The sequence below is a fragment of the Indicator indicator genome, chromosome 34 (assembly GCF_027791375.1).
Source record: "Indicator indicator isolate 239-I01 chromosome 34, UM_Iind_1.1, whole genome shotgun sequence".
Classification (NCBI taxonomy): Eukaryota; Metazoa; Chordata; class Aves; order Piciformes; family Indicatoridae; genus Indicator; species Indicator indicator.
Window position 1 is genome coordinate 1209389 of NC_072043.1, and position 50658 is coordinate 1260046.

Below are 50658 nucleotides of genomic sequence, written 5' to 3' on the forward strand. Positions count from 1 at the left end.
TTAAATGTCATGTGTGTGCAACACCTCCTGGGCGACATCCTCACAGCTTCTTGCTGGTAACTGCTCCTCTCAGCCCTGCTGCTCCCTCCCACCCAGCAAACCAAGGTCTTGGTAGCACAGAGAGCCAGGCCAGGAGAGCCCAGGAGCTCCTCCAGTCCCTCCAGGCATGAGGGAACTGGGAAGGGAAGAGGGCAACCCTGCTTTGCCAGGCAGGATGCTTTATCCTGCAGCAGAACCACCTTCCAGCCAGCATCGCTGCCCATACCTGCCCCTCTGGGGCTGGGCAACCCTCCCTGCCACCCTGGGCAGGGTCCTCAGTGGTGGAGGCCAGGGAAGAACTGGGCCAGCTCTCAGGTGTCCTATGGGATGTGTTTCTCTGCGGTGGTGCCACCCTGCCCAGCACAGTGGCCTGCAAGGGGGCATTGCAGGGTCACTCACATCCCTGGGGGGGGCACTGAGATCCCAGCCCCACTCCATCCTTACCCAAGGGGAGCTGCAGAAGCTCTGGGCCAAGATCTGCTGCTTGGCTCTGTCTCAGGTGATTTCCAGGTTATTCAAAACAGAGCTGCTCCTACTCAAAGATTACTCAGTGGCTGTGAAGGTGCAAAGGAAAGCTGGCAGTGCTCTGGAGGTTTAACTCAAACCTCTCCCTCTGTTTCTGAAAACATGGGGCTGCTCCTTCCCCTGGGGTTTTGGTTTCAGGTGCTCAGCAACACCTGATGCAAAGCAGGGCTGTGGTGAGCACCAGGTCCCTGCTGGTGCCAGGGCTGTGTGCTGGGCAGGAACTGCTGCACCCACCTGCTCCAGGCTGCAAGGACAGGTCTGGCTCTGCCCTCCTTACCCCCTGCAGGTCCCTTGTGGAGCCCCTTGCAGCAGGGCAAAGGCAGCAGGAGACACCAGTCCTGCACTCCAGGGATCAGAGAATGATAGGGGTTGGAAGGGACCTCTGAAGATCATCCAGTTCAAACCCCCTGCCAGAGCAGGGTCACCCAGGGCAGGTCAACCAGGAACACACCCAGGTGGGTCCAGAAAGTCTCTAGAGAAGGAGATGCCAGGAGGTGTTTCAGGGAGAATGAGGGGAAAGCACAGACAAGAGAGGGACCCTGGGCAGTATCTGCAGAGTGGGCAGCAAATGTGGGGGCAATGCCACACTGTGCCAACACCACCAGCCCTTCCCGTGGCACCTGGCAGTGCCCACACTCGTGCAGCAGCTCAGGTGCCAGCACAAGCAGCATGGAGCGAGTGCAGCACTCCTGGTCTGAGCATGCAGCAGAACATTTTCTTCAGCTTGTTTCATGTTCCCCTAAATTGCAGCTGTTTCTCCCAAGCCTCTGAACCACCTCATCTGCAGGGCCAGCCCCAGGAGGTCTTTTCCACAAGGCTCTTTCCTTCCTCCTTTTTTTGGTCCTGTTGCTTTCGGGTTTCAAACCTTTAGACAAAACAGGAGCTGTGGCTTTGTGTGGGGTGAGCTGTGCTTCACCTCAGGGCCTCCAAACTCACTGACTGCCAGGTCCGACTCACCTGAGGTGGGGGTAAAGTCAGGGAGCTGCTGGAGCTGTGCTCCCTTGCCCATCCCTCAGCAGGGTGAGAGCCTCTCCCTGCTGCCAGGCACCCCTCAGAGCCACCACTGAGGACTGGCAGCCTGCTTGGTGGCAATTCAGGTCCTAGCACCCGTGGTCAGCATCAGGCAGGCAGGACATGGCCGTGGGGCCAGAGCCTGTGTGAGTAGGACACCAAATAGCCCAGAGGCTGTCACTTGGCCCCAGAAATGGGGAAAAGCTGAAGCAGTGCAGGCTGAGCCCAAAGGAAGGGAGAATGGGAAACCCCTCCTGGGTCTCCAGGGCTGGCCAGGACCTGATTGGCTTCAGCTGCTGGCAGGATTGGCTAAGGGGACACTGCTGGGCAGCACAAAATCCTTGTCCCACGTCATCCTAGCTGCTAACATTCGCTCCCCCCTCCCTCTGGGCTGGGCTTTTCTCATCCCACTTGACAGTGAGGCACAGCACGCATCATTCACTCCCATTTTCCTTTCCTCAGCAGGGGAGCTTAGCTCAGAGAAATCCCCAGAGCATTTCCTCCAGGGCTGCTGGTAGGAAATGCCCAGCCGGGGCTGGAGGGCAGCGGAGGCTGCGTGGGTGGGCAGCAGAGAAAAGTGGAAGTGGCTACGCAACTACTTTCGTCCCGCTGCGCTAACGCCTCCGAGACGTCACCCAGAGCCAGCCCACAGGGGAAAAAGGAGGGCTGGGCGCCCTGCCAAAGCACAGACGGCACTCTGCTCGGTGCCCCCAGAGGATGCTGAGAGGGCATGGCCCCCTCCACCGCAGCCCTGGCGCTCTGCATGGCACTGCTCCTTGCCCGGTCGGCAGACGGTGAGTCTCCTTTGGCCATACCCTGCTGGTCCCTAGCTCCCCGCCGGCTGTGTGGGACCCCACAGCTCCTGGCAGGCTGCTCTGCTACCCCCAGTCCCACCCAAGATACTGGCACTGGGCTGGGGACACCCAGCTTGGGCACCTTTGCTGGCCATGCCTGCAGTCTCCTGCCTGCTTGGAGCAGGGCACAGCCAGGGCTCCCTGCTTGCCACCCACCTTTCTTTGCTGCCTGGGAGCCTAGAGACCATCAGTCCTTGGGCATGAACCTTGCTGAGCTCCTCCAACATGGACCACGGTGCCTCGTACTGGGGTGAAACGCCTTAGCTGCTGGCACAGTCCTCTGCTGCCAGCCATCCTGCCTGGGCAGTGGGGAGCTTTGGTGCCTGCTGAGGAAACCAGGGCCGAAGGGGTGCCAAAAGTTATTGAGTGATGCTCTGCTGCCAGGCGACAAGCAGGAGGTGTGCCAAAGGCTGCTTCTTCCGGACAGCAGAGAAGCAAAACAGGAAAGCTGACTCCAAACACAAGCGGCAGGGGCAGGCAGGGCTACAAGTGCAGCAGGAGCCACTCCGGCGCCGGCAAAGCAGCGAGAGCCTCTCGGCTGGGCTGCCCTGGGCTCTGCCCAGAACAGAGAGGAAGGGGCAGAGGGGCAGCAGCGAGCAGAGGCCCGGGAAGGGGTCAGGTCTCCGCAGATCTCTGCGGACCCTGCTGAACTCTGGGGGTGAGGTTCCAGGCGAGTCGTGGAGGAGGCAGCTGGGAAGAGCTGTGCCCAGCTCCGTGCCAAGCAGCCTCACCCAGCCCTCCCCTCGGCCCCGCAGGTGAGGAGCTGGCAAGACCCACGGACGTGCGCTTTGAGGCAGAGATTGGGCATCACCTGCTGCGCTGGGGGCCTGGGCACAACGCCTCTGGGCATGTCCAGTACCAAGTGGAGCACAAAGTGTGAGTACAGCAACAGGACTCCAGCCCTGCCCGGGTCCTGGCATCAACAGCAGTGCCCACTGAGCCCCTGGCACCTGCCCACACTGCTCTCATGCCAGGTGCTTCTCCCTGCAGCTATGGCACCAATGTCTCCTGGGCACCCATCCCGACCTGCATGAACATCTCAGGGCACTCCTGTGACCTCACCTACCACACCCTGGATCCTGCCCACCGCTACTATGCACGGGTCAGGGCTGTGGCTGGCAGCCTCACGTCCCCGTGGCACAGGACCAACTCTTTCTCCCCCCGAGAAGGTAGGGTCAGGCATCTGCTTCCACCCCATGGCCAAGGAGGGATGGCAGAGGTCAGGCTGCCAAGCTATTGGGAAGGACTTTGGGACAGAGGAGAGTGGGGATGTCTCTCTCTGTGGGCTGGGACAAATCTGGCACAGGTGGCACCAGCGGTGAGGAATGGTCGCAGCTCTGTCCACTGCTGCCAAGGCTCCAGGAGGTGCCACAGGAGCAGAAGCCTCTGATGTGCTCCTCCAACCCTTTTGCTTGCAGCCAGCCTGCGCCTGGCAGGCCAGAGCCTCTCTGTGAGGGGCAACATCATCCACGTGCAGCTGCAGCTGCTGCTCCGAGTGGGCAACCTCAGCATCAGGTACGAGGACATCCAGCAGCACACGAGGAGGTACTGGGTGCACGTCAGGAGGACGCAGGACAACCGGACGGTGAGAGGAGCTCCTGGGCCCTTGCTGGCCCCAGCTGTCACTCTCAGGGCTGCTCGAGCTGAAAAGCACATTTTGGAAGCACAGCCTCCTGTAAAGCTTCACATTCAGCTTCCCCAGAGCCACAGCCTGGCAGGGAGGTCGCTCAGGAGGCTTGAGGGGAGACCTCATTGCTCTCTATGACTCCTTGGAGTGAATTTGGTGTTGGGTCTCTTCTCCCTGGTATTAGGTGATAGAAGGAGAGGAAATGGCCTGAAATTGTGCCAGGGTTGGAGAGGAGGAAAAATTTCTTTGCTGCCAGAGTGGTCAGGGATTGGAACAGACTGCCTGGGGAGGTGGTGGAGTCCTCATCCCTGGAGGTGTTCCAGAAACCTCTGGCCATGGCACCTGGGGCCAGGGTTTGGTGGCCATGGTGGTGTTGGGTTGAAGGTTGGACTGGATGATCTTGGAGGCCTTTTCCAACCCAAACAACTCTGTGATTCTCTGATTCCATTGTAGTAGGTTCCCAGCTTTTGCTGGGGCTTTTGGGTCTAGCTGCTGCCAGCAGTGGGGGACTTCCCCAAGGCACCAGAGGAGGAGAAGGAAGGAAAGCACAGGGCCCAGAACTCCCAGAGGGGCTGGGAGGCTCTCAGGTACCAGCCCAGGCTCTGTTCATTGCAGTACAAAGTGCTGGAGACCAGCCCAGAGTTCAACATCAGCAGCCTGCAGTGGGACACTCAGTACTGTGTCAGCGTGGAGCCCGCGGTGGCCAGCAGGAGCGTCCACGCCACCCGCACCCATGAGCAGTGCATCACCACCCACGCCAGGGACAGTAAGTGACAAGGTCCCTGCTGCAGCCTTGAACCCTCCTCAGCCTTCTGCCCCTGGGGACTCCTCTCTGTGCCCCTGCTCAGGGCCTCTGTTCTATGTGCACCCAGCACTCTGTCTCTCCCTCCTCACCCGGGCACCTCCTCTCTTGCAGGGAGCTCAGAGCTTGTCCTGATCATCAGCAGCTCCTTATTCATCACTCTCTTGCTCTTGGGTCTTCTGGGGGTTCTTCTGGTGTGCACCTACCTCAAGAAACCTGTGAGGCCACCATCTGTCCTGGTAAGGCATCTGGGCAGGAGGGTGCAGGCTCAGGCAGCTGCTGGGAGAGGCAGGTGATGAGCAGGGATGAAGCACAGCTCACCCCCTCCTGTCTTTCTCCCCAGAAGTCCTTCATAAAGCAGAGCTCACTCTGGCTGGAGGAGTCATCCTCAGGCAGCCCAGACCCCATCCAGAAGCTCTTCCTGTGCCAGAAGGAGCCCCAGCAGGACTGTGGCCCCATCAGCATCATCAGCATGGCCCAGCTGCCTCTGGAGGAGGGTTGGAGGCTCCCAGCACAGCCTGAGGACCAGATGTGCTTGCTGGGGCTGGGGGCCATGGGGAGTGGAGACAGCAGCTGCACCAGCACTGACAGTGGCATTTGCCTGCACACCTCCTCCTCTTCCTCCCAGCTCAGCTGCTCCTCCAGCACTGAGCCCCAGGGCTACAAGCAGCAGGAGCCCACCAGTGACGACAGCGGCGTGGGTTTGGGGACCCCTCACCCCACACACTGCTGGGCCAGTGGGAAGAGGAACCCCACAGAGGCCAGGCAGCCCCACGGCCAGGAGCTCAGCCTCTGCCCTGCTGCCAGCCAGGACTGTGGGCACAACGTGGAGTTCCGTGGCTACCTGCAGCAGTCCAAGGGCATGGTGGAGCCAAGGCAGGACCCAGCCAAGGGGCTGTCCTCTGCGGGCTGTGCAGGACCCCTGCAGGGCAGCAGTGACATCGTGCCGGATGTGGAGAGCTCCGAGCCGGCTGTGGTCAAGGGGTATTTGAAACAGTCCTCACCTGAGCACCTTCACAGCCACGTACAGGACCTTGCTCCGTGGAGAGTCCCCTGGGAGCCCACTGCCTGGGATTTGTGCAGCCAAGTGGGGCCCCAAGCCCCCAGACTGCTGAGCTACGAGGCTCCAGGTGCTCCCTTGGCCTCCAAAGCTGGCCCTGAGCTCCTGAAGTCTCCCTTTGACCTGAGCACCTTCAACACTGACCTCCTGGGGACACTGCCCTTCATCTCCAGCCTCAACACCAGCAAGTGGCTCGGGGAGCAGATGAGTTCCCTGAGCCTGCTGAGTAGGGGCAGCAAGGACAGCCGCCTGTGAGCCAGCCCCTGCCAGGGAGCAGGTGCCCACCAGCCCTGCATGCCAACCCAACTACCTCTTCTAGCCGCTGCCCATGGGGAGCAGCTACTCTGATTAGCTACTGTCAGCCCCTGGATGGCATTGCCTTGAGCTGAGTGGTGCCCAGGAAGTGCCAGCTTAGCTCCTTCTGGGGCTGCTTTGGCCCCAGGACCATCAGCACACCCTGCACCTTCCCTCCAGCCAGTCTGTGGGGTAAAGCTAATGAGACAAGGGGCCAGGCTGTGCTGGAGGGACTTGTCTCCACCTTACCTGACCACCAAACCCAAGGATATTTGGGTCCCCATCACATCTGACAACCAAGCCCAAGGAAACTGGGATGTTCCCAAGGGCTGAACCTGCTTTGTCTGCCCTCCCAGCAGCCCAGTGCAGAGCATGCAAGCTCTGGGCTCAGGGCCATCCTTGGGGCTGGGGACAGCCCTGAGCTTCCCTCCTTCGTGGGGGAGTGGTGAGTGGCTCCAGCTGGCGTGGGTGCTGTGATGCCATCCCAGCCTTTCACAACAGACACCGAAAGCAAGCAGCAGCCTGACGTCAGCCCTCCTGCTGCTGAGAGCCTGGAGCTCCCACCCTGCCTGGCTTCACTTGCAGGGAACAAAGAACCTTCCTGAACCCAGAGAGAGACCCTCCAGCCTTCAGTCCTGATGGCAAGGACCTTAGGGTGCTGGCTGCCTCTGGTGGGGTGCAAGATAAGCTCAGCAGCTGCCATATGAATCAAGGCAGCCCTGCCCACGCTGTGGTCCACGTTCTGAACTCTTGCAGCCAGACATTATTTATTCTATTTAATGTGTAAATACAGACAGGATGTGGCCTTCTGCCTTTAGTCCACTCATTTGTGCATCCTCTGCTAAGGTCAAGCTCTGCTTTCCATTTTCAGGCAGGGGCTGTCCCCTGCAGCAAAGGGCAACGTAAGGTGGCTCTGCCTCACAGGGGGAAGGACATTGCCCCATCACAGCTGGGAAAAAGAAAAGGAGAACAAATCTTCCCCACTCCGAGAGTTTCAGTCTCAGCTGAGGGCCAGGGCAGTTGTCCCAGGTGGATGTTGTGTTGTGGGAAAGCACCTGGGTGATGTCAGAGGGGTGCACTGGTGTGCAGCATCTCACGGGGACCACGCAGCAGGCAAGGACAGGAACACCTCCAGAGCAGGGCAGAGCAGAACCCAACGAGGAGGTGCAGCAATAGTTTCTGTCAGAGTGGAAAGAACATGAGATGGGAAGGACTTACCATCAGCTGCCTCTGCCAGGTCACCAGAGACTTTTTCCAGCAGTCAGTTGGTTTCCAAGAACCTTCATGGCAGGACAGTGCCAGTGAAGTGCTGGTGGAAAACCAGCTCGGGGAGTGCTTGTCTGGAGCTGAAAACAGGAATCAGAACAGTCAGGAGGAGGACTCATGGTGCTTTGCTGCTTTTCTGGGTGCCCACTGCAGTGGTGCCACCGATGCCAGCTGTCAGCATCCTTCTGCCCCTCCCTTCCACCCTCTCTTCTGCCTCTGGGTATTTTGGGCATTGGGGATTTTTCCCTTTCTCTGTTTTTGGGTTGGTTTTTTTTGTTTTTCAACTTCTTCTGAAAAGCAGAATGATCAAAAGGCAGGAGGGGATTTTTTTCCTCCTTTCAACCCCCTGACATCAAGCTCTGCGGCCGGATCCTGCGCAGTGCTGGGTGCTGCCGGCTTCTGCTCAGCGCCAAAGGTTCCAGGGGCAGCAGTCAAGGGGCAGCTGGGGGGCCACACTTCCCTCCTCCTCCTCCTCAGGGCTCTCCTCCTTTCGAGCGAACGCAGATGAGTTTGTCAGAAGCCGCAGCCCACACACGAGAGCAGGGCCGGTCTGGAAATCCCAGGGGCTCACATTTCCTGCCTTCAGCCACAGCCCAGCGCTGGGAGGATCTTTGGCTCCGAGTCCTCTTGCAAGCAGCCTCCTCCTGCTCCTCCTCCAGCAGGGATCACCATACCTTGGCTGTCCCAGCGAGGGGCTGCACCCCTGCAAACAGGTTTCCGCCGCCCCCAGCATGGACCCTCTGCAGGTGCTGTGCATTTCCCACCGCAGGGCCACAGCGCCCCCAGCATGGCACAGACCCTGTGAGGAGCAGCACTGGGGAAGCAGAAGGGAAGGGGCTTGTGAATGGCCACCAGCTCCCTGGCAAGCTGGGGTGTACATTGGGGTTCTCCACTCCCATCTTCTCTACCCCTTCCCTGGAGGTGGTCAAGGCCAGGCTGGATGAGGCCTTGAGCAAGCTGGGCTGGTGGGAGGTGTCCCAGCCCACGGCAGGGGGTTGGGACTGGATGATCTTGAAGGTCCCTTCCAACCCAACCCATTCCATGGTTCTGTGGGTTCCCTGCAGGCCATGGTGTGGACTCCTGAGTTCCTCTTCCTTTTTCTTCTGAGTTTGCAAAGAAGCAGACCCCAAGCCCTACTGCCTCTCCCATCCCTGTCTGCTCTCTGAGGGCTAAAGCAACTTTCCAGGGCTGATTTTATGTTCCAGGCACTTCCATGGCCACTTGCTCTGCCAAGGGTGAAGGTTGCTGGGCAGGAGGAAGCCACCAGAAAGTCCAGAGGGGTTTTCTGAGGTGTTTCCTTGCACTGTGAGTGCAGAGCACAAATTCCCACATTGGTCCAGATGCTTGCCTGAGGAGGGAAGTCTGCAACACTCTCACTTCCTTACAGCATTCTCCCCTATTGCACACAACCAGCCCTGCAGTTCTGGGGCTCTGTGTCCAGCTGCTTGTCCACACTCCCTCTGCCCTGGGCACCAAGAGCCTGGCCCAAGGTCTCCTGGGCATGCAGCCAGCTGGTCCCAGGGAGTGTCTCCAAGCTGTGGGGAAGGTGAATTTTCTCTCCAGGATGCGTGCTGAGGAAGCCTGGGGTAAGGCAGCTCCCTCTTGCCCAGCTCAAACAAGGGGAGGCTGTGCCAGGGCACCAGCACAGGGATGGCAGCTGGCACCAGGGAGGGTCAGCAAGAGAAATGCAGCTGCAGGGAGCAGGTGGAGAAGCTCTTTTCAAACCAGAAACTGCAGAGTTAGTTTCAGTAGAAATCAATCATTTTTGGGGGCTACTTTTTACAGAAGCAAGAGCAGAGGAGTTCCCCTGGGCTGGTTTTGGTTGCTCTTTCTTTCTCCAAGGTGGCTGTGACCAGCACAGGGAAGGGCTGCAGGAGCTCACTCCAGCTCTGAGCCACCTTCACCATCAGCTACTTATCCAGCACCAGGCCAAGGGCAGTAGGGCATGGAGAAGGAAATGCCACCCAAAGCCTGCATGGGGGGAACTGGAGCAGGGCAGAGTTAGGTTGGACATCAGGAGGAAGCTCTGCACAGTGAGGCTGGTGAGACACTGGAACAGGCTGCCCAGGGCTGTGCTTGAGATCCCATCCCTGGAGACATTCAGGATCAGCCTGGATGTGTCCCTGTGCAGCCTGCTCTGGCTGGAGCTGTCCCTGCTGCCTGCAAGGGGTTGGCCCAGATGCCCTTGGAGGCTCCCTTCCAACCCAATGCAATCTGTGAATCTGTAAAATCAAACCAGAGCCCAGGGAAAGCCCCCAGTACCCCACAGCCACAGGGGGGACTTTTCCAGGAAAAACCTTGGGGCTTCCCCAGGGAAAGCTGTGAGGAGGAGGATGCATGAGGCTGTGGGACACAGCTCCCCACAGAGGCACACACAGCCCCGTGGGCTGTGCCAGGAGTCATGCATGGCCAGGGCCCTGCTCACCCCGCAGGGGGCAGGGAGGAGCTGGGTGCTGTCCTACCTCCAGGCCAGGCTGGCTCCTCCCTCAGCGCCCCCGGCTGGGGAAGGGTTTGTAGCCGCTGTCGGCGCTGCTGAGCGCGGCGCTGATGCTGAACGGAGGCATCACCTCCACTGCCACCGATCCCAGCCCGCTGCAGGGAGGGCAGAGACATCAGCGAGCTGCCTGCCCTGCTCCAGCCCTTGCCAGCCCTGGCACTGGTAGGGGTTTGCAGCGCTTTGGCACCGCGCGAAGAGAGCACCCAGCCCACCCCAGGTCCCCACTCACCGTGTGTGGTAGAGGCTGAAGACGAAGTCGGGCCCTGGAGAGGTGGGAAGGAGAGAGGTCAGGGCTGTGTGGTGCCAGGGACTCACCTTTCCTTTGCCAGGGGCTGTGCAGGGTTGTGGGGATGGGCAGGGCAGGAAACCACAGCAGGACATCCCCCTGCATCCCCCTCCTTGGCGTCTGCTCACCCCCAGGTCGTCCCAGAGCCATCCTTGGGGGGGCTTTCCCCATCCCTCAGGGACCAGCAGGCACCAGGCTTGCTTCCCACATCCCAGGCCCCGCAGCCCTTGTCTCTGAGCACCCCCTGCCCACGGCTGCCCGCCCCCCAGCCCTGCCCACGCTCACCACGGCAGCACTGCCCCCGCTGGTACCACCGGAGGAAGCTGTAGCCCAGAAGCAGCAGGAGCAGCAAGCCCAGCCCCACGCCCAGGGCAATCCCAAGCGCACCGAAGGACTCTTGCCCTGGAAAGCAGAAGGAGGAGCTCTGCAGGCCAGCACCTCTGGGAGCAGGGGCTTCTGACCATCCCCTGGGGGGCACAGAGCAGCTGTGGGGCTGGGACACAGCCCTCCACCCTCTGACTGTGCTCCACCAGGCTGCTGAGCGCTGTGGCAAAGAAAAATTTGCTACCCCAAGAGCCCTGTGCTGGGCTCTTGTGCTCTTGGCTGCACAGCCACCACCTCTGCTGTCCCCAGCGGAGCTGGCAGGAGGGATGGTGACCTGGGAAGGGAACCCAGAGAGGACTGAGGGCAACACACAGTCTCTCAACCTAGACAGGAGAGGAATGGCGGGAAACAGGAGCCCAGAAGCAGGATTCTCTGTTGTTCCCACTCCTGGCCTCACTGGGAGCTCACCCAGGCCCTAGGCACACCCGGGGCCCATCACATTGTGCTGCGGTGGGGAGCTGGGCACCCTGCTGATGCCAGCTCCCCCTGCTCCTGGTCCGTGCACACTCTGAGCAGAGAAGGGCAGCTAGGTGCCCAGGCTGTGGCTGTCGCAGCGCCCCCGCAGTGCCGTGCCCCAGTTGGTCCCTGCCAGCCTCATTTCTGGGCTGGCAGTTCCCTCTAGAGGCTGCAACTGTCAGGGCAAGCAGCTGGCACAGGGAAACGACAGGGCCATGCAGGACCTCTGCACCCCTTCCATCCCTCCTGCCCACACTGCAGGGGCTGGGGAAGTCCAGTGCCAGCTGACAGTCCTGGCATTGCCAAGGGGACAGCAAGGTGCCCTGGCACAATGGCCATTTCTCTGGTGATGCCAGGCTGTGTGCTGCACAGAGCCATCCCACACAGCCCATAGCACAGGATGGGCTCCAGAGGAGCTGCAGGAGAGGTTTGGCTGGGTTAAGATCACCAAGTCCGCTCCTTAACCCAGCACTGCCAACCACCCCTCTCCAGCTGCTGCCAGCTCCTGCTCCCCCAGACCCCCTCAGCCAACACCATCTCAGACCCTTCTCTGCTGACACAGTGGGCACCAGCATGGACCCACCTCGCAGAGGGTACAGCCCCTGGCACACCCACCAGCACCCCAGTATCCCCACAGGGCCTTCCTGACCAGTAAGCTGCCCACGCAGTGCCAGTGCAGCCCTCCAACCAAAACCAAGCAGCATGGTAGTGGTGGGCACAGCAGCCAGAGCTGTGCCCAGGAGGCACAGCAGGGTCTGCCACCACCCTGGCACATGGTCAGCCCCACGGTGCCTCTCTGCAAGGGGCTGGGGGCACAGTCAGCCCCATGATGCCCACAGAGGGCTCAGGGCATGCGCTGGGCATGGATCCCTGGTGCTGTGCCCTGCAGAATCAGGAGTGAGGTGACGGCAGAGAAGGGTTGAGCTCAGAGCAGCTAAATTTAGCGAGATGCCTGTGGGGTGAGCAATTTCCCCTGTGGTCACACTGTTTACACAGGCAGCCAGGGCCCTGCCTGCTCCTCCTGCTGCCCGCAGCCCTCGCTCCACCTGCTGGGCACCCCGAGCCGCCGGGCACCGCCGCCAGCCCGGCGGGACCAGCCTGCACTTCCCCCTGCTGGGCGACTCATGGCAGGGCTCAGGAAGCAAAATGCGGGCAGCCAATGCCCCCTGCGTCTGCTGGGACCCCAGGAGAGGGCAACACGGGAGGGAGAGGTCAGGGAGTGTGCCGCAGGGGCGAGTCAGGGCAGGAGCTGCGGCACAGGAGCGTGGTGCAAGAGGCTCCCTGAATCAGCCTGCTGCCGAAACTGCCCTGGCCCCACGCCTGGCGCTGGTGGGAGGATGATGGCTTCGTGCCCAGTGCCTGCCCCGTGCCGGGCATGGGTAGTGCTCCCTGCCCCGACACCCTCAGGAGCAGATGTCCTCATGTCCAGCCAGATGCCTCCAAGGCAGAACCCAACAGCAGTCAAGCTCCATCTCCACAGAGGGGTTACCAGGCCACCACCTGTGCCACGGAATATGCCCAGCTCTGCTCTCTAAGGGGAGGAAGCAGCCACCACCAACTCACCTGCCCGGGGGTCCGTGCCCAGAGCAATGCCAGAGGAGCTGCTCCCAGCTCGGGCTGGGTGGGGGCTGCAGCAGGGCTGGGTGTGTGCTGGAGCCTGGCATGTTCTGCCTGTCCCCTCCTCTCTGGGTGACACAGCTGCCTTACCAGCAGTGCCACAGCAAGGCTGGGCACTGGTCCTCACCCACTGGTTCAACTGGTTCCAGGGGAGAAAGCAGAGGAGCTCCAGCAGACATCACCCCTCGTGCAATGGAGAGCACAGCTCCCAGTCCAGCCCACCCTCCTCACCAGCACAGGGTGGGCACCATGCCTGACCATGTGGGGAGTTGTGCCCTCCTGATGCTGGTAGAGACAGGCACCTTGCCAGAGGCTGGACTGGGAGCCCAAGGGGCAGGGACACCCTGACAAGGTAGCTATGTCCTCCAATGGCCACCTCCTGGCACAGAGCAGCAGCCAGGAGAGTGGCAGGGTGGCAGCCAGAGCACAGGCCTGGGGAGTTCAGGGATGCCCATGGAGGTTATGGCTCTGTGCACCCAGGAGGAGGGCAGGAGCCCAGGGTGAAGAGGCCGTTCCTCACCCAGTGCCCCCAGCCAGAAGCACTTACGGCTGTGTTCCATCATCTCCTCGAAGCCTGAGCCCCAGGGTTAGGTGGCACTCACCACCTGCTTGCAGAGAGGGGAAAGCATCTCCTGTGGCTGCAGGTGGAAGGTACAAAGAGAGGGAAAAAAAACCATTAGCAGCCTGGAAACTGGGCAGCCAGGGGTGAAATTCCTCCCCACTTCATGCTTGCTTTGCCTGGCACAGCCTGAGATTGCACCATGCCCCAATGCGACTGGCACAGGGTGGCCAAGGCAGGAGCCAAGCCCCTGAGCAGGCATTCCTGGGAGCATCTCAGTGCCAGGTCCCAGGGGCAATGCCTGGCACCCGGCCCGGCACCAGTTGGGCTGTTGGCTGGGAGGCAGAGGGAATGATGCTCATTGTAGATGCCAAGGCCCTGGCAGTGCCTGGCTCGGGCAGGCTGGGACTGGTCCTCACTGGGCAGAGCAGGGGACAGGGTGGATGCCCACAGGGCTCTGGGAGGCTGCGCAGAACCCTGGGCCAGCCCTGCCTGGCCCCTGCCTGACCCCAGTCAGAGCCGCGGTGCCCGGAAGCCTGCGTCATGCCAGGGCTGCGGGCAGGAGAGGCCAGGGCAGGGTGCAGGGCAGGATCCCAGCCGCACTCCAGGAAGCAGAGCCCCAAAGGCATGGGCAGCTGTGACACAACCTCTGCAAACCTCAGCTGCTTCCTCAAAGCCTTCCTCAACCTCAAAGGGGAAGAGCTGCTCCTGGCCGTGCCACCTCCTGCCCCAGTGATGCTCCCAGGCTGCTCCCCCTGCCGTGGCAGCAGGGCCAGGCATGCCCAGACTGGGCAGGAGCTCACTCTGCCATGGTGCATCTCACACTGCATCGAGTGCACACACAGCCTGTGCCAGCGCCCACCGTGCCATGCCAGGGTCACACACAGCCCCTTAGGCCAATTTGTGAGCTGAAGGCTCCCACAGAGGCTCTGGGAACCCTCCTGCACAGAGTGCAGCTGGATCTGCCAGCTGCCACTGCCCACCCTCCATCCTATGGTCAAGGGGCACCACAGGGGCCATGTGGGCAGGAGCTGAGACTGCAATCTGCCAAGGTTCCCACACCTCCTGAGGTGAGGGTGAGGAGGGTGTCCCTTACCTGCAGACCCACAAATAGATAGATGCCAGGATGCCTGGTCAGGGCTGTGCCATCTTGGGCTCCCTGGCCAAGAAGCTGCTGGTCTGGGATGCTCTGCGGCCTCCCAGCTGGCACAGCACACAGCCCTGGCAGCAGCAACAGCTCTCCAGGCCGTTGGGAAAGCTTGATTAGAGCAGAGGGTAATTAGCAACTCTGCAAACCCTGCACACCCACCACTTCCAGCCCTTCCAGACAGCCACCAGCAGGGCTGGCTTCAGCCGGCAGCCTCCATGACCCCAGCCTGCTCCCTGCCCCTATCTGACTATGCTCAGTTGGGGCCAGGGGCTCCAGCACACCCCAACTGGGATGCCCACCCTGCAGCCACAGCCAGCTGCTGCTCCTCCCAGGGCGATTCTGGGAGAGCTTTGCATCAGCGAGGTGCACAGCTCCACGGGCAGCTTTGGCGCCTGCCCACGGGCACAGCACCTTGCCAGGGCAGGGTGTGGAGCCTGCCAAGAGCCCCTCTGCCCCTCCAGCCCTGCCAGCCCCACCTGGTGCAGCTTCACTGAGCTCATCCAAGCCAGGGTCAGGGGACAGAGAGAGAGAGGCACAGCCATGCCTGAGCTCACACCATGGTCCCCCCCTGTGCAGAGCCAGCCTGGGCACTGAGCCCTGAGCATCCACAAGGCCCAGGGCCCATGGAGCATCCCAGTGTGTGGGAACAGGCAGTCAGTGTCACTACAGCACTGGGGACAAAAGCTGGGAAGAAAGAGGGAGGTTTGTCCCAGAGGAAGGCCTGGGAGGCCCTGCTCAAGCCTCTGCCCAGCTTGCCAGGGCACCCCCCACTGCCACAGCCACTGGGCAGGGATGGGCATCTCACTCCCTCTGTGGAGCAACAACTGCCCACAGCCTGGCCAAGGCAGCAGCCACTTGGCAGAGTGGGACTCCTGCCCACAACCCCAGAGGTATCCTGCCATGGCCCCACGCTGGCACTGCCAGCAGCCAGTGCCAGCCACGATCCGGGGCTGGGCAGGGCCACGCAGCCCGAGTGACCCCAGAGCCCCGAGCACGTCCCGGCCCTGCAGCCTCCTGTGCAAACTCTTCTGCTTTCCTCCTCCACCTACCAAAGCCTCTGCTTGAAAACACCCTGGGTGCCACGCGGAAGAGCCGGGCACGCAGCGGGGCTGGCCGTGGGCTCCTCTTGCCACCGGGAGAGGAGCAGGGCAGGAAGAATCCTGCTCTGTCAGTCAGGTCGCTCCTGATAAGCTCCTTGGGTGCCAGCGGCGCCGCGGGTGAGTCACCCTGCAGGGGCAGATGCTGGGGAGGTTGGTGCAGGGGCTGGTGCTGCTGACAGACCGGTGTTGGGTTACAGAGGGAATCGTAACTCCTGTTTCACAACTCCCGGGGTGGGTTTTAAGGCGTTCTCGGCCGCTCCTGCCCCACACTCAGCGCAGCGCGGCCGGCAGCCGAACAGCCAGAGGGGTGCCAGGACCGTCGCCGGCCCCGGGGCTCCCTGGGCATCGGGGCACCCACCGGAGGATATTTTCTGGGTTTCTGCAGGCCAGAAGACCGCGTCAGGGCTGGATGAACATGGTGAGTTACCGACAGCTTTGCCACCTGCTCTGCTCCATCCCTGCACGCCAGCCCTTTGCCCCAGGAGCCGGCAGCCAGGACCCCACACAGCCTCGGGCTGGGGTCTCTCACAGCCCAGCTCTGCCAGGAGCAGGGCCGGGGCCATGAGGCAGCCCAGGCTCAGAGGAGCTGCTGTTCTCTGACCCCCTCAGCACCCAGGCAGAGAACCACTGCACCTATCTCATCCGCTGTGCCCATCAGCTCTTGCTCCCACACTTCTCCGTGAACTAAAAGCAGCCAAGCAAGGCAGCACCTCACAGGAGTGCTCTCCAAGGACAAGATGCCCTTCTGGAGTGTCTTATCCACCCCAAGAAGGGGCTGGTTCTCAGGCAATGCCTGGGCAAGAGCCTGGTGCCCCTGCCCTCAGCGGGGCACCGCCAGTCCCTCTGCTCAGCACAAGGGACACGCTCGGCTTCCCACAGTGCCTTTTGCAAGCAATGCCATGGCCACCAAACCCCAGCCTGGCATGCAGTCCCTCCCTAGCAGGAAGAGGCTTCCTTGGCAGAGGGCAGCCACACATGGCACATCTTGCTGGGCACTGCAAAACCCTCCCCCAGCGATCCATGGGGACATCGTCCCCTGCAGGGTGGGGACCTCACCCTCCTGCATGCAGGGGAACTCCTGCTGCCCTGCAGCCAGGGGAAGAGCCCCAGGTCTGAGCACCTTGCCCCCTCTGAGGCTGGGCTCTGCACAGGAACATCCCTGGAGGCGTTCTAGAAACCTGTGGCTATGGCACTTGGGGGCATGGTTTGGTGGCCATGGTGGGGTTGGGTTGCTGGTTGGGCTCAGATGACCTTAAAGAGCTTTTCCAGCCCAAACAATTCTGTGATTCCATGACCCCACCTGCTCTCCTCCAGGAGCAGCTGGCACAGCTGTTCAGTGCCCCACAGCACCTTTCAGCCACCCACTGCAGAGGGCAAAGGGGAGAGCCCAAGTGCACCCCAGGTGCCCAACCCTGCACAGCTGGCACTGGTGCAGCACTCCATCAGGAGTCTGTGGCTCACGGGCTGGCATCTGGAGGGCAGAGTGGCCATGATGACATCAATGTGTTTCCAACAGCAAAGCAAAAGAGCTCAATTAGTTAGGGTAGCCTTGAGTTCTCCAGATCATGTGCTGCCACTGCACAGGAGCTGGCACAGCTCTGCCCTTGTTAGAATTTAACCAGAGCAGCTCTTGCTTGAGGTTTGAGAGCAAGAGGGCAGCCATGGAGAGGCAGCCAACCCCTGGGGCAGCTCCAAGCTGTGGCTCTGTTTGAAATGGGGGAGGGTTCATGGACTGAAGAAAGTGCCAACAAACCCCCAACAGTGGGCAACAGCTTCTCTGTGTGGGCTGGTGGCCAGCACCACAGCATCATCACTGCCACCCACATCCACACCACACCTGCATGGGGCTGCCAGAAAGGAACCTGGCAGCAGACATGATGGGCACTGGTGCAGGCAGGTGATGGGCAGGCAGGGCAGCAGCAGTGCCCCTCACAGAGCCTGGAGGAGCTGTCATGGCCAGGGCCCTGGCACCATTCCTTCAGGAACCGTTAGGATCCCATTATCCAGGTCATGCCCAGTCCAGCCCCATGGTGACACAAGAGGTCAGCATGAGGAAGGACCAGCCCCAGGTGCCCTCAGCTGGCTGTGCTGGAGGACGTGGGTGGTGTTTGAGAGCAGCAGACCTGGTGTGACAAAACTCCCAGGGCTCCTGCATGCACCAGGTGCCATGGAGAAGGTCTGGCAGCCAAGATGGGAGGTCCAGCAGCTACCCTCCCCTTCCCACCCTTCCCTCCTGCTCCCAGCAGGTCCCAGACTCCCTGTCACCAGGAGCTGGGCTCCATGCTGCCAGGAGCTGATCTGAAGCTGGCATGTCCTGGTAGCACTGGAGTGTCCACACAGGAGCCAAGAAGACCCAAGGGGCTGTGCAGAGCCCATGGAGGGCACTGGTCACAACTTGCCCATGCTTGGCACTGATGCCAGCTCAGCCCAGCTGTTTGACAAAAGACCCCCAACACTTCCCCAGAGAAGCATGTGGGCACAGCCACATGCCCACAGCACTGCCAGCACCACTCCTCCTTGTTCCCAGGCTGAGAAGCCACAGGAGGCTGTGATGGGGCAGTGGAGGCTGAGCTCCTGATGTGAGCCCACAAACAATCACTTGGCAAAACCCTGCTGCCAGAGCCCTTGTGCCTGGCTGAACTTGCCCAACCACAGTGACCTGGAGAGGGAGGGCTCCACCACTCCCTCCTACCCACCCTGCAGCTGGAGCTCAGCCTCCCCACAGCCTCCTGACCTCACCCCACTGCTGTTTGGCAAGTGACTGAGCCCCAAGGAGCCTCTGCTCTCATGTGAGACATCAAACACCTCCAGCCCAGAGCAAATCCTGGAGCTCCACAGCCAGAGGAGAAGAGGCCTCTGAACCCTAAATTCTTCTGAGTTGTGCACCTGCATCCCTGAGTTCTTCCTTACCTCTGCTCCTGCTGGGTAGAAGCCCTGCAAAAAAAGCTTCTCTTACCTCTCCTGGTGGAGTCCAGAAGCAACAGCAGAGGAAAGAGCTCGCTCAGGTCTGGAAGGGCACTCAAGGGAAGAGAAGTGTGATGTTTTCCACCACCTCAGCAGGGCAGGAGAAGACTTTGGAGCTGAAAACTACCAGGAGACAGCTCAGCAGCATGGCACAAGCACAGCTGAACAGCAGGGCAGCAGAAAGGGACAATCCCAGCCCCAACAGGGATCTGATCCCTGCCCAGCACCAACCTTTCCCACACCAACAGGGGCAGCTCCTTAGCAGTGGCTGGAGCAGCTCCCAGGACCTTCCCCACTGCAGGTGGGCATCTCCCAGAGGGAGGTGATGACAGCAGAACGGTTCAGAGGCGATGAGGAGGGATCAGTGCCTCATCCAGCCGTGGCTGCCAGCAGGGCTGTGTTTGCTGCGTGTCCTAGCAGCAGCACAGCCCAACCCTCCCTGCCTCCTTCCCATGGGCTGGGCTGGTTCCTGCAGCAGCCTCTCCAGGAGGGCTCAGGCTCTGCCGCTCGGTTTCTGACCCCACGCTGAGCCAGCTGAAGGACCTGAGCAGTGCAGCCCTGCAGGCATCTGGGCTCAGGGCTCCTTGGCACCAAGGGAAGTGCCACGTTCATAATGCCTGCGACTTCTCCAGCCTCTGGGGCGTCAGAGCCAGCAGCTCAACACTAACGGTTCCTGGAGCAGCACTGGGGGTGCCCACTGGAACAACCCAGCCAGGGAACCCATGTGCTGTCACACCAGGACATGCCAATCCCTGCTGCCACCTCCATGCCCAGCACCTCTCAAGCAATCTCAGCTGTGGGTTGGGGCAGCTGAGTTCCTGGTGGGCTTCAAGCAAACCAAAGAGAGAGCAGCCTCCATCCCTGCTCCCCCTGCTTTCTCTGGGGTGCCCTGCCCAGGGTGGTCATGTCAGCAGTGTGCTGGGCACGGGAACTGGCATCAGGAATCACCATCTGGCCAAGCTGCCACAGCCCCTTTCTCACCTGCCAGCCACGTTCCTGGCTGGGCTTGCAGCTGGCTAACTGCCTCTCCCCTCTGCTTCGTAGGATCTGGCCTCCGAGCGGCTGAACGGCAGAGGTAATGCCCGCGGGAGCCGGGGGTGCTGCCAGGCTGTGCCAGGCGACGCGAGGCCACGCTCCTCTGTGTTGCAGGTCCCAGCACACGGCGCAAAGCCTCCACGGCGCGGGAGTCCTTCAAGCGCATCGGCATCCCCGTCCTGGCGGTGGTTCTCAGCCTCGCCTGCCTGCTGATGGTCGGCTTCCTGGGTACGGCTCCTTCCACGGCTTCGCAAACACCTCCCGGCCCCCAGAGCTCAGCCACCTCCTTGCTGAGCCCCCAAAAGCCAGCCCTGAGCCTGCCCAGCTGAGCTCAGTGCCCGGCTCCCCTTTCCCAGCGTGGCCAGCAGGTCAAGGGAGGTTCTCCTGCCCCTCTACTCTGCCTCACTGAGACCACAGCTGCAGGATTGTGTCCAGTTCTGAGCTCCCCAGTGCAAGAGAGACAGAGAAATACCAGAGAGTGTCCAGTGGAGGCTATGAGGATGATGAAGGGACTGGAACAGATGTCTGAGGAGGAGAGACTGAGCACCCTGGGGCTGTTGAGCCAGGAGAAGAGCAGCCCCAGAGGGGTCTATCAGTGTTTATAAATATCTGAGGGGTGGGGGGCAAGAAGCAGGGGCCAGGCTCTTTGCAGTGGTGTCCTGTGATAGGACAAGGGGCAGTGGATACAAACTGGACCCCAGGAGGTTCCACCTCAACATGAGGAGAAACTTCTTTTGTGTGAGAGTGCAGGAGCCCTGGGGCAGGCTGCCCAGAGAGGGTGTGGAGTCTCCTTCTGTGGAGGCTTTCAAGCCCCTTCCGGTGTGTTCCTGAGAGTCCTGCCCTGGGTGCTCCTGCTCTGGCAGGAGGTTTGGACTGGATGATCTCTGGAGGTCCCTTCCAACCCCTACCATTCTGTGATCCCCTCCAGTCAAGCTCTACCTGGACTACCACTACTTCTTCTGCAAGCAGCCCCTGAAGCTGGTGAGGCTGCAGCAGGTGTGTGACGGGCAGCAGGACTGCCTGCAGGGCGAGGATGAGGCCAACTGTCCCCAGTGGGTCCCTGAGGGGCCACCAGCTGAGGGTGAGTCCAGGACCCCCTGCTGGAGCTGTGGAGGGGCTGGGTGCTGCAGCAAGCCTCTGCCTGCTGAAGCCAGTGCTGGCTTTGTGTCCCTCCCCAGCTCGTGTCTCCAAAGACAGATCCATCCTGCAGGTGCTCAACAGGAACACAGGGGCCTGGGCCTGCATCTGCTATGACTACTTCAACCTGGGGCTGGCAAAAGCAGCCTGTGAGCAGATGGGCTACAGGAGGTACATGGCTGCTTCCTCCACACCTCTCCCCCCTTCTCCATCCATCCATCCCTCTCCCACCTTCTCCGTCCATTCCTCCTTCTCCCACCTTCTCAATCCCTTCATCCATCCCTCCCTCTCCCACCTTCTCCATCCATTCCTCCTTCTCCCACCTTCTCCATCCATCTCTCCCTCCCTCTCCCTCCTTCTCCATCCATCCCTCCCTCCCTCTCCCTCCCTCTCCCTCCTTCTCCATCCATCCCTCCCTCCCTCTCCCTCCTTCTCCATCCATCCCTCCCTCCCTCTCCCTCCTTCTCCATCCCTCCCTCCCTCTCCCTCCTTCTCCATCCCTCCCTCCTTCTCCCTCCTTCTCCATCCCTCCCTCCTTCTCCCTCCTTCTCCATCCCTCCCTCCTTCTCCCTCCTTCTCCATCCCTCCCTCCTTCTCCCTCCTTCTCCCTCCTTCTCCATCCCTCCCTCCCTCTCCCTCCTTCTCCATCCCTCCCTCCCTCTCCCTCCCTCCTTCTCCATCCCTCCCTCCCTCTCCCTCCCTCCTTCTCCATCCCTCCCTCTTCCTTCCTCCTTCTCCATCCCTCCCTCTCCTTCCTCCTTCTCCATCCTCCCTCCCTCTCCCTCCTTCTCCATCCCTCCCTCCCTCTCCCTCCCTCCTTCTCCATCCCTCCCTCCCTCTCCCTCCCTCCTTCTCCCTCCCTCCCTCTCCCTCCCTCCTTCTCCATCCCTCCCTCCCTCTCCCTCCCTCCTTCTCCTTCCCTCCCTCCCCCTCCCATCAGAGCTCTCTCTGAGCTGGGCTCTGGTTAGTTATAAAGCACTCAGAGCTGTGCACTAATGGTTTTGCTCCATCCCCACCACCCAGAGCACTCTGTGTCCCTTGGAGCTGGCTGCTCTTGGTGCTAGAAGCCCTGGCAGCCTCCCATGTCAGCCCAGCCTGTGCTTATTGTCCACTGCTCTGTCCCCAGCCCAGGGGCACCCTGGCCTGCTCCTGCCACTTGGACAGGGCAGGTGCCAGGGAGAAGAAAGGCTCTGGTGTTTGAGTCCCTCTTGGAACCCCAAGAGAGCCCAAGGTGGCATTTTCCAGCTCCAAAATTCAAGGACAAAGGCTCTGAGCACCAACCTCAAACATCACAAGAGGTCACTGCAGTGACACCCCTGAGGTCCCCTGGGTGCCCACAGCTCCCTGAAGAGCAGGGGGTAGCCTCCCTGCCCTCAGTAAGATCCTGTGCCTGGTCCTGGGTTCTGTGGCCAGTGTCCCCATCCTGCCCCCAGCCTCTTCTGCCATCCCTGTCCCATAGAGCCTCCTTTGCCTGTGGGGTCTTTCTCTTGCTCTCTGGTGCAGGGTTGGCATCCCCTTGCTGAGCTCCTGCTTCTTGCCCATCTCAGCAGCTGTGCTGGGGCCACAGCCAAGCCTTGGGGACCTGCCTGCAAAGCTTCAGACCCTAAAGTTGCAGAACTGGGTTGTATCCTCTTGGGCTCAATCTGAGCCAAACCCACCCAGTTCCCAGGCTCTTGGCAGAGCTCAGTCCCCAGTGCCTGTCCTCTCCCAGCACCTGTGCCCTGCTGGCAGCACACCTGGCACTGTGCACGCCAGGGTGGCCCTGCTGACTGTGCCCTCCTGTCTTTCAGCACCCCAGCTTTCCGGGAGGAGGAGGTGGGCACAGGGCAGCCCCTGCCTCCCCGAGAGCTTGTGCTGAGCAATGGCAGCCTGCAGATGCCTGAGCCAGGCAGGTGAGTGCTGGGGCTCTGCAGGGTGCTCACCATGCCCTGAGTCCTGCCAAACCTGGTCATGAAGCCACAGCTTTTCCTCCCTCTTCCAGGAAATGCCTCTCTGGAAAGGTTGTTTCCCTCTTCTGCTCCAGTAAGTACCACGATGCTGCTTGTACCTTGTGAGGGTCTCATGCTGCTGCAGTCCTCATTCCTGGCATGGTCCCATGGGACTGTGCCATGCCTACAGGACCTCAGACCTACCCCAAGCCCTGCTCCTCTCCACATTGTTTGCATCAGAGCAATTGGCTTTCCCTGCTGCTTGTTAAGGCAGCACAAACCTCCCAGAAAGGGGGCACCCAAGAGAGTTATCCCAAGCAGCTGCCTGGGTGGGTTTTATTTAGCTGATAAATGACCCCTGTTAGTGGCCCTGGTGGGCTGGAGAAGGCAAGGAGACACTGGAACAGGTTGCTCAGGGAGGCTGTGGATGCTCCCTCCCTGGAGGTGTTCAAGGCCAGGCTGGATGAGGCCCTGAGCAACCTGGGCTGGTGGGAGGTGTCCCTGCCCATGGCAGGGGGCTGGAACTGGATGATCTTTCAGGTCCCTTCCAGCCCAACCCATTCTGTGAACCACTTTGAGCAAGGTTGAGAATGGTTTAGGTTGGAAGGGACCTTCAGGATCATCCAGTTGCAACCCACCCTGTGCACACAGAGAACAGAAGTGGGGGTACCAAGGGTGCCAGGGAGAGGTGATGTGGGCAGTGTCCCGGGAGGGGCATGAGGCACCTGGGAGACGTGGGAGCCTCTGTCCCCCACACCCAAGGCTGGAGGAGGGCTGAGCAGGAGCTGTGTTGCTAATGTGCTGCTTTGCTGCTGCCTGGCAGAAGGCTGCGGGGAGAGCGTGAGGACCCCACGCGTGCTGGGGGGCACCCCGGCTGCCATCGAGGCCTGGCCCTGGCAGGTCAGCCTGCAGTACAGGAAGGAGCACATCTGTGCAGGCAGCATCATCGACCCCAGCTGGGTGCTGACAGCAGCACACTGCTTCAAGTGAGTGCCACCTCCCTGCTTCTGCTGCTGGGCTGGCACCTGTGTGCCAGGGCTGCCGCAGTTCCTCCAGGCCAGCCTGAGCTCCTCTGGGTGCAAGCCACTCAGCTCTGCTCCAGTGAACTGTGCCCAGCTATGGGACCTCCAACACAAGAGGGACGTGGACCTGCTGCAGTGGGTGCAGAGGAGGCCACCAAGATGATCAGAGAGCTGGAGAACCTCTGCCATGGAGACAGGCTGGGGCAGTTGGGGTTGTTCAGCCTGGAGAGGAGAGGCTGCAGAGAGAGCTGAGAGCTACATTTCAATATCTGAAGGGGACCTACAGGAAGGCTGGGGAGGGCCTGCTCAGAAGGGCTTGGGGTGATAGGAAGAGGGGGAGTGGTTTGAAACTGGGGCAGGGCAGAGTTAGGATGGGCATCAGGTGGGTGCACAGTGAGGGTGGGGAGACACTGGCACAGGCTGCCCAGGGCTGTGCTTGAGGCCCCATCCCTGGAGACATTCAGGATCAGCCTGGATGTGTCCCTGTGCAGCCTGCTCTGGCTGGAGCTGTCCCTGCTGCCTGCAGGGGGGTGGCCAAGATGCCCTTGGAGGCTCCCTTCCAGCCTGGTGCCATCTGTGAAGCTGTGAGCCCTCAAAGCCACCTCTGCTGCCCGATGCTGAGCAGGGCAGGCTGCAGGCACAACCACAGCAGGGTGAGGGAGGGCAGCAGCGCCAGAGGTGTCTGTGCACAGGAACAACCTCATCATCCAGAGCTGGCGTGTGAAGGCTGGCTCCAACCTGCTCTCGGGCACTGCCAGCCTGGCTGTGGAGAAGGTTTTCCTGGCAGAGGTGACTCCTGCGTCCCCCAAGGACAATGACATTGCCCTGGTGAAGCTGCGCTCTCCCCTGCGGGTCTCAGGTGAGCTGTGGCACAAACCTCCCCCCTGCAGGACCTCCTGCTGGCAGAGAGAGCTGGGTGAGGGGAGCTGCACCCCAGGTGCCAGCACTCAGTGGGCACCAAGCCGTGGTGCACAGGGCCATGCCTGAGCTGCCTTCCCAAAGGTGCAGTGGGGAGCTGGGTGCCCAGCTGGCACACGGCCCCAGCTAGGGGCACCTTCCCTGCCAGCCTCTCCAGGCACCTCCTGCACCTCACCTCTGCCTTCCAGACAGCTGCAGGCCCATCTGCTTGCCCTACTTCGACGAGGAGCTGGTGCCAGGCACATCCCTGTGGGTGATAGGCTGGGGCTACACGCAGGAGCACGGTGAGTAGGATGGCACAGAGGTGGGCACCACGCCTGGGTGAGGTGAGGGCAGAGCCCTCCAGCTGTGCTGGCAGGAGGGGATAGGCTCCCTGCTAGCCCAGGGCTGCTGGGGAGCCTCTCTGAGCAGCCACATCTGTGCAGGCAAACTGTCAGACACCCTGCAGCAGGCAGAGGTGAGGCTGATCGATAAGGAGAGCTGCAACCTGGCTGCCTACCACGGGGCTGTCACCCAGAAGATGCTGTGTGCTGGCCTGCCCCAGGGAGGGGTGGACACTTGCCAGGTGAGGGCTGGGCTGGTGCCCACTGATCAGTGACTCTCAAGTCTGGTGAGGAGCAGCTCAAGGACCTGGGGGTGTTCAGTCTGGAGGAGAGGAGAGGAGGGTGAGGGGAGACCTCATTGCTCTCTATAGCTCCCTGAGAAGAGGCTGAGGTAGGGGTTGGTCTCTTCTCCCCAGTCTCAGGTGATAGAAGGAGAGGAAATGGCCTGAAACTGTGCCAGGAGAGGGTTAGGTTGGAGAGGAAAATTTCTTTGCTGCAAGGGTGGTCAGGGACTGGCACAGGCTGCCCAGGGAGTCGGTGGAGTCCCCATCCCTGGAGGTGTTCCAGAAACCTGTGGCTATGGCACTTGGGGCCAGGGTTTGGTGGCCATGGTGGTGCTGGGTTACTGGCTGGACTGGATGCCCTCAGAGGGCTTTGCCAACCCAAACCATTCTGGGATTCCATAGAAGAGCCTCTGGGAACAGCTGCAAGCTGTGGCAGTGGACACTGGGCTGGGGGCTCCTCAGCCCCCACTCAGAGGCTCTGTCCTTGGCAGGGGGACAGCGGTGGGCCCCTGCTCTACCTGGGCAGGCACTGGCAGGTGGTTGGCATTGTCAGCTGGGGCCATGGCTGTGGCACCCCCAGCACCCCTGGCGTCTACACCAGCGTCCAGGGCTACCTCAACTGGATCTACAGCGTCCGGAGGGTCAGTGCCGCACCGCCAGGGCTGCTCTACCTCACAGGGTTTGGGGGGCAGTGGGAAAGGGTTGGGGGCCCCCTTGGCAGCTCCATACAGAGGGCAAATCCCACTGGTGGCACCCAGCTCGGCTGCAGGGATGGGGCCTGCAGGCAGCCAGCCCCCTTGAGTGGGCTCCTTCAGGAGATGACTCTGCTCTCCCCCTGCCTTTGGTTGCCCTCTCAACGTTTGCAATTTCTTCTCTCTCTTTCCTTCCAGTCAGAGCTCTGAGGCCTGCTGGGACAGGTCCCTCCTCTCTCCTGGAGCTCCCTCCCTGTCCCTAAGCACTTGGCCCTCCCAGCTCTGGCAGCAGCTGGGGAATGGATCTCCAGCCACGGAAGTTGAGTGGTGCCTCGGGAACCCTGCCTGGACAGCTGGGACTGTGTGCAGCAGAGGGCAGCTGGGGGTGGTGGCCACTGACACCAGGACGGAAGCTGAGCAGCTCCAGCTCCCTTCCGGAGAAAGATTAATTTATTGTCCTGTGCTGACCCTGCAGTGGCAGAAAGGCTCCTGGGGGGCTGCTGCTTGGTCCCTGCTGTCACACAGGCAGAAATGAGCTTTCATTAAACCAATGTGTTTGGTTATTTTTTTTTTCAGGCAGCCTCTGGAGGCTTTGTTCCTCTTACTTGTGAAGGTGTTTGTGACTGTACCCCCACCCTGTGTGGAGGTGCTGTCCCAGCAGGAGGCAGGGACCCTTGCTGGCTCTCATGGACAAGGAGCTTCTGCACACCAAAGTGCTGCACAGACCTCAGGCACTTAGTCAGACAGTCTGCTGAGGTCGGTTTGAAGGACTGTAAACAAAGAGGGATGTTAGGCAGGATGTTAAAATTGACTGAAATTGACTTTTCCTCCCATGGCCTCAGCCTCAGGAGAAGGGGGGTTGGTCTCTTCTCCCGACTATCAGGTGATAGGATAAGAGGAAATGGCCTGAAGTTGTGCCAGAGGAGGGTTGGGTTGGAGATGAGGAAAAATTTCTTTGCTGCAAGAGTGGTCAGTGATTGGCCCAGGCTGCCCAGGGAGGTGGTGGAGTCCCCATGCCAGGAGGTGTCCAGAAACCTGTCCCCATGGCAAGCTGGGGCCATGGTTTGGTGGGGTTGGGCTGCTGGTTGGACTCAAATCTTGGAGTCAATTCTCTGCTTCTCTGTGCGGAGCCAGGGCCCATGCTGAGCCTGAGCAGACAGCCCCAGAGAGTGTCTCTAGTAAACATCAACTTTATTGGATCCAAGGCAAAGCTGAGGAAACCTCTGCGGTGCAAAGATGTGCTGGAGGGCAGCGCACAGCCAGTGCCCCACACCCGGTGCCTGGCTGCAGTTGTCTCCTAGGTGCAGGTAGTAGATGCTCACACACAGCCGTGTCTGTCACACCACACACCTCCACAGGGCCTGCTCCCCCTGCACACCCCAGAAAACCTCTTCAGACCCCTCCCCACCCCCCCTCCCAAAGCCCTTGTGCCAGCTCCCTGCTGTCACAAGTGCCCATGTCAGCCCCCAGCACTCTGCACAGCACCCACACACAGGTGGCCATGGGGTTACTGCTCCAGAAACTGCTCATGGTGACTCCTTCCAGCAGCCTGAGGAGTAATCCATGCACAGTGCAGCATTGCATATCCTGGGGTAAGAGGACTCATGTCCAGATACCATCTAAAAAAGGCCAACGGGTTAGGACAGCTAAAAAGAGTCCTTTAAAAGTCCCTTCCTCCCCTCACTGTCCTCTCCCACGGGAGGTCTCCTCTAAAGGATGAGCTGGGGGGGGTCCTCTGAGGCCCAGTCTCACCATGACAGGGGCATCACAACACTCTGCAGGTACAGAGGAGGTACTTTGGAGTGCCCCAGGGCCTTGGAGGACTTTGCCAAGCGCTGCAAGGAGCCTCACACCTCCTGTGAGGTAGCTCAGATTTGCTGTCCCCATTGGGCAGATGGGGGCACAGAGACCCCAGGTGAGGGTCCCATGGATCCTCAGAGATGGGACCAGGATCCCAAGGACCTGGCTCCTGCTTGCCCATCTACCCAGCAGCCAAGGAAACCAGTGTGGAGCCAGGTGCCCATACCCATCTCCTGCCCAGTCACATGGCCGAGCTCCAGCTGGTGCCCCTGAGCCTTGGCAAGGTGCTCTCCATCCTGGGCAAGTGGGTTCTGACCTCTCCCACCACAGCCTCCACAGAAGGCAGCACTGAATCTCACCTTATTTTGCCTTGGCCTCCAAATCCTTGCCTACCTTCTGGCTCTGGCAGCTTTGCCAGGGTGTGAGCCCCTGCAAGAGGGAGGTCAGGGCTCAGCCTGGGCTCCCAGCCTCATGTGGGGACAGAGAGCTGCCTGCCCTGCAGCCTCACTGCCACACACACACAAACAGAGCAGAATCAGGGAGTGAATCTCATTGTAAAGGACATCACCAACCTCTGTCACACACCAGCTCATGGCTCAGGTGCTGCTACAGCCCTGGGCTGCCCCAGTGCCCCCTGCAGCACCCTTCACACAGCCCCTACAGCTCCCTGTGGCACCCCTCATCCGAGGGCATCCAAGCACTTTCCAGACATCAGCCTCACACCCCCCCTGTGAGGTAGAGCAGAATTATTATCCCCTTTTACAGATGGGGAAACTGAGGCATGGAGAGGCAGAGCGACTTGCCCAAGGTCGCCCAGCAGGCCAGCAGCAGTCCCGGGAGCAGGCTGGCACTGCCCTGGCACAGCTCCCTTTGCCTGGGGCTCAACCATGCATCCTCCCTGCATCATGGGTGGGTGACACCCTTCTCCTTGGGGTAAAGGGAAGCACAGGGAGCAGATCTCCCATGGGAGCCCAAGGTAAAAAATGTCAGTGCAGCGAGCTCAGCCTTGGTGAGTTGGCACAGGCAGCAGCTCTGCTCTGAGTGCCAGGCTCTCAGAGGGGAGGAGGAGCAGGAGTAGCAGCAGCACAAACCCAGGGAGCACCTCCCGTGAGGGCTGGCTGAGGGGGGAAGCTCTCCCCTGTCCCTGTGCAGGGGCAAAGGGAAGGTAAAGCAGAGAGCATCGCCCTGCCGTGGGCTAGCAGCCATCCCAGGACATGCCAGCCCTGGCATGGGGGGAACTGGGGCACCTCCGGGCCAGCCTGCCCACAGGAGGGTGGCACCCAGCTCTGCTGGGACAAGGTGGCAGCCCTGACTGACACCATCTGGCCTGGTTCTCAGGTGTGCTTCACAGGAGAGCTGAAACCCAGCCCCACCACAGCAGCCCTGCTTCCTGCCTTCCTCCCACGCCGTGAGGATGACAGCAGGGCAGCAGCCTCCACCTCTGCTATGAGCTCCACTGCCCCGCCAACCTCCTGCAGCAGACAGGCAGCTCCTGCCCGCCCCCAGCTCAGCACCACCAAAGCCAGACAGGATTCCCCAAGCTCCTCACAGCCTCTAACCCCCAAACCACCCCAGCCACGCCCCACCCCCTCAGGAGCATCACACACGCGGCACAGCACCCCCCTGGCTGCAGACCAGGGCGCTCCCCAGCACCCTTCCTGCCCTCTCAGCACCTCTTGCCTCCGCTCAGAGCGGAGCAGGCAGCTCCCCCTGCGCCCGCAGCATCCCGGTCCGAGCCCAGGAGAAAGCTCCCAGTCCCCGCGGCAGCCGAAGCCTGTCCCCAGAAGCAGTGCAGGTTGCAGGCACGTGTGTCATAGAAACATGTCTCAAGCGTTGGCAGTCCCGAAAGAAACGAAAAGGGCAAGGTTTGTGCCCCTGCCCAGCCTCCCCGCCGCCGGGCAGGCACGGACAGGGGGTGCCACTGCTTCATGCCTTTGGTGGTGCTTTTTGCTCTGCCTTGGAGCCGGCCAAGCCGTTCTCGGTGTTGTCGTTCCCCGAGGAGCTCACGAGACATTCCTTCCTGGGGGAGGAGCACAGGGCCAGCTGACAGACCCCAACCCCCACACCCCCCGGCCCCTCTCACCGCCGCCCCCCGGCCCCCTGGTACCGCTCGCCAAAGGGTGCCAGGGCTGCCGCCCGCACTCACTTCCCATCCTGGGTCTTCTTGATGATGAAGAGCACAACCCTCTTGATGAGCATGAAGAGGATGAGGAGGCCGATGAGCCCCCCCACCACGCCCACGATGATGAGGGTCACAGTGTTGTCTGTCTCCACCACTGCAGGAGAGAAGGTGCTGAGGGGCCCCAGGAGGGGGGCAGCTGCAAGGCCCCTCCAGGAGAGCAGGGACCCCTTCCAGCAGCCACTGCCCCACAGCACAGAGGGGCAGGAGGCCAGCGCTTGCCCTTCTGAGATGCCAACTACCTCCAGGAATCACAGAATGGGAGGGGTTGGAAGGGACCTCTGGAGATTATCCAGTCCAACCCCTTGCTAGAGCAGCATCACCCAGGGCAGGTCACACAGGGGCACTTCCAGGTGGGGCTTGAAAGTCTGCAGAGATGGAGACTCCACCACCTCTCTGGGCAGCCTGCTCCAGGGCTCTGCCACCCTCACAGCACAGAAGTTCCTCCTCATGTTTGGAAGAAACTTCCTGTGTTCAAGTTTGTGCCAATCACCTCTTGTCCTGTCACTGGGAACCACTGAGAAGTGTCTGGCCCCACCTTCCTGACACCCACCCCTTAGACATTTGCAAGCATTCATAAGAGCCTCCCCTCAGCCTCCTCTTCCTCAAGCTAACCATCCCCAGCTCTCAGCCTCTCCTCACACAGAGGTGTTCCAGTGCCCTCAGCACTGGGCACTCAGTTCATGGCCTCACCTGGGAGCCAAGGAGGGGTCATCAGTGTCTGCACCCCCAGTGCCACCACACCCACACTTACTCTTCTGGACCACGGTGAGGAAGATGGTGGCATTGTGCTGGGCATTCTTCTCCTTGGGGTTCTTGACATGGCAGGTGTACTTGCCAGCATCACTGAACTCCACACTGTTCAGCAGGATGGAGATGTTGTTGTCCTTCCCCGTGGTGGAGCCCACGAACTCCACCCGTGGGTTGCTGGTCACCACCGTGGGCTCAGAGGTTTTGCTCTTTATCTTGCCTTGGTAAATCTGCAGAGGGAGAGATGCAGGACGTGGGCTCAGCTGGGCTCCCCACGAGAGGGAAAGCTTCCAGGTGTCCTGCCCCAGCTCTGCACATACAGCCAAGTGTCCCAGCATGCCCCAGTGAAGCCAGAATGGCCATGGAAGGGCATCTGAAGCAACAGGGCCAGCTGCCATGCCCTGCAGCAAGGGTACAGACCACACAAAAGACAGGAGAACCCCAGGGCAGGGAAGGGTCCCTTGCTCTAGGGCCATCCAGGGCTGGCCAGAATGTAGGGACAGACCTGCTCTAGAGCAGCCCTGCTGCTAAGGAGCTGAAGAGCAGAATATTCCCAGCAGGAAGCTAATCTATGCAGCACCTATGGAGCAGCAAGAGCAGGAGCAGGAAATGAACCAGAGTTGGGCCAAAGTGCAGACTTGCAGCTGATCATTTTATGATCAACTTAGGCAAAGAGATGAGCCTGTGGGCAGCAGAAAATCCAGGCCAGCTTTATGCCAAAGGCACAGACATGCCAGGGAATCCTCCTGCTTGCACAGCCCCATTCCCTTGCTTCGAGGAAAGGGAATTCTGCAAGAGGGGAAAGGGAACCTTCCTTCCCAGAGCCACAGGGTTTGCAGCAGGAAACACAAAGGGACCTGCCAGGAAAACAGGCAAAGCCCAGAGAGCAACCCACCAGCTCTGTGGAGTTGAAATACCAGGTGAAGACCAGGTCCTGAAAGCCAATGCAGGTGGTGAAGGTGCAGGGCAGCAGGACATTGGAGCTGTTCAGAGCCATCACTGTGTTGGTCTTCCCCACAGACACCTCCAAGGCGAAGGCGATGGCAACGACCTGCAGACCTGGCAGGGAGAGGGGAGGAGAGTGAGGACACAGCCCCAGCATGCAGCCCACCCTGGTCCTTCCTGGGGTGGCATGGGATGAGATGCAGCCAGGACTGCTGCAGGGCTCTGTTGCAGCCATGCACCCCCTGGGGCTGATGGGGCAGGGAGGAGAAGTTTCTGTACAAGGTACCATGCCCCTGGGGCACCATCTGCCATGGGGAGCCCATCCCAGGGAGCATGTTCCAGCTCCTGCTCCTGGCTCCACCAAGGACCCACAGCATCCTCATCCTTAAAGCCTCAGTCCAGGGACCATGAGCTCAGCTTTGCTCCCCTACCCTGGGGGTTTGTTACCCCTTGTCCCGTTGGGCATGGCACACACTGGTCCCCAAGCCCAGGACAGCTTGGCAGAGCCAAAGGACCCACTCCAGGAGGAAGGGCAGGGGCTGGCTGGCACCCACAGGGCCAGCTTGGATTCAAAGGGAGCCATAATATCACTACAGCTAAAGTATGCAAATGAAAGCCCTGATTTGCATATTATCCACAAGGCCTTCAGCTCAGCCTTATGGGGCAGAGGGGGTGGGGGAAGGAAAAAAGCCCAAAGCAGAGCAGAGCTCTCTGTTCTTCAAGCAGGGAGCTGGAGCACTAATTAGCACTGCTGTCCTGGATGGCTGCCACTCCACTGTCCCCCAGCCCAGCCAAGGTCCTTGAAGCTGTGTGAGAAGCAGCACCCCTCAGCCTGCCTGGCAGAGAGCTCCTCTCCTGCTGTAGCTGACAGATGACCTTCAAACCACAGAAGGTGGCTCTCCTGCTCCTCTCCTCCCCAGCAGCATGGAGAGAAGCCTGGGGGAGCAGGTACAAGCCTGGTGGCAGGAGCCATGGCTATGCCTAAAAGCTCCTGAGGTCCCACACTGGGGCCTGGCACTGCACCCCAGTGCACCAAGCTGGGCCAGCAGTGCCCACACAAACCCTTCTTGGGGGGCACAGGAATGCTTTGCTCCAGGCCAGCCCCAGCAGCCCCACTGCAGGGTGCTGCCTCCTGTCATGTGGTATAGATTCACAGAACGGTTTGGGTTAGAAGAGACCTTCAAGATCATCCAGTTCCAAGCCCCTGCCATGGGCAGGGACACCTCCCACCAGCTCAGGTTGCTCAAATCCTCCTCCGATCTGACCTCCAGGGAGGGAGCATCTACAACTTCCCTGGGCAACCTGTTCCAGTGTCTCCCCACCCTCACTGGAAAGAGTGTCTTCCTCATCTCCAGTCTCAATCTGCCCTCCTCAAGGTTCAATCCATTCCCCCTCATCCTATCACAAGCCCAAGACATGACACAACCCAGCTGAGCACTCTGTCCTCCCCTCCACCAAAGGGTCCTAAGCCCTCCCTACACAGCTTTCCTCTGGCAGCCCCAAAGAGAGGGCACACAGCTCTTCCACACAGCTTCAAACTCCTTGCCCTGGGCTCTCCTCTGGCTGCAGCCTGCTCAGCTGCTGATTTATTCTCCCACTCAAGCCAGTGCTAACAACTCCCCAGGCACGTCGCAGCCCAAGCCAAGCCCAGAGCCCTGCATTCTGGGCTTTGGGCCCTGCTGCAGTGCTGCATCGCAGGCACTGCAGGGAAGGAGTTATTTAACTTCACAAAGAAGCTCTTCCCATTTGCCTGAGAGGCTTGAGCTAACGTCATGGGAGCAGGTCCCCACCAGATGGAGGTCTCCTGCTGCAGCTTGTCAGGCTCGGAGGCCAGCGCTGGGGATGCTTACAAAGGGGACTTCACACAAGCAGGAGTATCCCAGGGGAATTGTGCTGCTACCTGGAGTAAGCAGAGGGATGCCTGGCCCTGCAGGTATGGCTGAGTAGGCAGAGAGCTGCGAGGGGACAGCCACTGCCAGCAGGGACCTTCCCCTGCAGTTTGTAACACTTCTGATCCTGTCTGCCACCAGGAGAAGCTCAGGATGTAGCCTGGCTTGAACGTGGGGGGTGCACGGGGGCTGAGCTGGCTCCTGCCAGGCCATGGGCTCAGGAAGGCAGAACTGCTGAGTTAGCACTAAACAGAGCACACATAACACTGGCAGCTGACTGCCGGAACCTGCCACACCAGCTGCCACCGATACTTTTCCGGATGCCCAAAGCTGTCTCACTTTGCACCCCCCAGAGCCTCAACCTCCACGGCACGAAGCAAGCCCCTCTGGGGCACAAGGTTTCCCCAAGAGACTGGGGAACTGGGAGCAGCCACTCTTGCAGAGCCCTGCTCCTTGCTCTTGCAGAGAGTGAGCTCCCCGAGGAGGGGTCCCAGAGCCAAGCAGCTCAACGTGCAGCAGTGCTGAGTGTGCAGCCCAGGATCCAAGCCCAGCCCCAGCAGCAAGAGACCCCCAGGCCAGCCCAGAGCAAGACTTTCCTCCATGGGGTGCTGGCGCCCCCTGCTTTTGCTGCAGCCTGGGAACCTGTGTCCTAATGAAAGGGTGCACAGGATCGACCTCAAAAGGCACAGGGCACCTCCACCACCCGTGAGGAAGCTTCTCTCCACAAACTCTCATTGCCCAGAAACACCACCACGACCTCCTGGCACAGCCAGCCAGCCATGTCTGGCAGACTGGCCGGGTTCCTGTCCCCTGAAGCTGGACAAGAGGAGCTCCCTGGCTACCCTGTACCCCAGGACAGGACACGTGGGCCTCGCCCCTCCTGTGGGTACCAACGGCAGAAGCTGTGTGGTGGCTCCTTGGTGCTGCCAGGAGCCCAGTGCCACTCCCTGGAAAGCACAGCATCCCTGGAAGATGCAGAGACCTGCCCCAGCACTTTCCCACCTCCAGGCTCCCAGCCCACCTCAGGTTCCCACCTCCACAGCCTGGAGCCCAGACCTCCAGTGCCTCTGGGTCTCTCCTACCACCCCAGTGCCAGCCCCATGCCAAAGGCAGCCCACGCTGCATTGTTCTGAGCAGACACTTGCAACCAAGTGGCAGCAGCCAGATCCTGCAGGGAGCCAGGTACTTACATGTCTTTTCGTGTCTCCAGCTCACTTAAAACACACTTAAGAACTATGCCCTCTAAAGCACGTCCCGGGGGGGCTTCCTCACAGCCAGAGCTGCAGAGGCAGCAGGTTCCAGGCTCGCCGTGCCCACCGGCACGAGGACGATCAACACGAGCAGGAGTGTGGCAGGTGTGTGAGGGTTGATGCAGGTGGCTGGAACCAGCTCCAGGCGTGGCAGGAGGGACGGGATGGCCGCAAGCCCCTTCCTCCACCCTGCAGCTGGGGGTCTCAGGCAGGGCCGGGCACAGGGCTGGGCGTCATGCTGCAAGCATCAGCCCTGCAGCGTGGGCTCGTCCCCGGGAAGAAGCGCATGCGATGGTTGCCGGACGGAATGAGCCGTAACGAGGATGACCTGTGGGTGCTGGCGGCTGCGCCGAAGCCGTGCATGGCTGCCCCACGCCTGCTCCCCGCTTCCCTTTCGCGGGCAGCCGCGGTCCCCGCTCGCAGCGCCGGGCAAAGCGGGGGTGCAGCCGCAGCAGTGCTCCCGGAGGGCAGCTCGGGCGATGGCGGAACCGCTGCGGGCACGGCAGGGGCCGGAGAGCGCTTCGGAGTCCGCTCGAAGTCACCTTGGACAAGTCACTTATCCTCAGTGCTTCGGGGCTGCAGAGCAGAGAGAGCCTCATCAGCGCCGGGAGCTCCCCCCGAGCGCTGCCCGGGGCCGCCGCGGTGCGGGGTGCGGAGCAGCCGAGCGTCAAGCGGGGGTCACCGCGCCTCGGGGCGGGAGGGTGCTGGAAGCCGGGGGCGGCCCCACGACCACCCCGCACGCCGGGCTGCCGGGAGAGCCGAGGATGGGCAGAAGGCCAGCAGCGGTGCCCGGGGCAGAGCGGGTCCCCGGTGCCCCCCCGGCTGTCCGGTGCTCCCCACCGCGCCCCTTACCCAGCAGCGCGGCCAGCAGGCGCGGAGCGGGGCGGCGGCGGGCGGGGGGCGAGCCCGGGGCCATGGCTGCGGGGCGCTGCGGTCCGCTCCGCTCCGTGCTGGCCCGCAGCCGCCCGGCTCTGGCCGCCCCCGCCGAGGGCGAGCAGTGCCGGGAGGGGCCGTGCCGGGCGGGGCCGCGCTGCGCCCTCCCCCTCGCTGCTCCGCGCTCCTCCGCCTTCCTCCAAGCTGCTCCGCTCACCCCCGCACCCCCAGCCCCGGGGGGTGCCGCTTTTTCTGTCTCCACATCGCGGAGGTGCTGGGGTGAGGGCCACGGGGTGGGCTGGGGGAGCACAGGCTGGTGGCTTCCCAAAGGACAACAGCAGGTCCTAGAGCTGGGGATCGGATCCTGCTCAGTGTAACTGTGCAGGGTGACCCCCGAGGCTCCCTGCTCCCCCTCCCAGCACCTCCCTGCCCCCTCCCTCCCCCAGCAGACAGTTCTGCAGGTGGGCAGGGGGGCACGGAGCATGTCTGTAATGGGCAGGGCTGCAGCAGGATGCACCTGGCACCAATGGCATCACTGAAATTGGAATTTCCTCACCGTGAGATGGTTCTGGGACAGCTGGCTGCACACAAGTTCACATCTCAGCAACCTTTTCCCCACCAGCACATCCATTAGCCCTGAGCTCAGCAGACCACAGCCCAAATGCTGGGTGGTAGGGGCCCTCCTAATGGAGGCCTCTGGTGATGTGGTGGCCAAAGATAGAGCTGTACCCTTGTGCCCAGCTCCATTAGGCAGCCAGGCTCCTGTGCTGAGCAGCAGCTTGATGGAGGTGACGCATCCCCAGAACAGGCTGGGCGGGAAGGGGGAGGGGTTGCTGCCCTGCTCGTGGGGCAGGAACAGCACTGAGCCTTCCTCTGGGCTGGCACCAGGCACACATCCCAGTACAGCTCATGCCAGAAGAGGCTGCACCTCCCTTGCTGGTACAGAACTACAGCATTGCCTTCCCAAACAGGACTGCTGCTTCTCGGGTGTGAGAGCAGCTAATCCACAGGGATGTTGTGTCCAGGGTGCCACTGCCTGTCAGCTCCAGGGCACCTTGAGGCACTCCTCACCCCCACTCCAGGGTACCTTGAGGCACTCCTCAACCCCACTCCAGGGCACCTTGAAGCAATCCTCACCCCCACTCCAGTTCCCTTTGCAGCTCGCTTGTCTTCTCACCTGGCCAGAAGAGTGAAGCAGGAGGAAAGATGGAAAGCAGGAGGCTTTGCAGGGCACAGGGACATCCCAGGGGATCCTGAGAAGGTGCCAGCAGTGCCTGTGGGCTGAGGAGTTTGGGCTGCAGAGCTGGCAGCAGAGACAGGAAAAGTACAGGCAGAGCAGGCTGGACAGCGCTGGCAGCCAGTGCTGCAGGAGCAGCCTGGGAGAGTATTGCTGATGCAGCAGGAGGTGTCTGGGGGGAGCAGCTGTGATGGATACAGCTGGGGGATGGATATAGCCAGGTAATGGATACAGAAAGGTGATGGACGTGTCTGGGTGATGGACACGGCCAGGTGATGGTTCCAGCTCGGTGAGCAGAGCTGCAGGTGCTGGCGGCCAGGCAGGAGGTGTGCTGAGGCAGGAGGAGGAGCGCTGCCTCTGCTGGAGCCTTGCTAATTGCGTGGGGGTGGCACACCTCTGAGTTGCAGCTCAGCAGAGAGGTCCGGAGGGGGTGGAGGGAGGAACGCCTGTCATGCAAGAGAGCATGATGGCTGCTAGGGCCACGGTCACAGGGGCTGAAGTGAGTAGGGGGCTAAGGTCGAGTCTGGACCCTCCAGCATCCAACCAAGCAGGAGCAGAGAGACCTGAGACAGTGGCACCCATGCCCTGCTGCAGGGAAAGGCCATGCCGTGTGGAGGACTCCTTCCTGGGATGCTCAGGTGTCTGCCAAGTTTGCTTCCAAAAAGGTGAGTGGAGTTGGGCGCAGCCACTCTCCCCCTGCTGAGCATCCCTGCAGAGGTTGTGCTGCCTGCTCCTGCTGCCCCCCAACCCCCGGGGCCAGCCCTGCCCTCCTGGCCCTGCTGCCCCCAGGCTGGGAGCAGGCACTGCTTGCCACGGGGACCTGATGGAGCTGTCACACTTGGCAGCTCTGACTGGTTTCCTCGGCTGACTGCTCTGGTGAGACATCTGCTGCTGCTCTGCTCTGCCATAGCCCAGCCTGGGTGAGCTGTGTGTGCCCTGGCAAGGGAAGGGCACCCACAGCAGCTGGCCTCAGGCTTGTGCCATGATGCTGTGATGCCCAGCATGGCACCTGGGATTCTGTGGCTCAGCGGAAACTTGTTCTGCTGAGCCCAGCACAAGGCTGCTGTGTCTGGTTTCAGGCAAGGTGACCACCCTCTGCTCGGGCACTGTCACCTCCCAGGGCACAGGAAGAAGGGCTCAGCTGTGCTGCCAGCTGGCTCGAAGCCTGCCAGGAGGGTCACAGTGGCTGCCAGGTCCCTGTGTAGCCCTCACTCCCTCTCACCTGGCACTTACAGAGCTGGGAGGGTTAAAGTGCCAGGCTCTCCCCAAGGAGGGCTCCTGCTTCCCTCCACGTGGGTACAGAGCCAGCAGGGCAGGGCTGGGCAGAGCAGCTGGGCTGCAGGCTCCCAGTTCAGTGCAGCAGGCACAGCACTGGCCCCAGCTGCCCTGGAGCATCCTGCTGGGTGCAGCCCCAGCCCCACTGCCAGCAGCAATGGGAGGACAGCCCTGGCTCCCTTCCACTGCTCCCAGAGCCAGGGGACGCTGGGCTCCCCGGCCAGGAGCAGGCAGAGCCCTCCTGCCGATGGAGGAGGTGGCAACACTGGAGCAGAGCTTCCCATCAGCACCTTTTATTTACTGCAAGGTCCTCTGGCTGTGACCTTTAAAAGACAATTGCCCTGGCAGCCCGGGAGCTGGCAGCCCGGGAGCTGGCAGCAGGGAGGAGACGCTCGCAGTGAGCACACACTGCAGGACCATCCCAGCTGGGCCAGGCTGGGAGCTGAGCGAGGGGTCCCGGGCACGCAGACTGCGGGTGAGTGCTTGGCTGCCTTTGTCATTCCCAGCCCTCCCTTGCCTGCAGCTCTCCCTCGGAGCTTTCCCCTCTCGCTGCCTCCTTCTCTCTGTGCTTAGATGTCCTGACTGCTGCTGCTTCGTCCCCTCCAGGCAGAGCTGGCTGTCCCCCGGGGTGAGCAGCTTCCTCCACCCCTTTCAAGTGCCCTTTAATAAAAGCAGGGAAAGGGGAGCAGCGTCCCCAGGCAGCCACTGCAGAGGCATCTGCAAGAAGCATTCAGGCAGCCACCCTGTGCCTCAGGAGAAAGTTTCTTCCTGAGCTGGCACTGCCCGAGGCCACCTCCACCGGACGTTCCCCAGCTCTGGTTTTCCAGCACTGCCCTTCTCACCCCTCAGCAACCAGAGTTCGCTGCCTCCTTTCCAGCCCCAGGAGGGTGGCCAGGCTGCAGTGGCGCCGTGGGGGCAGCGGCTCTGGGCTCCCACCAAGGCTCTCTGCACAGCACGGAGCAAAGGTGCCCGCCATGCCCTGACCTGCTCTGCTCTCTTGCTCTTCAGTACTTCCCATCCCACCTGACCCAAGCAGATGGAATGCTCTGTCCCCTGCTCGGGGGCATCTGTGAAGCCCTGGCACTGGGGGGGAGGGCTTGCAGCCACTGCCCCTGCTCCCTTGCAGTGCTGGAAACTCACCCTTGAGTCCCGTGGGCTCTCCTCTGGCATCCCACCGTGCCAGCCTTCCTCCCGAGCTTCTTGACAGTGACTCTCCCAGAGGTGTCCCCAGACTGCCAGCCCGTGGGTCCCCAACCCCTTCGCCTAGGGCTGTCCTTGCCCCTCCATCGGGGTGGGTGGGCAGAGCCGTGTGCCCCCTTCCTGAGAGCTGCTCCTCTGCAGCAGCAAAGCTGTGTCCTGCCAGGGGCCAGGTCTGACTGCAGCCTGGCTGGGCTGCGCCCCCAGCAGCCGTCCAGCGCCGTTGGGCTGTGTCAGCAGAGGGCATGGGAGGTGATTTTGGTGCCTGCTCTGCAGAGTTAGCCCCACAGGCAGACAGCAAGGTGTGCAGGGCACCGTGCCCGGGCCAGGCACTGCTGGTGCTGCTCAGTGTCACCCTGCTGCTGGGAGCAGGAGAATCACAGGATGCCAGGTTGAAAGGGACCCCAAGGACCAGCTGGCTGAGCAAGGTGAGGTCCCTGGGAGCAGGCAGGGGGGGCAGGCAGGCAGGCAGCTGTAGCCCAGGAAAGTGGCAGGGGTAGGGGAAATGTGCCTGCCTGTGTGGGGGCTTGGGATGTGTGTGCATTCAGGAGCCCAAACTGCAGGGCAGCTGGCAGAGCTGCCCCCTCGCCCCCTGTCTCTGTGGTATGTAATTGATGGATGTGCCAATTAACTGTGCCCCAGCTGTGCCTCAGTGCAGCACTGCCAGATTGCTAAGCTGGAGAGCAGACATGGGGGGTACCACCACCCCTGAAATCTCAGTGCAGGAAGACTCAGGCAGCACTGGGAGCTCTCATGCACTGCTCTGCATATTGCTGGCTCTGTGTCAGCTCCTGGTGGGTGAGCTGTGGAAGCCCAGGCTGCCCAGGCCTCCTTTACCACCCTGGTGCCACAGTGGGTGCCAGCTCTGGGCATGCAGGAGCCTTGTTGCCCCCTCTGGGGGCAGAGCAGGGGGAAGGGACCCTCCTTTTGCCCCTCCAGCAGCACATAAGCACCGAGTGCAAAGTTTTGTGTTTGGTTGTTGTTTTGTTGAACTGTACAAAGAGCAATACAAACATCCTGTCCTGGGCAGAGTGTTGGGCAAAGTGAAGTGCCCAGGAGGCGCAGCCCGAAGCCAGAGTCAGACCCGAGCAGCCTCCTGTGGGTAGCTCTGTATTTGTAGGCTCTGCTGGGTACAGCTCTGTACAGAGGCATTGGCAAGTTGCAATCCAAGGACAGTGCATGAGAGAAATGAAAGGCAGATGCAGGGCTGGGCACAGGCAGCAGCCAGAGGCCTCTGGCCACGGAGGTGCCAGCCCAGCCCCTGCGGAGCCGCGCAGGGCTCAGCTTCGAGCAGCAGACGGTCCTGGGGAACCTGCCTTGTGGCCAGCTCCCCGTTGGCACTGACTGGGGAAAGCCATCCGTGAGGGTGGGGGAGTGTGCAGGGGGCAGGCAGCCTGTGCCCAGCCCTCCCTGGGCAGCAGAGCCCGCGGGCGAGGGGGGGCAGTGCCCGGTAGACATGGTACATTCCTGCGGCAGACGGGAAGGGGAGCGGCACAGAGCCCAGCGAGGTGGAGCAGGGTGCAGAGGGCACGTGGGGCTGGGCACAAGGCAATGGGGTAGAGCAGGGAGTGCATGGCTGTCCCTCCATCCCCGGGGCCTGATGGCATCACTCGTGGCACTGCTGGGATGAAGGTCTCCCTTCTCCCCTGGCAGTGCTGCTCGTGGGTGACAGGGGACCTCCGTCAGGTGGTGTCCCCTGGGGCTCCATGCGCTGCCTCACATCCCACCTGCCACGGGGGAGGAAAAGCCCAGGCACAGCATGACAGGGGGCACTTCCCTGGGTCATTTTCCCTGTCTGACCTGCAAGAGGCCCCAGTGTGAGCCCCTGGCATGCTCCAGCCAGCACAGCCTGGCTGCCAGGTCTGGCACAGGAGGCAAAGGGGCTTGCCCAAGGGCAGGCAGCGAGCCCAGTGCTGGCAGGACCATCAGTTGCCAGCCTTGGGGCTCACTGCATCCCCCTGCACTGCAGCGTGGTAGGACCAGCTGGGGGTCACTGCTTGCTCACACCTGTACCCCATGAGCTGTCCAGGCCACTGCTCACCAGGAACTGGGGGAGCTGCCAGAGCAGGGCAGGGGCTGGGGCATGGCAGGGTCTGAGGGGGCTGGGCAGGCTGGCAGTGCGTTGCATGGCAGTTACAGACTGAGCAGTGCTCTGCAGGGAGGCTGGAGGGGGCAGGCTTGGCAGAGGTGACAGAGCTGCCTCTGAACCCTCAGTTGTGCCCAGTTCTTCTCAGCTAGTACCCAGGACCTCCTCTTCCTCCAGAAGCTCTTCATCCCTAGCAGCTGCACCTCACTGCCTGGGTTTGGCACAGAAGAACATTTCCCATCACCCTCTCCAAGAGGATAAACGAGCACAGAAAAGTCAGCCCAGCACCTTTGGCTGAGGTGCTCAGGCCCAAACCAGCCCAAGAGGCAAAAGGGCTACATCCATCACACCCCAGAAGCCCCCAGCAGCTCCAGCACCCAGCCAAGCTCAGAGCCAGCACACACAGACTGGTGGCCACCACCTGGCCAGTGGCTCCGAAGCTGGCTGGGACAGTCCCTGAGGAACATGAGCTTCTTGTCACAGCACCCTCAGCACTGGCAGACAGGATTGGCAAGGAGGAGACAGGGCAGCTCTTGGGGATTCCCTGGGGATGGGCACAGCAGCATCCACACTCTGGGCGCAGCAGGACCACCTCGGGGGTGAGACGTGGTCCCGAGGGCAGGAGCTGCTGGCCACTGGCTCTCTTTTTCTAGCGGGGACAGGGTGTGGGCACCTGGGCACGGGGCTGCCTGGCCCCACTGGGACAAACTGGTGCCAGCTCAGCCTCAAGGGGCAGCCTCGATGCGTTGCAGCCACCCTCCCCCAGCCCTGCCTGCTGCAGCCGGGCTCCGGGGGCCACCTTCTCTCCGTGCCCTGCTCCGGGTGGGTTGGGTACTTGGATGGAAGGAGGAATGCTCTGGGGAGACAGAAATCCTTGCTCTGGGAAGCACATCGAGGGGGTCACGCTGTACAGGGGTGAAGAGGGAGGAGCAGCCGGGGGGGTTGTTACTTGGTGCCCTCGTCCGGGTTGCCTTCCCCATCTGTCTTTCCTTCCTCCTCTGTCTTCTGGTCGTCCGTGTTCAGCCTCTGCTGCTTTTTCCGGCGCACACATTTCACTACCATCAGCACCAGGATCACCACGGCCAAGAAACCCCCGACAGAGGCACCCACGATGACAGCCACCGTCGAGTCGTGCTTCGGGGGCTCTGGGGAGACAGGGTAGGGGCTCAGGGCACGAGACCTCACCCGGGACAGGCAGCGGCAGTAACCAGAAGGGGGCAGGGTGAAGGAGCAGCGAGCCCGGGGGGGCGCCCGGCAGCAGAGCGCCAGCGCCTACCTTTGGTGAGCACTTTGAGGCTGATGCTGGCGTGGCCCCGCTGCCGGTCGGGGGGGTTCAGGACGTAGCAGTTGTAGGTGCCCTCATCCTCCAGCTGCACGTTCTTGAGGGTGAAGGAGACGTCGTACTTGGTGGGGTTGCCGGTGAACTCCACCCGGTTCCCGAAGCGGTCCAGCTGCTTGTTCATGATCTTCGTCCGGAACTGCAGGAACTGGACAGCCCCCGTGGCACGGGAGGTGAGACGCTGCTTGGCACCCCACCCGCTCACCTGCCCCCACCAGGCAACCCCCCCAACACCACCCCCATCCCCCTCCCCTGCACGTCCTGCCCTGGGCACATGCCCACACTGCATGCTCACCCCTGAGCTGGGCAGCACCCACTCAGCTCCACGAGTGGCACGGTCCCTGCTTAGCTCTGGCCACCACAGCACCCAGGGACAGGGTGTCCCCTCCCCTCCCCACTCAGGCCTGCCACATCGGGGCAGCTGGCTCTTTATGCACACAGGCTGGTCCTAGAGCCTCTGAGCAGATCCCCAGCCCCTGGAGAGACTCACCAGCTCCTCAGAGCAGTTTGAGCATTCCTGGTAAGTCCAGTTGAGGGAGAACTGCTTGTTCTCCACCTTGTAGCAGGAGTTGAAGGTGCAGGAGAGCTTCACAGAGGAGCCATTCAGAGCGTTGATGGTGGCAGGAGCCATGACCTCCATGCCCAGTCCTGTGGGTGCTGCCGCAGGCACAGAGAGCAAGTGCAGAGATGGAGGTGACTCAGAGAGGGGGCACAAGCAGCCATGCTGCTGGGCTGTGCCCATCTCCCACCCTGCACCTGGCTGGCAGCACAGATCTCACCTTCAGGCCTAGGATTGCCTTCAGGGCACAGACCACGCTGTGGCCAGCCAGGCCCAGGGTTCCCCTGTGCAGCAGTGACAGGGGATGAGAAAGGAGAAGCCACATCCCTTGGTCCTGCTCTGCAAGGGCTGATGACCCCTCTCTGTGCCACACCTGCTCTGACTGTGCCCTGATGAGTTCTGCTGCCTGCCCTGGAAGGAGTTTTCCTGCTGCTTTCCTGGTTGCAGCATCAGCAGGCAGGGCTCAGTGCCACATCCAGGCAGGAGCTGATGCCTGTGCTCAGCAGATGCCTCTCTTGGCACCACAGCAGCAAATGGGGGCAGCCTCGTGGCTGTAGGGGGAATGCAGAGGCTCCCCCCTCCCACTGCTGCTCACAGAAGGATTCTCTGGCTGGGAATGACTAGGTCAAGATCTCAGCCACCCCTGGGGGGACAAGGCTAGTCCCTGTGCCCTGATTTTGCTGTGGCAGAGAAAAAAGGTTGCTACCCAGTGCAGCTCGCAGGGCAGGAGGGCTCACCCAGGGCAGGGGCAGGGAGGAGGGGTCTGTGTCCTGCTCCCCTTTCCTGCACCTCCCCTAGTCTGCTGGCACCCCAAACCCAGCACCTGCATGTTCTGCCCAGCCTGTACAGGGGGGGTGTGCACACCCAGGCAGGCTCCTGTGCAGCCAACAAGCTGCACCCTCGAAGGCTAAGCCCCAGGAACCAGAGGGATGAGCCCTGGGAGGGTGCTGGGAAGGACGAGGGGGGCTGTGGCACCCCACAGGGCTGGGACAGTGACCCTGCCAGCAGGTGCTTTCCCATCACCTCACCTCTCCCCTTTGGCTGCTGCTCTTTGCTCTCAAACCTTCTTCCTGATGTGCTCCTGAGTCCAGCCCTGTGGCCAAGCTGGATGCATGTCAAGGCTGCTCCGCTGGCTAATCCGCTCCGTCTGCAAGCAGGGCAGGAAAGGGGCCAGGCTCTGTAGCCAGGGAACAGAGGCTTTTCCAAGCTGCAAAGAGGGCTGCTTCGAGCCCACAGCATCCTGAAGCCAGCTCTCTGGAGGCAGAGGTGCCCACCAGGTCTGGCCAAGCCCCTGGAGATGGCTCCCTGCTTGTGAGCAGCCGTGGTGAGCACTCAGTGCAGGGTGCTGGGAGCCAGGGGTGGGAGAGCTGGTGCCTGGGTACAAGTTGCAGCATCCAAGGAGGGATGAAGTGTCCAGGCCTAAGCCAGTGTCCCAGCCTTGCTGCCCCATCACAGCCCACCCTCTTAGATGCCTCCAAGAGAACCTTGTAAGGGGCAAGACCCTGCCTATCCCAGAAGGCCCTTTTACAGGCCCAGCTGGAGGGGACCCTTGCGCTGCACCCTGCGTGCCTGCAGTTGGCTGGCATCACTTTGTGCTGTGTCCTTGGGGTGCCCCAGAGCTCTGGAGGGGGCTGAGATGCCACCAGGGGCTCTCTCAGTCTCTGCAGCAATGGGGCAGCCCTGGACAGGGCAGCAGCAGGGCACAGCTGAGAGTCCTCATGGGCAGCCAGCAGATGGAGGACACATGCTCTGGCATCTCCTACATGTGCAGGTCCAAACTCTGCCACTGCCATAGCCACCCGGGGGGGGAGAGGGGGGGGCGGGGTGAGGTGGGGTGTCACACAACAAGAGGTGGGGAAAGAAACCCCTAAAATCCCTGGGTCAGAGTGTCCAGGCTGTGTCCTTGGGTGCTGAGCAGCCTCCCAAGCTCTCTGTCACCCTACACCCTGCACCCAGGGCTGGAGGGGGGTGGGGGTAAAATTACCCACAGCCTCCAAAGCCTGGGCTCTGCCTCCTCCATTTCCCAGCCTCTCTCCTACAGCAGGAGCAGCCCGGCAGGAGCTGCAGGACGGTGTGAGGATCCCTTCGGGAAGGCCTTCCTCATCCCAATCAATGCAGCCCCAGTCCTGCTGACACAACGCTGCCGGCTGCGGGGCAGGGCAGAAGCACAGCGACCGCAGATCCCCCCCCTCCCACGCCCCATGCAGCGCCTCCAGCCCCTTGTCGGCCAGCCCAGCAGCCAGCCGAAAGCCAAGGGACCACCACAAGGCCCCCGCAGCCCACCGGCCGCTGCCATCCCCAGCGAGGCAAAGCCACAACTGCCTTCCCCCCGCCCTGTGCCCGCTGCAGCCCCGCCTGGCATGCAAAGAGCCCAGCGCTGAGTCAAACCCTCCAGCAAGCAGGACACGGCGCTTAGAAGGGAAGATGCAGTGGCACCGTACCCCCCACCCTGCCCGAAAGGAGGTCACCCCCGACTGGCAGGCTGCCGCAGGGCACCTTGCGGACCACCTCCGTCCCCAGCCTTGCGGCACAGCGGCGCTCGCTGCTTCTCCGGGGACAGGAGGGGCTCCTCGGGGCTGGCATGTGGGGAAGGGGCTGCGGGGGGGACATCCTAGCCAGACAGGCTGCTTCTGCCCAGCCTGGGTGCTGGTCCCTGGCAGCCTTGTGCATGCAAGGGGTCAGGTTTGACACTTACCCAGCGAGAGGAGCAAGCTGAGGCCAGTGAGGAACAAGGTGGGCTGCGGGAGCCAGGCTTCCGGGCTCATTTTGAAGGATTTTTTAATGTATGGAGAAGGACCTGGTGTTGGTGTGGATTTTGGTAGTTGGTTGGTGGTGGTTGGGTGTTTTTTCGAACGCCCGGGTTATGTGTCGGTGACATAAAACATTGGAGCTGCTTTATTCCCCAGCCCAATATGGCTGGAGCGGTGCTGGAGCAGGCAGGCAGTAAATGCTATGGTTGGTGGATTTCAGCAAGGGAAGTGGGAGGGCAGAAAAATTTTCCCCTGAGCAGGAGGAGAAGGTGCCCGGCGCTGGAATGCTGCTCCCGGGGTCTGCTCCTGGACTGTGGCACACAGCAGCTCCTGCAGCCTGCTGAGCCCAGGACAGCCCAGGAGCTGGGTCCTGCTGGGAGTCCCTCTGGCCGGTCAAATTTGCCAAGCACCACTTAGAGCATCTCTTCCCTCCAGAAAGGGCTCAGGTACTGTCCCACAGCACAGGCCTGACCCTGAGGGTTCCCATGGCTCCTGCAACACCCTGGCATCAGTGGGGACATGCAGATGTGCCACCTCTGCCTGGTTGGAGGCTGGCAACCCACCCCTGCTCACACCAGTGGCAACAGCAGTAGCCCAAGAGCATCAGAAATGCCCTCCTGTTGCCTGGCAGAGAGCAGAGGCACTGAGCTGGCGTGGGGAAGGCAGAGGGTTCCACAGAGGGTTCCAGCGTGCCCAGACTGAGGCACAGCCATGAGCAGGCAGCCTGCAGTGGGCACTACACCCCCAGTATGCTGCCCACTTCCAGGCTAATGCAAGAGCAGAGCCCTCACCTCCCAGGGGTACCAAACTCTGCCACCACCACTCAGCAGCTCAGGACAGTGCCCTGTCCATCCAGACCTGGGCTGCAGAACTGCCTGCATTTAGCCCTTATCTGGCTCTTATCACACAGTGACCCCTCCCCACCCAAGAAAAGGGATCAGAAGAGGAGGGCAGAGGTGAGCCATGGGTAGAAATGGATTTAATGAAGCAACCAAAGTGGCAGCAATGCCAATAGAAAGTGCACAAAGTGGTACTCAGCCCAGGGAGTGCACAGTGGTCACAGCCAGAAGCAAGGCAGCCCTCGGGAGGAGGAAGAGGAGCAGGGTCAGCAGGAGCCCAGGAAAGGAGCCTCCTCCTCAGCAAACTCTCCCCTCTTTATACTGAGCATGACGTTTGTGGGATGGGATTCACCTGGAGCCACCTCAGGTCACTGCCCTGGCTGACTCCAAACTCCTGCAAGCCCATGGATGGCCTGGGATGGTCCTAGCAGCACCAGGAGAGGGATGCAGGATGATTGGGTTTGATGCAGGATGATGCAGCAGGATCAGTCAGGAGAAGGGCCAGGTGTGTCCCAGAGCTAGAGCACTTCTCAGTGCCGGTGCACCTGAGCTCTGGGGAGGACAGGATAGGGCAGTGGGAAGGCAGGAGGGGCAGAGAGGTGCTCTGCTGCCCAACCAGCTCCAGGAGGGCAAGGGGGCAGCCAGGGGAGCAGGCACCAGAGAGGTGCCCGCAGTGTGAACACAGGCAGCTTGCATAGCGAACACTCCCTGCAGACATTTCCCAGCCACGCTGGGCAGGCAGAGCTGCTCTGCTCTGCTGGAGTAGGTCCAACTACCCTACAAAGGACTGTGGAGCTCACCCCTAACTCCCGCGACACCCCAAAACCAGCCCTGCTGGCAGAGCCCTGCTGGAGTCCCTCGGCTCGGCAGCAGCCAGCAAAAGCGAGGAGGGTGGCAACGTGAAACGAAGCAGTGCGGGCGGCGCAGGCTGCGCCGCAGTCACCCTCGCCGGGGCCGGTGGGAGGTGGGCAGGGGCTGCACCTGCAGCTGTCACACAGCTAAATATAGGGCAGCGGGAGAGCTGGCACTGCCACCACGCTGCCCCGGGGGCCCCGGAAGGGCTGCTGGGCTTCCCCCCGGGCAGGGCAGCCAGTGCTAGGAGAGGTGCCCAGCCATAGCGAGGGGCTGGTGCATGGGTGACGTGGGACACTCCACTGCCTCGGGGATCTGCCCCTTATCCCCTGCAAGCCAGGGCAGCAGCGAAGCTCAGGACAGCCCAGGAGGGCCTCTTCAAGCCCCTAGTGGCCTGTTTGGGGTCCCTGTGCCCTGGAAGCAGCGAGGCAGGCATGGGTACTGGGTACCAGGCTGCAGGTGGGTGCAGGGACTCCCAGGCCCTAGGCCAGGCAGGTTTTGGCACACGTGGACATCACACCCTTAAGCAGGGTGTAAAAGGAAGCCAGGCACAGGGGAGACTCCCTGAGCTTTATTATCTTCAGCAGGTGCCATTGGCATGGCTTCTGCTTCATGTCCCACTTCCCCCCCTGCCAGGCTCTCCTTGCCTGATCTCAGGGTCTGGAGCTGCCCAGGCCAGGAAAAAGCTGGAGCATGGAGGCTCTGCCCACTGTGCCCTCTCTCCAGAAATCAGGAGACAAAAGCAAGAGGCATGTCTGCCCTGGTCCCGTGCCAGCAGTCGTGGGGTGGGCAGCGTCCCAGCAGTGGCTGTGGCACGGAGCACTCGGGGAAGTGCCACCACCTCTTGAGGAAGGGCTGGCAGCAGCAGAGGGCTGGCTGTTCGGAGGAGCAGAGATGGCTTCACACCCCCAGCACGGCTACTGCTCCCCCTCTGGAGCTCTGGGAAGTGCTGCCTCTGCTCTGCTGCAGGGTTCCTCTCTGTGTCCATCTCCCTGTGGCCCCTCTTGCATCCATTCTGCCGGGATCACCCTCCTGGCCAGCTCCACGTAGACGCCGTTCTCCCGGAAGGGAGAGGGATGCTGCGAGGAGGAAGGGGCAGGGTATGAGTCTGACTGCAGGCAGAAGGCAAGGGACACCACTGCCTGGTGTTGGGACTGAGGGGTCAGGCCCTGGATGCCATCCCCCTGAGGAGCAGGTGTGATGGAGGGGGTTCACCAGCCCCACATCTCAGCCCCATGCCTGCCACGGCCCAGCCCACCCCACTGCTCCTCCCCTCACCATGGTTATGTAGGTCTCCTCAGCTCTCTTCTTCTTCTTCTTTGCATCTTGTTCAGCCTTGGGTACCTCAGTGCCAGGGATGGAAGAGTAAAGTGCTTCCTACGAGGGGCAGATCAGGACACTTGACACCAGGCAGACCCCAAGTACACAAGAGCTGCCTTACCTCATTCTCAGGACTAGCACCAAGAGCCATGGCCATGGCTGCCCAGCAGCCCTGCACACTCCATCCCTCCCCTCTCCATCCCTCCCCTTCTCCTGCCTCTCCTCTCCCCCTTTGGCTCCCACGGGTTGTGGCCATGTCCTAGGGCAGGTCCCCTCCACTCAGCTCAGCCCCAGCTCTCACCTCTGCTTTGTTCTTGCTGCCATCGTTTCCAGTCCTTTCCAAAGCCGTGTTGGCTGCAGACCTTGAGGGAAGGCAACAGCAGCGTCACCTCCAGCAAGAAGCATCTCGTGCTCCTCCTGTCCCCAACCCGCCCTCTCCTGGGACGCTGGGATGGGTTTCTTTGGACGTGGCACAGGGAAGCTCAGGCGGTGTCGGAGCGCAGCGGGGACAGGGCAGGGCAGGGTGGCACTAGAGGGCGGCAGTGGCATCGCGGCGGGGGTGAACCCTCCGGTTCCTGGCAGCTCCAGCCCTGCTTGGCCTGGCAGAAAAGCGCAGGAAAGCTGCCAGCAGGTGCTTTGCCCGGCCCCAGAACCCCACAGCTAGTGTCGGTACCTCCTCCTCAGGCTGAGTCCGGCCAGGAAAGCCAACACCACAGCCACGCCGCCGCCTCCCGCGGCCACAGCCCAGAACCTGGAGTCTCCTGGGGCTGCGGAGTCCTGGACGCCTGCCGCTGCTCCTTGTCCTGCTGGGGAGACAGCAAGGCAGGGGATGGTACACGCAGGGACCCCAGCCCTACTCCACAGCACTCACGGCGGCAGGTTCAAGAGCTTCCCAGAGGCTCTGCAGGAGGGCAAAGCGGGCAGCGGGGCGGGGGAGCAGTCACCTCTGTGCCCCGCGGGGCTGACGTGCAGCACGGTGTGGTTCTTGAAGATGCTGCCGCGGTTTCGCAGCCGGATCTCGCACACGTAGCTGCCGCTGTCATTCACCCGCAGGTCCTGCAGCTGGATGGAGCCATCCCAGCGGGAGATGTCCCCTTGCCACTGTGCCCGCTCCTGGAAACGGCCCACAGGGATGCCCCGGTTGTTGTAGTAATAAAACACCATCTCCTCCTGCCAGGGCACAGACAGCAGCGGGTGAAAGGAGCCCAGTAGCAGGGCAGTGCCCTGTGTGGTGCCTTCCCTGCTCCACACTCTTCCCCGCTACCCGGGGAGGCCTCCCCACGCAGGAGAGCTCAGCTGCCTCCCACGCTGTCCCGGAAAGCCCCAGGACGCAGAACCCAGCACAGTGCTTCCCCCGCGGTGCAGGGCCACAGGAAACGGTGGAGGTGTTCCTCTGCTAGACGAGGAAACCTTTCTCCTCTCCTGGCCCGGGCTGTGCTGACAGACCTCCCACAGCCTTCCGACGGCACCAAGGCTGCCTGGCTCGCCCTGCCCTCCACCTGCCCCGGAGCACACAGCTCCACTGCCAGCCCCCGGTGCTCAACCCACCTTCTTAGTGCCATCTCCTGCCAGGCGCAGCCAGTCCACTTTGGCCATGGTCCAGCCTCGGGACACGAAGTCTAGGAGGCGGCACTGGAGCAGGACGGAGTCTCCCGCGCCGGCCTGCAGCAGCGGCTGGGTGAACACCC

The 50658-nt window shown here is 61.7% G+C and overlaps 4 protein-coding genes across 4 annotated transcripts; 2 read left to right on the top strand and 2 right to left on the bottom strand.

The window, feature by feature from the left end:
* The first annotated feature begins 2305 nt into the window (after window positions 1–2305).
* On the top strand, window positions 2306–6173 carry IL10RA (interleukin 10 receptor subunit alpha). The gene is made up of 7 exons (XM_054395523.1): window positions 2306–2369; window positions 3185–3305; window positions 3420–3598; window positions 3848–4014; window positions 4672–4822; window positions 4973–5097; window positions 5202–6173. The coding sequence occupies exons 1-7, from the start codon at window positions 2306–2308 to the stop codon at window positions 6171–6173; spliced, it is 1779 nt and encodes a 592-aa protein (XP_054251498.1).
* A 9763-nt stretch (window positions 6174–15936) lies between these two features.
* On the top strand, window positions 15937–27131 carry TMPRSS4 (transmembrane serine protease 4). Its single transcript, XM_054395555.1, has 13 exons — window positions 15937–15945; window positions 19536–19566; window positions 19641–19754; window positions 20455–20607; window positions 20705–20834; window positions 22454–22555; window positions 22645–22685; window positions 23415–23577; window positions 24306–24472; window positions 24720–24815; window positions 24957–25096; window positions 25630–25779; window positions 26961–27131. The coding sequence occupies exons 1-13, from the start codon at window positions 15937–15939 to the stop codon at window positions 27129–27131; spliced, it is 1467 nt and encodes a 488-aa protein (XP_054251530.1).
* A 2425-nt stretch (window positions 27132–29556) lies between these two features.
* On the bottom strand, window positions 29557–35559 carry SCN4B (sodium voltage-gated channel beta subunit 4). The gene is made up of 5 exons (XM_054395525.1): window positions 35496–35559; window positions 31455–31618; window positions 30564–30789; window positions 29777–29906; window positions 29557–29650 (listed from the first exon to the last, which is right to left on the bottom strand). Exons 1-5 carry the CDS (start codon window positions 35557–35559, stop codon window positions 29557–29559), a joined length of 678 nt encoding a protein of 225 aa, XP_054251500.1.
* Window positions 35560–42256: 6697 nt separating this feature from the next.
* On the bottom strand, window positions 42257–46087 carry SCN2B (sodium voltage-gated channel beta subunit 2). Its single transcript, XM_054395524.1, has 4 exons — window positions 45905–46087; window positions 43141–43307; window positions 42588–42798; window positions 42257–42456 (listed from the first exon to the last, which is right to left on the bottom strand). Exons 1-4 carry the CDS (start codon window positions 45972–45974, stop codon window positions 42257–42259), a joined length of 648 nt encoding a protein of 215 aa, XP_054251499.1. The 5' UTR covers window positions 45975–46087.
* Window positions 46088–50658: the final 4571 nt, after the last annotated feature.

Excerpts from the sequence above, each read along its gene's own strand:
- IL10RA (XM_054395523.1), top strand. The coding sequence starts at position 2,306 with ATGGCCCCCTCCACCGCAGCCCTGGCGCTCTGCATGGCACTGCTCCTT. Across the intron at positions 2,370-3,184 it reads CCTTGCCCGGTCGGCAGACG|GTGAGGAGCTGGCAAGACCC; the intron begins GTGAGTCTCCTT and ends TCGGCCCCGCAG. Across the intron at positions 4,823-4,972 it reads CACCACCCACGCCAGGGACA|GGAGCTCAGAGCTTGTCCTG; the intron begins GTAAGTGACAAG and ends CCTCTCTTGCAG.
- TMPRSS4 (XM_054395555.1), top strand. Across the intron at positions 20,608-20,704 it reads TGAGGGGCCACCAGCTGAGG|CTCGTGTCTCCAAAGACAGA; the intron begins GTGAGTCCAGGA and ends GTCCCTCCCCAG. Across the intron at positions 25,097-25,629 it reads GAGGGGTGGACACTTGCCAG|GGGGACAGCGGTGGGCCCCT; the intron begins GTGAGGGCTGGG and ends TGTCCTTGGCAG.
- SCN4B (XM_054395525.1), bottom strand. The coding sequence starts at position 35,559 with ATGGCCCCGGGCTCGCCCCCCGCCCGCCGCCGCCCCGCTCCGCGCCTG. Across the intron at positions 29,907-30,563 it reads CCTCACCGTGGTCCAGAAGA|TGGTGGAGACAGACAACACT; the intron begins GTAAGTGTGGGT and ends TCTCTCCTGCAG. Across the intron at positions 29,651-29,776 it reads AAGAAGACCCAGGATGGGAA|GAAGGAATGTCTCGTGAGCT; the intron begins GTGAGTGCGGGC and ends CTCCTCCCCCAG.
- SCN2B (XM_054395524.1), bottom strand. The coding sequence starts at position 45,974 with ATGAGCCCGGAAGCCTGGCTCCCGCAGCCCACCTTGTTCCTCACTGGC. Across the intron at positions 43,308-45,904 it reads CAGCTTGCTCCTCTCGCTGG|CACCCACAGGACTGGGCATG; the intron begins GTAAGTGTCAAA and ends TGCCTGCGGCAG. Across the intron at positions 42,799-43,140 it reads CAAACTGCTCTGAGGAGCTG|TTCCTGCAGTTCCGGACGAA; the intron begins GTGAGTCTCTCC and ends GGGGCTGTCCAG.